The sequence below is a fragment of the Heteronotia binoei genome, chromosome 6, assembly GCF_032191835.1.
Source record: "Heteronotia binoei isolate CCM8104 ecotype False Entrance Well chromosome 6, APGP_CSIRO_Hbin_v1, whole genome shotgun sequence".
In the NCBI taxonomy this organism is placed as follows: Eukaryota; Metazoa; Chordata; class Lepidosauria; order Squamata; family Gekkonidae; genus Heteronotia; species Heteronotia binoei.
Window position 1 is genome coordinate 44,189,397 of NC_083228.1, and position 60,948 is coordinate 44,250,344.

A 60,948-nucleotide genomic window follows, 5' to 3' on the forward strand; every position below is an offset into this window, starting at 1 on the left:
TTGGAGACCTCTATAGACAGGCTTTTCTGTCTCCTGGCTCCACCCCCAAAGTCTCCTGGCTCCACCCCCCAATTTTAGTGGGCCACGAAGGAGAAGTGTAAAAATAACCGGGCCATGGGGGGGGGGAGTTTGAGAAACCCTGTAGAGATTGATGCAGGGACAGATGTGAAATGTGTCAAAGGTGAAACTTACAAACATGCCAATATAATGAAAGCAACAGCTGCAAGCAACGAGAAGCCAAGCTCATGCATCTTCCCTGTCACAGGGAGGCCCAACTTCTGTTTTGCAGAGACCCTAGAAACAAGGAAAAAATGTTTTGGCCTGTCAGTGTGCTAGAAAGTAGCAAGTGGCACCCCTGAGAATTCTGTTGGAACAGTGCCATTTTTCATCAGCTTTTAATGACTTTCTTTACGAAGTCTTTGGGTTTCAAAGAGTCAGTTTCATGGCTGTTGCTATGGGTGGCTCTGTGTCTGTCCAGGGAGCCTTTCCAGTTTAATATTTTGATGTGACCCGACAGCATTTTTTTTGCCAGTTATGACTTGCCTATATTCATTGGGCGCTGCTGGGGTGATGGATGGTGGAAACTAGTTTGGCTTCATGTATGTGAGCTGTTTGACTTTAATATGAAGTAGGCTACATCAGTACATTAAAAAGAGGAGAGCTGCAGTACAGTAATCTCAACATATATATATATAAACATAAAAATGAGACCTACCCCTATGCAATTTGGCATTATTTATTCTCTGTAGAGTGTCAGCAACCACAGAATCCATTCAACAGGACAAAAATGGAACATCCGGTGCTGTATGCACAGAGGAGAACATCTAAGGTTTTCAGGAAAGGGGGGGAGCAGGATTGGAAAAATCCCAATATATCTGCAAATGTGGGCATGGCTGGTGAAATCATATGCATTTGCTAGTGCAGTTCCACATGCAGCTAGGGAGGTTCTAGGACTAGGGAGGTTCTTGCATATACTGTAGTTCCTACTTAGTGTTTTTTTTTTCTTTTTAATTTCCTGATTCATGTCCCAGTACCATTCATTTCAAAATTTTGGAATTGAATCCAAGCAGCATTTAAGAATTGTTTAGACTGATATCTTCTCCCAAATACCTGAAATGAGTTATTTTATTCCTTAATATATATCTAAATTTCCTTAGGCAAGAATGTCTGTGAAATTAAAACACAACAGGAAACCAAAGTAGCAATTCTAGAGCCCAAAATAGTTCCCAAGCTATAAGAACAAAGAGGTACAGAGGCCACAGTTACACAGAGCACATTTACCCAGAATTACATCCTACTGCACCCAGCTGGACTTAATTCCTAGTAACAGTGCACTAGACCAGACTGTACCAATATGAAGGTCATTCAGTAAAAGTTGCAGGATAAATTGGCCAGGCATTAAACTTACCATTTTGTACCTGTGAGCTATACATTCTTATTTTCCTCACTTCCTGCTGTGCTCATTGTAGTATTAGTAGCACAGAGAACAGAAAATGATCAAGGGTCAGGGTACTAAAGATAAATGCACCAAATTAAACATAATGGTCTGAATCCAGAGTGAACTGGCAATTTCTACCAATTCCCTCCTCCCACTCACTGCAGACCCTCCACCCCTGATGTTCCTCAAGGTTCTTTATTCTCCCAGGGGCAGCATTTTGTGCAGAGCAGTAGGCTGCAGTAGGAAAGAGGAAAGTTCATATCTGCCGATGGATATTTTAGTTTTGGATCCAGCCCAGTGTATTTAATTTCAGGGGAAGGATTCTAGCTAACTTAAAAGTAGGCAATGTCAGATTTTAAAATCCCAAAACAATGTATATTCCTAAATCAACAGAGAATCTTAAAATACATCATATATAAACTTCCACCTAAATAGGAACAGTAAATTTATGTTTGAGTTATTGTAGATTACCTGATTCTATAGAGCTGGGGCAATAGCGGAAAAGGTCCTTCTGAATAGCCCACTGTGTCCTCTCCAGCATTTTTATATGAAAACGAAACAAGAGTGGAGCCTAACAAACAAGAAGTTGGGATGGGGCAACCAACACAGACAACCAGTGTACTAGAAAGCTCCACTTGCAAACCCACAACAATAGAGCCTAGTCATGCCCATATATAAAATAGACTCAAGCCTCAGAGGCAGGGAAGGAGTGGAAAATATTTACCCTAAGCAGATTCAGCTTTTCATGCTGAATTCAAGTACTTGGGTGCAGGCTTTTCATTATTTATTTGTCCTCACACCCTTTGAATAGAGAAAGGAAAGAAATCAAGGAAGTTATTTCCCTCAGAAGATCAAAATAATCAGAGAAAGAATAAATTCAGATCTCCTCCATAAGATATCCATGGCTTCCTAGAGCATCATCTACCCTTTTGCATGGAGACAGTTTTTTCTCTCTCTCACTCACCCCCCCCCAATCCCTCTTACTGAATGAACAGCAACATATATATGGGTGGGTGTGAGTGTGTGTGTGTGTTGCTGTTCATTCAGTGAGAGGGATGGGGTGTGTGTGTGAGTGTATATGTGTGCGTATAAATAATCACAACTGAATATCATGCTCAGAAGTATAAGGAGGAAGAGCTTACTAGAGTGGCTGAGCAATCAAATACTTTCGGGAGTAGAGCAGGTACATGTATACTACATACAAGATGACTCAAAAGAGGAAGGGAAGAGACCAGAACCCAATCCAATCCTACACAGACAACAGCAAATGAGACAGGAAGAGACAGAAAATGCTGCTATGCATTAATTTCAGAAGAGCAGCCAGGTTTGTCTGTTGCAGTAAAAATAGTAGGGAGTTTTGCTCCATTCTGAAGAAAGACAAGATTTTATTCTGGCATAAATTCTTGTGGACTAGAGTCCACTTTTTCAGATGCATATGGTGGATATTGCCAATCACTGTTTTTGTGAATGTGCTAAATAGTTTTCTTATTTACCTTTCAGTTTTACAAACTTAACCTTAACCCTTTGACTCTCAGTGTGCAGGGGATTGAAAATAAAACTTCACATGTTGGAATGGTGTGGCCTTGTATGGAATGCAGTATATACTTCTGGTCATAGTATCTCAAAAAAGGGTACTGGGAAGCTAGAAAAAGTTCAAAAATAGGCAATCAAGATGATTCCCAGCTCTGGCCTAGTGGAACACTCTCGCAAGTGAGATCTGAGCCCTGCGGGACCTAATGCAGTTCCACGGGCTTGTAAAACAAAGATATTCCACCAGGCCTATGGTTGGGCCTCCCTCTGTCCAGTTCTGCTCTCATCTATCTTGTCTTGTTTGCCTTCTCATCCACCCACTCAGTGCTAGGCAACGGCTATTGATGTACATAAGAAGAGCCTCTGCTGAGAGTGGAGGTATTAAAGTATTCTATTGTCCCCCACTGGATTGTTTTAACTGTGAATATGTATTTATGGGGTGTCTAATCTATTGTATTTACAGGGCTTTTGTTTTAGCAGGAACACAGTTCCAGCTGGCTTGGCATCAGGGGGTGTGGCCTAATATGCAAATGAGGCCATGGTGGGCTTTTCCTACAAAAAGCCCTATGTGAAACAATGGTGATGTCAGGGGTGTGGCCTAATATGCAAATGAGTTTCTGCTGGGCTTTTTCTACAAACAAAACCCTGTGTATTTATATCAGTGTTTTTGTATTGTAACCCCACCCAGAGCCTTGCTGTGCAGAGAAGGGCAGGCTAGAAGTCAAAACATTCTCCCAGCTCTAGGGGAGCTGCTCCCATAGAAGCAGGTGGGGAAATGTCTAATGGGTACCTGAGCATGGCCCTGCAGTTTCTGTGGGGCTTTTTATCAACTGGGCAGCTTCTAATTAGTTCTAGTGCTCCCCAACTATGCCTAGAATCAGCCTTTGAAGGGTCCCTAGCTGCTAGTGCCTCATGAATTTTTCAAACCAGACCCCATAAATGCTGCTCTGAATTTTTCATTTGTGATTGCATTACAGCAGGAGAAAGCACTTATCCAAGGGGCGGGGGGTGAAAGATTTTCCCACACCTATAATTCATGGGATCAGTCCAGACCTAATTATTGGCTAAACCTCTTTCAAATTCTTCATCCTCTTTCTGCTTGAATATTTATGGATCATTGCTCCTTCCACCTGACCTTTGGGGAGGAACGTCAATGACAGCCATCTCCCAGCTTTGCAATAGAGTAAGTAAGCCATCCTTTCTCGTTATGGCTTTCCCTGGGAGAGGTGGGCTTTTGTGTCACAATCTGCTGAAATGTGGGGTGGAATTCAGTCTGCAAACAGCAAGGGGAGTGAATAAGAACAGGTAGCTGGGTTCACATCATCATTATTATTACTACTACTACTACTACTCTAGCTGGGAGGGGAGAAGAAGTAACAAATAAAATACAAATCAATGGCACAGTCTTTTTTTGTGGGGGAGGGGGGTATGTTCAAAGTCATAAATGATCTCATGAGCAGCAAACACTCAAACTCATTCCATGCAAAAGTGCCAGCTGGGAACAGATTTTCAGAGCTGTGTGCAGTTTGAATATTAGGAAGCAATGCAGTTCCTCACACTGGTAGGAGAAGGCTATTCAGATCTCCTGTAACAACTGGCTGTTCCTGGCTCAAGTAATATATATATATTTTTTTAAGAGGCCAGGCATTGTACAATGGACATCTTCCCAGAATGTGGGGCTGCAGCACAGGAGAATAAAACCTAGTAAAACACATTGCTGTTCTCCACAAGCAAAACACTGTATTATTTATTACCTATATCCCCTAAGGAACTCAAGACAGCATATACCCCACTCCAAACTTCCTCTCAATCCTGTATGATGGAATAGGCTGGGAAGGAAAATGATTGACCTATAAAATCATTCAGCAGTTGGAGAGACATAAGAACATAAGAGAAGCCATGTTGGATCAGGCCAATGGCCCATCCAGTCCAACACTCTGTGTCACACAGTGGCCAAAAAAAGGGTGTATATATATATATACTTCTTTAACTGCTTCACTGTTAAAGAGCATGGGACCCAGTACTGAGCCCTGCGGCACCCCACTGCTTACCGTCCTCCACTGCAAAGACTGCCCATTTATACTCACTCTCTGCTTCCTATTAATCAGCCAGTTTTTTATCCACAAGAGGACCTGTCCTTGAACTGTCCTGACCTTGAACTCAGGTCTCCCTAACATTAGTCTGGCAAGCTAATCACTGCCAGGAAGACAGATAGTTGGGGACACTAGGAGTTAGCGCTTCCCTCTGCAGTTGGCCAGGAGCTGCCACCACACTCTCCCTGCCCAGTGGGGGGAGAAGGGTGGAAGGATGGGTGAGAAGGGGAGTAGCTGCCACTGCAATGCTATGTAAGTTGTGGAGGGGAGGCCAAGCAAACGGATAGGAAGGAAGGAGCTGCTAATGCCGCTATCACTTCCAGGAGCTAGTGAATGAATGAGCCAGGTGGGTGGGAAGCAAGGAGAGAGGAAGGGGGAGCAGCTGTGGCCATATTGCTAATCAGAAGACTACCTGACAGGTGGCTTGCTCAGCGGACAAGGAAAGGATGGGTTCCCCCTGAGTCTTGGGGGTCCCTGATTGTACATTTAAAATATATGCATATGCTCAGGACTTTTTTTGAGCAGGAAAGCAGTTCTGGCTGGCTCAGGGGGTGTGGCTTAATATGCAAAATAGTTTATGCTGGGCTTTTCCAACAAAAAATTGATCTGCATATGATATAAAGGTATATATTCAATATCCCTGATCAGCCACTAAGGTCTAATACTGTATACTTGAGATCTGTGTATTGTATGCATATATCATTTATATCTTTAATGCTAGATTTAATTTCTGTTTGCTGAGTGCCACTTTTTAAGGTCTAGCAGGAGGCAATGAGGAGTCTATCATCAGAAGAGGTGCGGGCCTTGCAGAACCTTGCTCAGTTCTGCAAGGCCTGCAAGACTGCTCTTTTTCAGCTGGCCTTTACTTAATGATCCTACAGCATACTGGTTAATGAATACCGTTGCCACGGAAAAACTGTACAATGCATAACACCAAGTTTTTAATATTAATTTAATCTTAGAATGTTTTTAACTATAATGATGATTAATTTTATAAATGGTTGAGTTATAGTATATATGTTTGAATTGTTGAAATGCCTATGTTGTGAGCCGCCCTGAGCCTGCTTCGGTGGGAAGGGTGGGATACAAATTAAAATTATTATTATTATTATTATTATTATGGCCTGAGCAGTATCAAACCACCATCCTTTCCTTTCCATCAGAAGCCATTGCAAGTGGGGAAAAGGGACTGCCTCAAGATCCTGAGTGCTCCTTAAGATTTGTAGACCATTCCCTGGATCTAAGAATCATTACTCGACAGTTAGGGTATCAGCATCAATTCAATTAAGAAACTGAAAAACAAATATAAGGAAAAATTTAGATGCTGTCCCCTCAACATGGTCCCTGGGAGAAGGGCAGAGCAAAACATTCTGTCACCAAGGCTGACAAAACACCTCGGGCCAGTCTTCTTTAGAAAGTGGAAACAGTTAAATCACTTCTATTCTCTGAGAATACGCAGATCACCAAACTGCAAAACTGTCTCCCTGTTCATTAATTATTTCTTGGCATGAGGAGAGTGTTTTGTGGAGTCTTACCTTTTGATCTATAACCCAGAATATGTCTTGCCAAGAGCCTGCAGGAAGAAAAAAAAAGCCTGTCAAACTGAATTAAGGGCAAACAGACTCTTGCCTCCTTTGTTTCTCCACAGCTTGCAGAGGCACCCGACAGGTAGCCTCATATCCCTGAGGCAGCAAATGCCTTTACAAACAGCCCCATGTGATGAGACAGATATTTCGTTAATATTTCATTAGACCAAGAAACATGCAGAAAAGCTGATAAACATGGTGTCATCGGGTGTCCCACAAGAGGCAGAAACAATATGCTCTGCTCTGTGGCAAATTATTTGGGTGACATCTTTTTCCTCAGAATTAGAATCTCTTAGCCCCTCTTTGTTCTAGGCAATGAGAATAATGCTTGAATGGAAGGCAACAGAGTCTGCTGTACTGAAAGCCATTTCTATCAGACCAAAATTCAGAAACATCCAAAGGATCTCTGCAGCTTAGTTTTGTTGTTATTATTTTTATTAGTATTATGTGCTAAAAAATCATGATGGTTTGTCTTGCATGTAACTACCCATTTTGGTTGGGCTTATGTGTATATATAGTTGGGCCTTAAATATCACATAGAGTCTGAGGTGGGGCCATGAGGTACTGTGCATTTGTACACAGAGATGCATTCCAACTCCCTGTAACATCCCTTTCAGTGGAGACTAACTTGGCATGTGAGGAGCGGCATCTCCAAGTAAAGCCCTCTTCTATTCTGTGGTCGCCAAGCCTGGAGAAGAAGGTCCTGCCCCTTTAACAAAGGTTAATGTGTAGCCATGGCCAGTGAAGCTTTTAGTGAAATATCATCTGGAAAATAATACCCCATTAAACCTCCATTACAGGGATAGGGCACTTTTACTCAGACCTTTGGAAGCTCAAACTAAGAATAAGGTTGCCAATTTTGGATTGGTAAATTCCTGGAAATTATTGGTGGAGTCTGAGGAGCAGGGCTTTTTTGGAGCAGGAACACACAGGAACGCAGTTCCGGCTGGCTTGGTGTCAGGGGGTGTGGCCTAATATGCAAAGGAGCTACTGCTGGGCTTTTTCTGCAAAAATCCCTATATAAAACAATGGTGATGTCAGGGGGTATGGCGTAATATGCAGATGAGTCCCTGCTGGGCTTGTTCTACCAAAAAAGCTCTGTTGAGGAGGATGGGGTTTGGTAGGGGAGGGACCTCAGTGAGATAACATCATAGATACCACCATCCAAAGCCGCCATTTTCTTCAGTGGCACTGACCTCTGTAGTTTGTAGATTAGATATCGGGCAATCTCCAGGCCTCGCCTGAAGACTGTCGACCCCTAGTTAAGAATTAACAGCAGCAGTTCACCTAATGAGAGAAAATAAATGGCTGAAGTCAAGGAGAAAGTAAACTGGTGCTATTTTCTAGTGACTCCAGACACTAAAAATCGCCTAGTTCTAATTTGCATAGCGTCACCTCCTGTCTGCATATCTCTACCCTGGGATCAATTCCTTGGTTGCACCAGGAAGTGTCATAATATTGGCAACAAACTATTAGATGGAGGAAATGACCACCTTTGCACTTGCTTCTGAGGTCTGCATTGGCGCTGGAAGTATATTTTTCATTTCCTGAATTTCTTCACTTTTCTGAACCACCAAACTCTGTCCTTGGTTTGCAAAAGTGGATATGTAAAATGACTGTCCAGAAAGAAAAATGTATTTTGCCTACTTCAAGAAAAATCCCAGCTAGGGCAGTTGCCAAGGTTTGCTTACCATGAAAGCCCATTCTGCACTAGAAGATCTGTTTACAGTGGCTCATAGTACTCTCAGGGCATGTTAAATCATCCATGCCATGGTGTAAAGCATCCAATTAGAAAGCCATGTGGCGCAGTAGGGGCAGCTGCAGGTTGAAGTGGAGAGCAGCTATTGTCTGAAAATTAATTTTACAGGCACCTACGTTCCCTCCAGTGAAAGTTTCTGTCTAATGAAGTTTTGGCATCCACACCAGACAGCTTGTCACTCTCGCTTAGTGGCTATTCTCACATGTAAGACAAGCATGGTGTGACAGTATATTTGTTAGTACTCTCCAGTGGCAGAGATGACCTAATTTCTCAGTGGATTTTTGTTATTCACAAGTTATTTGACCAAGATACAAATTTGTTACTCAAACGATACTCTCTTACCACCCACAAAATTTTATCTGCTGTAGAATTAACTTCATAGAAATTAATATTATATATTTGTTATTTTTCTTTTGGTTTAAAGAAATGCTCTGGGACTACAGTTTTTGGTAGAACTTGTAAGTAGACTCTTCTCTGAAATATAGACCTTTTTCTAGAAATGTTATTAAGGGACATTTTAAGATCCATTCCTCTGTATTTAATGTTAATTGCATGTGTGTGTGCCATTTTCATGCTGAATAGCTCAGTAGAAAGGGACTAAACAACCGGTTAAAATTACAGTGAAATTTCTTTTAAAAGTAGCATCCTTAAAAATATATATTTTGAAGTAAACTTTATTTTTCACTCACCAAGGATATCATTTCAGATTTTAGGGAGGATTGAGTAGTGTTGTGGAGGTTTTTGGTGTGCAAGGAGAGGAAAGAGTTGTTCCCTTGGAAACTGGCTTCACAATTCACATGATTTCATGTAATAATGTTACATCAAAAGGCAGTTATACTTCACAGACAAAGTGGCCATGCAAAATATGCTGTTTTATAAGCAGAAATAGCATTCCTCTTTACAGTCCACAAGAATGAATGATTTACTCAAACAGATGTTTCCTTTTTCACCTTTCATGAAAATCAGTTATTTACATCCAACATGAGAGTATTAATTAAGAGGAAGGACAAAATACTTATAGTTTATTATGCAATTTCAAATGTCTAATCTGAGAGAGAAGTATTGGCAAGAGATATATTGCCTCTGGAAACCAAATGGTTAAGTAACCAAGCCTGTCTTTTTGTGTCTAATGCTTTAGATTCTAGCCTGGCGTGATCTGAATTTAATTCTGGTGCTCTCAAAAGGTTTTCCTTATGAATGAGTACATCTCATGCTTCATTTAATTTTCAGAAAACCTTGGATACTTTAGGCAGATACTTCATGCACAATTGCTGGCCATGCTGATGCATACCCAGTAGCAACCATGTTTGCTGTATCATAAAATGCTGTGTGTCATTCAGTTTTATATGGAACATGACTGAGGAGGTATGAAACAGCAAATACTTATGTTTAGTGAGCTTTTTAGACAAGGAAAGAAACAGGGGGATTGCCTCACTTTTAACCTGCAATGAAATACTGTTTGCCTGACTATACAGAACTCCCCCCTCATCTATGGGTGGCCCATTTTTCTGCCCTATTGGTTGGCATAGGGCCACCCATGAGAAGAAATGATTAATCCAGAACAGTTTCTAAGTCTTTAACAAGACTAGGAGACTAAATTAAGCATGAAGTGTCAAGGTAAATACCAGCAACAAGAGATGCCTCTTTGTGGGCCCAGGGGCATACATGAGGCAAAATTGAGGAAATGAAACAGACTGCAGTGATTCTGGAGAAATAAAGCAGCCACAACTTTTACTGATTACACCACAGGAGCATTAGTGAAGCATAGGGACAGATCCTGAATCAGGTGACCTGCCTGCTGCCCAATCAACCCGGCAACCTCAGTCTACCCTTGCCATCTAATGCTGAGATTTCCAATGACAGCCCCCAAGCTGGGCATGCTGTTGAACTGGCTCTGCCCCAAGATTCAGCCGCTCTGAGCCTGCTTCAGTGGGGAGGGCAGGATATAAACCCAAATCAAATCATTCCTTAAGGGAGTTACCAGAACCACAGGATATAGGCACACAGGCACTGCCTCTCTAACCCAAAGGATCTGTCCCATGCCCAAACTGCCCAAATCATAAACCCGTAACAACCGAATCACAGAGGAGGGTGGGAAGGAAGGCTGTGATGATCAGAGACTGAGGATTGGGTGGTGTGACCTTAAATAGAAGAGGGTAAGGCCCCCCAGGATTGTCCCGGGGCATCCAACTTCCCATGCCAAGATCCACCCCCAGTCTTGGCAATGTGGTCTACTTGCCACATGACCACCCTCCTTGCTTTCCAGGAGCCCCCAAAAGTGGCATTGGAGTTAGTCACAGCCTTGCCATGTCTTTCTCGTAGGGTAAATAGTCATTGTGATGTGATGAATTTGGAAAAATGACTTGGGAAAGGTTAGCCTACCCTATGCTGTTGTCTTCACTTGGACTGTCCCTTCTGCTATTTACCTATTTCTCCCAGAAGCATGACTTAGCTGAACTAGCCTCACTCCAGCAAGAATGCCTCCAGTTCTTTTGCAATATAAAAGGAGGTCAATTCAGTTTGATCATGCACACCGTGAAATGTTAACAGTCAGGGTTCATAGAGAAAGTTCCAATTCATATCTTTGCCCTACTTTCTCCCTTTGCCTTGACCCAGTCTTTTGTTTTGGTAAGCAGCACATGGCTGTCTCTTAAGGAGATCTGCTAAATGTTTGCAGTCTTCTATTGTTCTATGCTGCTGCACTGTTTTCTACCTCTGGTGAGAATATTTTGATTTTACAACTTTTTAAAAAGCAAAACATGGTCACGTATCATAATGTCTTTTTCCTTTTTTGCAACTTCCCTCTAGTTTTAGAACAAGAAGAACAAATCAAGATGCTCTTAACCTATTACGGACAAACTGAATATTCTTTTGCAGAGATGATTGTGCAATTTAGGTGGCCTTTGTTTGCTGGCTTTAACGAGGTCTTCCATCATCAGATATCAGCTTGTTGACAAGGAAAGGCTGATGGTCTTTTCAACTGCTCCTCTTTTTGATTCCTCCTCTTCTGCTGTTCTTGACAGGGAATACCTCTCAAAGAGATGTTTCTCCAGTGCTTTCTTTTGTATTTTTGTTTAAAACAATTTTATTTAGTAACATATGGTAAAAATATCTATTTCTTGCATCATTAATAACTTCTTTTTATCTATCCCATATATTACTTTCTAACCTCCCCTCCCCCGTTACTTGACCCCTGCTAGTGTTATTTACTTAAGATACTAACATTTAAAGGTACCCTTAACTAATAAAAACAAAAAATAATATCCTTCTACCTTCTAATACTTAATCATTATCAAAAATTGTCCAATGTCCTTTTATTTTCCACTCTTTTTCTACATATTTTCTAAACTTTTTCCACTCTATCTTAAAAACTTCTAAATCATAGACTCTTAAAGTTCTTGTTAACTTGTCCATTTTACTCCATGTCATAACTTTTACAATCCAATCCCATTTCTCTGGTATTTTTTCTTGCTTCCACAACTGTGCATACAATGTCCTAGCAGCTGAAAGCAAGTACCAAATTATAGTTCTATCTTCTTTTGGAAATTTTTCCATTTGTAATCCCAACAGAAAAGTCTCTGCAACTTTCTTAAATTCATATCCCAAGATCCTAGAAATTTCTTGTTGAATCATCTGCCAATACTTTTTTGCTCTTTCACAAGTGCACCACATATGGTAGAAAGAACCTTCATGTTTTTTACATTTCCAACATCTATCTGGCATCTTGTTGTTCATCTTTGCAACCTTTTTAGGAGTCATATACCATCTATACATCATTTTAAAACAGTTCTCTTTAATACTGTGACATGTCGAAAGCTTAATAGAATTCTTCCACAAATATTCCCAAATTTCCATCTGTATTTATTTGCATTAATTGCCCACTTAAGCATTTGCGATTTCACTACTTCATCTTCCGTAGACCATTTTAAAAGTAATTTATATAGTTTTGAAATTAATTTTTCATTATCTCCAAGCAGAACTTTTTCCATTTCTGTTTGCTCTTTTCTTATTCCTTCAGTTTTTATATCATTTTCCACCAAGCTCTTTATTTGTTGCATTTGGAACCAATCATATTTATCATTCAACTCTTCAGCAGTTTTCAATTCTGTTTTGCCACTTTGTATTTTAAATAGTTGATTATATGACAACCACTTTTCTTCACCTGTCTCAGCTGTTATTTTTATCACTTCGGCTGGCACTATCTATAACGGTTTTCTCTCATCCCCATATTTCTTATATTTCATCCACGTATTTAACAAATTGTTTCTTATATAATGATGAGAAAAAAACCATCCAGCTTTCCCCCCCCATAATACATATAAGCGTGCCAGCCAAATTTATTTCCATGACATTCCAACGCTAAAAGTTTTTTATTTAACAGCATCACCCATTCTTTTATCCACACTAAACAAACTGCTTCATGATATAATTTTAAATCTGGAAGTTGGAATCCTCCTCTCTCTTTTGCATCTGTTAAAATTTTCATTTTAATCCTTGGTTTCTTCCCAGCCCACACAAACTCTGAGATTTTTCTTTGCCATCTATTAAATTGTTTACTGTTTTTCACAATCGAAATAGTTTGAAACAAATACATTATTCTTGGCAGAATATTCATTTTAATTGCAGCTATTCCGCCCAGCAATGACAAATTAAGTTTATTCCATTTTATCATATCTTCATCCATTTTACACCCTAGTTTCTTATAATTGTTTTTGAACAAATCAATATTCTTCATTGTTATCTCCACACCCAAATATTTTACCTTAGAGGTAACTTCACAACCTGTTAGTTTCTGCAGTTCCTTTTGTTTATTTACTTGCACATTTTTACATAGAAGTTTTGATTTTTCTTTATTAATATAAAGTTCTGCCAATTCTCCATATTCTTGTATTTTAGCTAACAACAAAGGTGTTACTTGTATGGGATTTTCATTTATAAACATTATATCATCTGCAAATGCTCTATATTTATAAGTAAATCCTTTTACTTTTAATCCTTTTATTTCTTTGTCTTCTTGGATTTGCATCAGTAAAATTTCAAGAGTCATTATAAACAACAGTGAGGAAAGTGGACAGCCTTGTCTTGTACCTTTGCTAATTATCATATCTTCTGTAAGATCTGCATTTATACATAGCCTTGCACGTTGTTCAGTATATATTGCTATTATCATCCTTATAAAGTTTCCCCCCAACTGGAAATGAGATTCCCACAAGTGCCCTTTTCCAGGGATGGAATTCTAGCAGGAGTTTCTTTGCATATGAGGTCACATCTACCTGATGCAGCCAATTCTCCAAGAGCTTACAAAAAAGAGCCTTAAGAACATAGGAACATAAGAGAAGCCATGTTGGATCAAGCCAATGGCCCATCCAGTCCAACACTCTGTCTCACACAGTGGCCAAAAAATTATATATATACACACACACTGTGGCTAATAGCCGCTGATAGACCTCTGCTCCATATTTTTATCTAACCCCCTCTTGAAGCTGGCTATGCTTGTAGCCACCACCACCTCCTGTGGCAGTGAATTCCACATGTTAATTACTTTTTGGGTGAAGAAGTACTTCCTTTTATTCGTTTTAACCCAACTGCTCAGCAATTTCATCGAATGCCCACAAGTTCTTATATTGTGAGAAAGGGAGAAAAGGACTTCTTTCTCTACCTTCTCCATCCCATGCATAATCTTGTAAACCTCTATCATGTCACCCCGCAGTTGACGTTTCTCCAAGCTAAAGAGTCCCAAGCGTTTCAACCTTTCTACATAGGGAAAGTGTTCCAACCCTTTAATCATTCTAGTTGCCCTTTTCTGCACTTTTTCCAATGCTATAATATCCTTTTTGAGGTGCGGTGACCAGAATTGTACACAGTATTCCAAATGAGACTGCACCATTGATTTATATAGGGGCATTATGATACTGGCTGATTTGTTTTCAATTCCCTTCCTAATAATTCCCAGCATGGCGTTGGCCTTTTTTATTGCAATCGCACACTGTCTTGACATTTTCAGTGAGTTATCTACCACGACCCCAAGATCTCTCTCTTGGTCAGTCTCTGCCAGTTCACACCCCATCAATTTGTATTTGTAGGGCCCCACTGCCTCCCTGGCTGGTTTCCTGCTTCTAATATATTTGAAGAAATTTTTATTGTTGGTCTTTATGTTTTTTGCAATATGCTTTTCATAGTCCCTTTTTGCCTGCCTGATCACAGTCTTGCATTTGATTTGCCACAGCCTGTGTTCCCTTTTATTAATCTCACTTGGACTAGGTTTCCACCGTTTAAAGGAGTCCTTCTTACCTTTTATAGCTTCCATTGCTTTGTTTGTTAACCATGCAGGCCTTTTCTTATACCTGTTTGTGCCTTTCCTAACTTGTGGTATATATTTTATCTGAGCTTCTAGGACTGTAGTTTTAAATAGCCTCCAAACTTCCCCAAGGGTTTTGACTGTATTTACCTTTCCTTTCAGTTTCTCTTCACATGCCTCCTCATCTCAGAGAATTTACCGCTTGAAAGCTCTTGGAGGATTGGCTACATCAGGGATGTGTGGCCTAATATGCAAAGAAGCTCCTGCTAGAATTCCCACCCATGCCCTTTTCAGTTTGCTGTGAAAGGAGCACATTTTCAGAAGAGCTTCTGGTTTAAAAAAAAGAGTGGCAGCTGATGGCCTTCCTACATGTGATGTTGCACCAACTGAACATGTCTGGCTCTGCCCATGGAGGATTCCTCATGGCTCAAGATACATTTTCAAAACCACTCTCACCATTAAGTGATGCTTAAAAAACATTCTTCAGCTACTAGGACTGTGAATATGGCATGTGCTTAAGGGACAGGGTAAGGAGTAAGAACACAAGATGTGCACTGCTGGATCAGACCAGTGGTCCACTATAGTCTATTGTCCTGTTTTACCAAGTGGTCAGCCAGTTGCCTTGAATGGCACAGGGGTTGAGGCCTCCCTATCTATCACTGGAATTCAGGGACTTGCTGTGCTCATGTGATTTACTGTCCCAAAATATGGAGTATTCCTTTAATTATGGCTAGTAGCCACTTCTGGACCTGTCCTCTCTGAATCTGTGTTAAAAGAGTAGTTGCTGATTTTAGGGAACTTTCCTTGCAAATACATAAACTCAAAACTCACACATGTAATTTCCTTGTAAATGGGGAATCATCACGTTTGAATGGATGCTGCAGGGGCAATTCCAAAGCCTGAACCAGCAGCTGGAGCTGCACATGCATATATGCTGCAATTGTAATCAGCTGTTTGAGAAGGAAAGTAGAGGGCTGAATATAACTTTGCTCCTGCCAAAATGCCTACATGTTGAAATTACAGTTGCTTCTTCTGCCCATCTTGTAAGCCAAAATGCCCTCAAAACGAGGTTGGGGAACTGTCAGGTGGGCACCTGGCTCACTCAGGATCTTTTACCTGTGTATACAGGATTGCACATCCAGAAAGTAATGCTTAAAAATATTAGGGACTCTAATTAAGTAAAACAATTAAAATTTATTAAGAAAATATAGGCTTCCATACAAGATAAAATTCTCATAAAATCATACACACAGTCCTAAGAAAAATAGAGAGATAGGGGAACACATGGGTAGACAAACAGGGCGATATTTACTGATCACAGTCTTCAAGGAAAGCTACAATGGCAACGAGCGAGAAAGTGGGAGAAGGGACCCAAAACTGATCAGGAATCGGGGATGGATCTATGCAGCACAATTGGGATACTGATAGAAGCACACCTGTGGGTAGCTAGTCCACAGATTATAAGGACTCTCTTGAGCCCTTAGGGGATGAGAGGTACAAGGGAGGAGGAAGGGGGTCAGCTGGTGCATGACCTCATGAAAAGGGGAGGTTTCGCAGTGACCATAAGGGCTGGACTACTGCGACAACCAATAGAAAGTTCATTGGTGGCACCTAATTGGGTGCTTGCTCTTGACCAATGGACTGGCCTGGATCCTGGATACCTGAGTGAACTTTCAGGTTGAAATGGACCAGGGGGAGGTTCCAAAATGACAGGTGCGGAGAAGAATAGAGAGATTACTTGGGTGGGGAGATACTTAGGACTATTAGACTTATCTAAAAGGGTGATAATAGAGAGTCAAATCACGGCCTATGTAACACCCAGTTTGTACAAAGGAATTTGGCTCAGGCTGAAGATGGTCTTCCTCTTCTTCTGTCTTCTCCTTGGCACTAGTCTTTGTCTTGAGTTCCTTTGTACAAAGACAGTGGCGGGTGGACGATTAACCACTCCTGGGGTGGGTAGGTTGCTTGCAGGCACAGGTGACATCTGGTGTGTATGTGAGCCGTCCGCTTCGATGGAATGGAGTCAAGCCTGGTAGGAAGATGTCTGCATGTGGTGTTAGCCCTCCACGGTGGATTCCATGGTCAGTGCTTCAAAACCATTCGCCTGGATAGCTCCTGGCAGCGCAGTCTCCACCATCCCATAGCTTGGATAGACCATATGGAACGACGGGAAGTCTTCCGTTCTCCTGGTGGGCACTCTTGTACCGTTCTAGAGTGCCTTTGTAGCATTATGGCTGCTTGTACTGCATAAGTCCCGTTTGCCCCTGGATAGGTGTGCTCGCACTCTCTGGCCAGATGTGTGCGAGTCACTTCTCCAGGTGCTCTGGCAACTGAGCTGGTAATTACGATGTCTGTAAGGGGGTTTCTCCTCACAATCTGGATCATGTTTACTGTCTTTTATCATACTATTTATATGTCTTTGGGAAGACTGTGCTTATAGGTTCATGGTGATCTAGTAAGGTTCTCTAACCAAAAGCCAGGCAGGCTATAAATCTGCATTGTGACTAGCTTGTGAAAAGCACCTCAATTTTAGCTCAGCCTTAGGCATAACTGAATCAATTTCTATATGCAACTGATCCATGTTAGAAAATGTATTGGTAGAGTCAGGAATGGATCCCCGAAATCTGGGGTCCTGCTACCTTTTCATTTTACTAAGATAACAAAAATTGGACAGAGAAACATGGTTTTCTATCATAACAATTTTTCATTACAACATTATAGGTTATGAGCCAAAACTTCTAACATTCAGTAGAACAGCAAGATTATAATTTGGACGATAAGTTAAAGGCCTTTGCATCATGAAGGTATCTAGCTGACATCTAAGGTTGTTCCACCAATTGCAATGAGAGCTGATTCATACTGATAGTGGAGTCGTCAACAGTAGAGAGACGGGTAGAACAATGAAGAGTAAAAGTCAAAGACAAGCATCTGGCTTTATCATTTACCGATTTCCAAGAAACTTTATTGAATGTAATTAAAAGAAGAAAAAAATTCAAAGCAACAAGAACAAAAAATGAGCCATTTTGTACAGTCTGTCACATGGATAGTTTTATGGAAATGATATGGAATATATAAGATCACTTTTGCTGTACATAGCTTTAAATATAATAAACTTGTTATACACTTTATAAAAAGTTCACTGTATGGAAACAGCCTCCAAATGCACCTACTGTCTGGTTTATAAGAAGGCCTACATTTGGTAAGTGGGAAAAATACCTGAATAAATAATCTGTTTTTTAAAAAAATCTACGACAAACCAAAAGACTAAAAGCACACTGGCACTTCCACAGTTGTGTCAGGTTCCAGAAATTCAACTATCCCCCCCTCGAAGTCTAGATGTGTTTTTATATCTGCTCTAAAGGGATACTATCTGACATCTAATTCCATGAACATTCAGACCACATTTGTATTTCTTATACCCATGCTGCCACAATGATATTGAGTGACGATGGTTCCTAAAATATGTTCAAGGAGCTCACAATGAGATCTTCTAGACATAACCAGTCAAAGTCTGGCCTAAGCCACTGGTGGTTTAGGGCATGGTTACTGCTAAATTGCAACCATCAGATTTAGTGCACAATACCCACAAAGGGGATCTACTAAATGTAGGAGCACTATAAGTCAAAGAAGACATTGGCAGTGGTTTTCAGGCCTACAAGGGCCTGGGGCAGACTGAACATGATTATCGCAAACCATGATCTGCTGCCTTAAACCTGGTTAAGATGTCAAATGTACAATGAAAAAAGTAGCTTAGCTTACTGAGTTAAAATCCTGCCCCTAAAGGGCATGGGTAGGAACATACTAGTAAGACCACTTGTCATCTTGTAAGCAGAGGCTGGAGAGATGGTTCCCTGAATCAAGGGCTGTCTAGTGCACATGTATCACTTAAACCATGATTAACTAATCCCATCATTTGCAAAACTCATTCCAGATGCTGCTTTCACATCCCAGTATGTGATCAATCCCCAGCCATGGTTTGTTCAGATGTCAGTTAACCATGGTGAAGGAAACCAAATAAAGGTTAAGCATTATGCCAGAAGATAGGACAATGGTGTTCCGTGTTTTCTCTTGGTTGGATCTCTCAGTAAAAAAAGCTAAGAATATATATTAAAACAGACAAAGGTTTATTCGCCGATAAAAGTCCACATTATCATAGAAAGATTATTGATGGATGCAAGTCCAAAATCTGTATTCAGGTATGTTTTGGTTGTAATACACAGCTAACAGTTCTTCTGAACACAATTTAAAAGTACTTTACTAGAAGTTTACACCTTAGCATGCATGTATGAAAATATGCTGAAAACTGAAGGATATACCTATAATACTTGATGATATCTATACACTGGGGAAGGATGTATTTCTTTTCTACAGAAGAGAAGGTGTGGGAAATTTTATCCTGAGTAAAAAGGCAAATTATTTTCTTATTCTGGTGGTGTACACTTCCATCCAAGCCCTTTAATCTGGCAGTGTAAAATATCCATGATATTATTTTTATTTCTCCTTTAAAACCACACATTTGGTATTTGTAGTTTATAAAGCAAGAGGATCTTGGGGAGTGTAACGAGGCAGAGTATTTAATGATACAACATCTGTAATTTTAAAATAATGTTAACTGCAGCTTCCCAGTAGAAACCAGAGAGGCAAAACAGCCATAGTTCAGCACTTTTAAGCCCCACTGGTAGATATGGGAGAAGATTTAAGCATACACTGAACTCTCCCACAGAGACCAATGTGACTTAAATGTAGAAGCATGGCTGAACCGCACCCAAATAGTTATCTTCAGTGTTATGCAGGAGCACTACTCGGTTTGAAATATCAGGACAGAGATGTAATATTGGAACGTCCACCTGGGGGTGCGATGATTTTCTGCGCAGTGCGCCTAGCAATGTGGTCATCTGCTTGAGATCCTAGAAGAGATGACACACAGAGCATGTGCAAATAAGTAAATTAACAAATAACATGAACGCAAAACAGTCTTCTTTTTACAAATATCAAAACTAGCTGTTTGGATAATCAGATTGTTTGATAAAAAGGAGATCTGTTTAGATATTTACATTGGCAAATAAAATTGAATGAACTGAACTATGGGTATGTTTGTGGGGTGGGAGAATGTAAGTACCTCATTGTTACTGCAGGATTTAACACAGTAGTACCATGACTGATTTCATCCTGATAAAGGAGATTAAATTTTAAAGGGGACTGAAAACACAAAATAAAACTCTAAATAAACACTTAATATCAATGAGTGAGATTTATCACATGAACAGTGTCCTCTTCTCAAACTGAAATTAACATGTGTTTAACTGGCTGGATCAAACCTAAAGGTACTGCAGAGCAGTCCTTAACAGCCAAACAAGATTAAAATAAAACACCACTGCAGATGCATGCCTGAATTGAGTTAAAATGAAATGTTTCCCTAAATAATTAGGAAATAAGTAAGGAAATATGTAATGAATTCCTTCAAATCAAAGATAGAAATAATATAACCTTCCATGAAAAGAACTCTATTGTGCTAATCACAGGTAAATTTCAAATAATGTAAGACTAATAAATGCAATTCAAGGCACAATCTCAATTGATTCCCCAATTCAGAATTACTCTCATGGGTTGTTTCCCAGTGTAAGCCTCAGCACTGCTGGCCACGATCAATGCTCCTTCTAAGCTGTGGAGTCTTGTGAGTAAAAATTCTACTTCATGAGCTACTGGTATTAAAGTTGTGAGCTACTGGCATTAAAGTTGTGGGCTACTGCATAAAGTAATTTACTCTGAGGCCCTCCTCCCTGAGCTAAGACAAAACAAATGTGTGATCAGGAGGCTAAAAAAACCTGTGAGCTAGCTCACACTTACTCAGCTTAGAAGGAATACTGGCCATGATTTTTATGTGGAACCTGCAACATCTGACCAGATCCAGACTGAACCCTGCCTTAGCCTGGCCCACAAAGCAGCTTTATTTCCTTACCAGACAAGCTGAAGCCTGACTGATGTAGGTTACGGATTGGAGGAACTGTTATCTTGCCTGAACAGGGAGCTATTCTTGAAGCAGGAGTTGGGGCCACACCTTTAGCGCTTACAATGACATCGTGAACCGGTCCGTCGTAAAGCCCACGAGGAACGCCATGAATTTCTGCAAGCTGTGAAACAGTAACAGGAAGAACCATTGTTCAGCTAATATTTTCCCAGAGTTCCCTGGGACATGCTCACAAGTAAACATTTCTGGGCTGCCATTAAAAAGCAGTAATTTTTTTCTTCTTCGACAACAGAAGTGACAAATGTTAAGAATTCCCTTGATATGTCATGGCTCAATGGAACTGGAGATGATGTAAGTTCAGTGTCCTTGACTTTCAAGAAATTGGCTGGAGCCATCAGGATTGCCAAGAAGAGGGGAAGTAGTGGAACAAAATGCTGTGGGCCTGGGAGCCCATGAAACCAAGTCAGACATGTGATTTATTTTCATATGATCTTTGGGTTGGACCTTGAACCAAGAGGGAAGTCAGGATATAGTTTTTTAAATAAATTAGTTAATAACATTAATAAAATCTGGGTGGTGTGAGGGGGCACCTAGAAGAAACCTTATATGGGGGCCCCTCTGTGGCTTTCAGAAGTCCTGGGAGCTATATGTCTTCTTGCATGCTAGATGTTGTGGCAGCTCCACCTCCATGAGTATGCCTGAATCAAGGAACCATATTGGAGAGGCTAGCCAAGTAGGCCTTTTCTGCCCAATCCATTCCTCTCTTCTGAAAAGGTACAGAGCAAATGGGAAAGACTGTGCAACTGTGGTCCCACCCACATGGTTGCAATATTACACATGCCTCCTAGTAGTGTAGGATGCCTTTTGTTGGTGTGTGAATGGGGGCCTTATTAAGAAACTACTTGGGTGCAAATAGTATTTTGCTATTCAGCAATGCATAAAACAGAATTCATAGTAGAAGGCAGGTGATGTTTAACTTTTGGGCTTGTGAACAGAGATGATGTCACCAGAGATCCAAAAGAATAAGTGGTTTTCAGGCAGAAAGGGCATTTGTGTTTCATTGTTTACTTTGCAGACTGATGATGCACTTGAGAGCTGTCACAAAGAGGCAGAGTATTTTCCATTATTGCCGGTGACCATGTTGGCTTTCCAAGAAGCTGCTGCTGCTGTACACGGGAGCAAAAAAGAGAGACAATCCAGGCCATCTGACTAAGTGCCCAGAATATCAAATGCGACTGCCCAAATGAATTAACATCACAAGCAATCACTCGTGATCTGAAGCCCAATTACAAGCGAGCAAGAAGCCTAACAAACCTCCAGCTCAGCATAAGTGAAAATGTATATTTTGTGAGGCCTGCATTCCTGGGATGATTTAAAATGACACTGTGTGTTTCTTCATTCAAATGTAACTCAGTTTGATTGGTAGCAAATAGCCCACGGGACTCTCAGCATATCAGCTGGAATCAGATGGGGACAGAAATAGCTTCTCCCACAGAGTCTCTCTCCTCCCAATGCATGCAAAACACAAGGCAAGGACAACAAGGCAGCTACATCTGAAGCTAGTAGTGTATGCATGATGTTTTCTTTGGAATTTTTTTAAAAAACAGCTTCTGCTTTTTTGGCAACCCAGCAAAGAATAAACGGACATGGGTGGGATGGGATAATTTCCCCAGCATCCTTAGGTCTCAATGTTTTTTGTGGTAAAATGCCCCATTATTTATCAGACTTAACCATTCCAAGTCATCGCACGGCATTCATGCTGGCTAGATTAAACACATTCCCCTCCAAAGTCTTACAGGGGAGATATCGTTGAGTACCTTTATGTGATAGACTCTGTACCTGTGGAGTGAATATTCCTGACTCAATTCAGCATATATTGCTGGATTGTTCCATATATCATAATCTCCATAAGGAACTATCTTGCAATCTTTCTTTGTCCCCAGATCCATCGTCACCCTGTCATTATTTACTGAATGACACTGAGTGCGAGGTTACTGAGGCTGTGGCAAAATTTTTGGCTGACATTCTTAAATGTAAATCTAATCTTGTATAAATGCACATGCAATCTCTGTTTCTTTTTGATTTTATCTCCTATGTTTAACTTTTTACATTCTGTGTACTTTTATTTGAAATTGTTATGTAATTAAAAGTTTGGAAAGGATGGGATAATTATGCAAAAATTAAGAGGAGGATCTCATTCCCCTGCAACATTTTGTCTCCTACAGCATTCTCTTGTTTCATATTCCCTGCTCCATGCTCAGGAATCTCTATCATTAACCTGCCACATGCAACGGGTTATCCTCGTAGGAGGATCATGTGCATCTTGAGTTGATGACATTCCCTGATTCAAGTGGCCAAAATTCCCCAGCAGTGCAGCACATGGAACAAGTGATGCTTAAATGCTTGTAAGCATGCACACTGATCTACTACAAGCAAAGTGTGTACTGCTGCAATATGGTGACTGTTGCCACCCAACCCATAGTGACCCTCACAGTAAGGACCACTAAAATGCTATCACTTCTTCCTGTATGGGTAAGAGAATAAAACATTATACAGTCAATGTAAAGAGCTTTCATGTTAGGGACTGAGAATCAGCTCTAAATTACATGAACCTACTAAAAATGCAGTAATTCTATTCTGTTTTAGAATATACAAAAATGGTTGCTTCTTGCTGAACAGTTTCAAAGGCATCATGCCATAATGGGGAATGGATGCTCACACTCATTCTTGGGAATGCCGATTATCCTAGATCTGTCTGTACATATCTAGGGCAGAATAGACTTATTGACACTGAATTAATATGACTGCATTTTTTTTTCATGTGTCCCCCTCTGGCCAAGTTCCGAGACAACAAACCAATTTTACTGAGCTCTCTGGATTTGTCTGCACAAAATATGGTTGGCAAGGGCAAAATAATGAGTCTGAATGGTGGAACAGATGTCTCCTTTTTCTGTCCATTAGAACCCTCCAGCTCACAGTTACAATCGGTTTCTGATAATGCAAATCAAATGCAGGAAAATGAAAACAGCAGCAATAGGGGAGAGATGGAGCATTTGGACAGGGTATAATAGGGAGATGGCATTGTGTAGTGGTTAGACTAGTGGCACTCTTGAGTCTTAAATACAGGAATGCTTTCCCCAGTGCCTGATATCAGAGATCCTTTAAAAATACAGGTGCCACGGATTGAATTTGGGACCTTCTGCAGGCAAACCATGCTTCTTCACGTTTCCAGTGGCTGCCAGTGTTGTGGTGTAAGAAAGGGAAAGTGACATACAATGATATACACGTTATTGAGAAGGGGATATTTGATACTTTTGCTCTGATGTTTACTTCTGTCCTTAGTGGTGCATAAATTCAACCAAGATCAGACAAGATTAAGGTACAGTTTCCATCAAACTGTATGGATCAAGCAACAGGAGTACCATCAAACTCTTCACCTACTCTTGCTGTGGGGACACTTACTTATGGTAGTGTTTTCCATCCATAATTTCACTTATAAGGGGACACAGAAATGAATGAAGGTTCTACAACAATCCAACACTTACACAGTTAGGAGGGTAGGTATTTAAGAGAAGAGAAGGACCATAAAATAAAGAATTTTCACTTTCAGCAGTTAGCTATTTTCTTTCAATATGAAAGTCTAAATTTGATAAATTTGGTATTAGGTACCTTAAAGAGGCCCATTTTGATAAGATAGTGCTGATTAAGACAATAGTTTTTTAAAGTACAAAAAGCCTTAACACTTGTAGACTTAAGGATGTTACTGAAGATGTGAGTCTGCCAGATTCATGTTCATACTCAACAGAACATGTGTCATGTCATGTTAAATTTCCTTTTTTGGACTTACACAGAAAGACCTTGGTGAACATTTCCCTTACTGGTGAACTTCTAGAAAACCCAGCCAACAGCAAATCTAATTATCCTGGCCTGCTTGTTCAAGAGTCGAAATTCTGATATCACATTTGTAGTTAAATCTGCCATTTGATTCCAAAAACCATTTAAACAAATGTATTGTGTTTTCATGGAACAAAAGTTCTCACCCTGTTTCTTGCTTTTATCCTTTTGTAAACAAAATCAGGGAACGTCTTTCGAGGAATGAAACGGCCAGTGCCCTGGCTGACAAACAAATTTCCATCTTCCAACACCACTTTTCCTTGGCTTATAACCACAGTAGGGACACCATGGCATTCTGCTCCTTCAAATATATTGTATTCCACATTCTGGGAGAAATAACACAAGAGATGCAATCAATTTCATGCTTTAAGGTCAAAAAAGTTACAGCCCTTCAATTGTAATCAATGCAAACTGAATGAAGACTGCATAGACACTGAAGACCGAGTGCATTCACATGCTGGAGTGGAAAATGTGCACACAGGCTGGGAACTGTGCACATTATCATGTCAGTGTAAATACTTTCAATATATACACAATCTATTGCATATAATATCCAGTAAGTTTTTAGCAGCAGTATTTACTCCACAGCTTATAGTAAGCCACATTCACAATTACCATCAACCCCAAAGAACCACATTTATGTCTATCCTTGGCATTAGGCCCTGCACTTCAGGATGGCTCACTCTTCCAGCAGTGGCTGTTTGACTAACTGCCAACCAGAAATTGCATCAGGCAATGGCCTTGCTCGCTTTCCTGAAACACGAGGCAGGTCCTACACTGGGGAACAGTGCTAAGAAGAATCACTGAATATCGCTGAGTGAGATGGTTCTGGCTATTGCCTGGCCAGCAGATGGAATTTAAATGAACACTATGCATAGTACCTGGCTAGTGTACAACACAGCTTTCATCAATTCATATTCTCCACCACTATCCTATGATTATGCATACTGACCAGACTTTGTGTATATTCTCCTTCAGTGGTATTTATGCATTTCCCCAGTCTACTCACACTTAACATATTTGGCATCTACATATTTATTAGCTTGAGAGGAAAAGTTAATATGAATGATCATATAATCATCACAAAACAATGATTTGAAATCATTCCAAGACATTCAATGTAATCCAGGGTATGAAGAAATCCATTTCAGCCATGGATAAGTCAGTACATGTAGCATCAAGAAGGAAGGAAATACTGGTTATCACCTACTAAGCTCTGCAGGCCAAGATGCTCTTACAGAAACAGCTACGGAAAGCGGCTGAAAAGCTAGCTGCCCACTATCTATTTCAATAAACCATCAATATAAATAATTCTCAATATGGCCAAATCTGTGGGTACTGAAATCCAGAGATCAGAGCCATGAAAAGACAATACAGATCTCTATACAAATCTGAAAAATGTTCCAGGTTTGCAGAAAAATCTGCAATCAAAAACAAAATACATGAAGGGTTCACCCAAAAATAATAGAAGCAGCACCTGTAAATGAATGCCCTCAGTGGCTGTTGTTAGGTAATCACAACAGTATTTCCAGCCTTCAGACTTTGGTTTCTGTTAGTAAAAGGTAGGGAGGACTTTGCAGGACTGTTTCGCACATCAAAAAAGGACTCATGGGGGCCAGGCAAGCCAGCAAACACTGGGCTACTTGACTACCATGACTCACCCACCACTGGCTACTTGCCACTATTCAACTAAAAGCACACCATGAAAGCAAGTGTGGTATAGTGGTTAGGGTTTCAGACTAGGATCTGGGAGACCTAGGCTTGAATCATCACTCTGTCATAGAAGTTCATGAGGTGAACTTCAGCCAGTTATACATTCTCAGTCTAGCTTATCTCATAGTATTGTGATAAGAATAAAATGGGGGAGAGGAGAAGGATGGAAGCTGCTTTGGGTCCCTATTGCAAAGAAAGGTGGGGAATAAATGAAGTAAGTATAATGAAGTAAATGAATAAATATACTTGAAGATGAGAAGCAGGTAAAAGGGTAGATTGGCTGGTGGGTGGGAAGGAGAGAAAGATGAAGGGAAAGGTGAGGATATGGGGGTTGCTGGGAGTAGGGAAAGAGGAAATAGTGTGGGGAAGGGGATATAGGGAGAAATTAGGTGCCCCCTGCATATCCCTTGCAGGTTCCCTACTATGCATCAGAGCCTGGCCTGGTGGCCAGCACTATGCAACATGGCCATAGTTTCCCCAGGTATGGGTTTCAGGTGGAGGGAAAGCTGAAGACTGAAGGACAGATAAAGCTAGTTTGTCTGGTGGGTGGGAAGGAAAGTAGGGTGCAGGAAAAAGGGATAGGTATGGAGGCTTTCTGTAAGGAAAAAAGAAAAATTGTGTTGAGGGCAAAATGAGATGCCTCCCGCAAGTCCGTGTGGGTGCCTCACTTATAACATCATAAACAGTGAAATGTCTAATTTGGTGAAGGAAGAGGGTGGGGTTTACCAAGTTGTGAGTTTTTGCAGAAATGATCTTTGTAGCTTTCGGATTCCAAATAATCAAATCAGCATCAGACCCAACTGCAATTCGTCCTTTCCTAGGATAAAAGTTGAAAATCTTTGCTGCATTTGTACTAGTCACTGCTACAAATTCATTTTCATCCATCTTTCCTGTTGCCTGGAAATTAGAGAACAAGGACTTTAGAAAATGAAAACTAAGAAAAATGTGTTCCAGGTCGCACCCCCAATTTATATGTTCTATATCACATCCTCAAATTATGTGTTCTAAGTCACACACAGGACAACAATGAGGCCCAACAGGTCTGGTCTGTGCTATGCAAGAACAAACCCTCAAATCTTCTGCAATGTTGTCCCTATCAGACTTGTACAATTCTTCCACAGATGACTCAATGTGGAAAGAGTTCCCAAAAAGGAGAAAATGTACCCAATACTACCTAATGATTTTGGCCAGACATAAGCTGACATTTATTTTAACTATGGTTGGCTTGTGAAACCAGAAATCTAGCTTTCAGTGATCATTCATATCCTCAACAAATCCAGGTTTCATCATCTTTGCTCCTTCTCCTGCAGAGACCCAGCTGGTATCTTAGCATGTACTGTGGTGAGGGGGAACAAGCCACAATTAAAACAGGATATCTGCACTCATATGCCACAGTGATATGACCCTTGCCCAGTTTCACAAGGCTTGTAAGACAACGCTATTTCAGTTAGCATTTAACTGAAATGCTGACCACCACCAAGATGCTAGATCCAATGGATGCTAAGATCATTGAACGCCGTCTTAAATCTGTATCGAATTATTTCAAACTGTTAATGCTTTTAATGTAAATGTTTTTATTGTAAATTATGTGTTGTGAGCTGCCCTGAGCCTGCTTTGGTGGGGAGGGCAGGATATAAATCCAATAAAATATAAATAAATAATAAAAATTCCAAACCATGTTTTCAGATCCTGATTTGAAATACTCTAATTTAAGGGTAGGCAGAAGGTCACTGGGAAGTGACTAGTTACTCTCCAACAATTAAAATTAGCTCTCTGCTCCTCCTCCAGTGCTGCTATAATCACTTCTTTTTAATCCTTCTTTTTAAACCTACCACAGCAGCTTCTCTCCTTTCTCTTTTGTGAAATGTAAAAACTAGTGCATGCATACTTGTACCCTCTTTTGCTTTGGATTAGACTCTATCTGCCTCTCTTCCTTCTTCATGCATAGTGCACACATATAGTTTTGTTCAGGTTGGGAAAGGAGAGCCCTGTTGCAACAAATCTGCTACTTGTCTCCTTTAGGGAATTCATAGGTAACTGGTTTTTTTTTTCCACTGCAGGCAAGTTACAACTTGGGTGGATGGTGATAGTGGTGGTTTGCTTTGGGAAACCAAAAGAGGAAAGGTTTCCCCACTCGAGAACTGCAGACCTGCTGTAATTTTTATAGAAGACTCTATTTTGTGACTGGCATCACCCACCCAGCCTCCGTTTTGGGACTACTAGCTCCCAAAGCTCTTGGGAAAAAAATAAGTCCACCACAGAAACAAAGTCTGACCTCCTCTGCTGAAACTTTCCATAGTTAGTGGAGTGGCCCATGTCTGAACTATCATGGTACCCATAGTTAGTTTAACTATCCATGTCTGGGTATGCCATACAAGTAGAGCCATTCCGATGAACCATGGCATGAAAGAACATCAGTGTTCTTCAGCCACATATTCTGTTAACACACTAAATTCTGCTGCACTCACCACACATTTTTCCCAGATGATGGACATTCTCTCCTCAATGCCATTTGTTCCTTCTGGAATGAGGGTGAAGTTATCCTTTCCAACCGCCTTTTGTGCCGTGGTGAAGGTGCAGTGAGCACTCCCTACTACTTGAAGATCCCCACTAATTAAAACAAACAATCCATTAGAACCAACAGGGCTCTTCATTACATACCCAGTCTTGTGCCAAGCCCTAAATTCTGAAAATTGCTTTCACTTCTTGTATGCAAGAACAGAGAATAATTCAATGTTCAAAAATGTTTGTACAGTTTATATGAGAAGGCAACAGAGGCAGCGCTATGAGAAACAGGCTGCCAAGTTTATATTTATAATCAACTCTGATTCTGTCACATTCACCGTTGTGTGGATTTAAGCAATACAAAGTGACAAGGTGAATGTCATAGTGTTTTAAGTCTGAAAAGGATAAAAAAAAGGTAGCCCTTGCCTGTCAGGGTTTAAGTAAAGTGCCTGTTGGGTGAAGAGAAAGATGCATGACTAGTGGTGCTTTTAACTGACTCTCCCTGTCTTTGGCCACAGTGCCAAAATAAAACAAAACTCCAGTGGTGCCTTAAAGATGAACATTTATTTCAAAATGAGCCTTCATCGAGTCACAGATCACTTCTTCAGAAACCTGAGGAAGTCAGGAGTGACTCATGAAAGCTCAAATTGAAATGTTGTTAGTCACTGAGGTGTCTCTGTCAATCATCCTCAAAAGACTCTCCTCTCCTCGAGGGCTCTGAAGCAAGCCTTGTGATTTAGGCCTCATGCAAATCCAAGTGTCTGCCAGCCAATCAGAGCCCATGGAACGCCACTGGATGGGAGGGGGTGAGCCAGCCTCAGTTTAAGAAGGGTGAAGAAAACTTTTCCTTTCCCCTTTTGGACAGGGATCTTTTTGCTCTGGATAGGAATGTCAGATAAACTAGACTTCTATTTGGCTTTTAGTTAGGGTCTGGGGGCTGCCTTAGGGAAGAAAGCCTGTTTTAGTGTGACAAATAAGTATCTTGTTAAGGACCCATCATTCCTAACCTATTTGTAAAGCTTCTGTAGAAAGGAGCTCTGTTTACCTCAGCAGCCTTGAACCTGCTTAGGTAAATTCTTTGGAGAAAGGGGAATAAAATCTCCCTTCAGTATTTATTTATGTTTACTTGAGGCTCAGCTAAAAAGTAGTTACTTTCATTGGGTAAAAGGTTGTAACTTTTAGGGGGTGAAGCTGAGAGCCAGTTTTACTACATATATTGAAGCTATCCAAACAAAGCATTTACTCTATGCACAAAGGTTCGTCTCCTATCTGTGAATTGTCTGTCTAGTTAAATATCTAGGAAATAGTGAAAACAAACATAACAAATAAGCACAACCATAGTCTAGCAGGTTTCCAAATAAGAGACCTTTGGTCTAACAAGTTTCCAAATAAGATACCTTCAATCCTTTAATCAAAGCTTGTGTCCCCGCACCCCTTACTGGACTATGGGTGGTTAGGGTTTAAAAAATCTATAGAATGGTGGCTCAACATTCTTTAGTTCAGAAGGCAATTGCATCAGAGCCTCCACCCAACATAGCCACCACAATGGACTTCTTATTATGCTACACCAGACTAACATAGCTGCTCCTTTGCAATCAGAGTGCCAAAGACTCTGGAAACTGCCCTAATTGTAAAAAGCTGCTTGCAAAGCAATACTAGGGGCACTTATTTGAGAAAGTCGCAGGAAATAGCAATAATCCCCATCTCTCCTTATGTTTTATCTATTGAATGCTTGAAAATTCCTTTTTTTGTTTTTTGCAAGGACTCAATGAAGATACTTACAAAAATATACACACAGAGGAAGGAACCTGCTTCCTTCTTTACCAGCCTCCCTTCCTTTCATGAGTAATATTGTGGGGGGGGGGGAGGGGGGATAACTGGCAGCAAGGGTGCACTAATAAAATTAATTTACTTGAGAGCTAAGAAAACCACAATTCCCATAATCCATGGTAGGAAATTATTCCTGACTGGGAATATATTCATTTGCATGTATGCAAGAGAGGCAGGAAACAAGGTGCATGCAGGAATTCATAACCCACCTAAGGGTCTGAACCCATGGGCTGAAAACCACTTGTATCAGCTGATCCATAAACTGCTTATGTATTCAGCTGTCAGTGAATTGGATCTGATGATATCCTGGTACCTCGCATTCTACTACTGTAAGGCTGTTTAGCAGACTACACATAAAAATCAATCTTTTTCATACGCCAGAATGTACCACTCTGATTAAAACTCCTGTATTTGAAAAATGTGTTAGTGTGGCCAAGTTTGAAGCATCCTGAAACAGGGTACTACACATAACCATGGTGCCCAAAAGCAGTCACCAGGGACTTTTCATGTGGCCAGGTACTGAGCCCTTTCCTTCTCGAATACATGACAATTGAATGCATCCACTCTATAACTAGTAATAATAATGCACTGGGAGCAATAAGGTGCACTGGGAGTTAGATACACTTGTCATTGGGGGGGCAGGGCAGAACCTGGGGTCTCTGCCCCATTTATGATTTCTCCAACCACAGCCATACAAAAAGCCACCTTTCAAAATGATGATGACATGAACATGTGGACACTAGAAACCAAGTGACACCTGGCTAAAGACTGACTGCAGATCTAACCTATTATGCCCTTTCCAGAGGGCAATTCCTTCCTTCTCTGAATTAATCCAAGAACAGGAAGAAAACTGACACAAGGGGAAACCAAACCCAAGGAGACATGTGGGCCACTTGGGAAGTTCTTGCTAGGAACAGTTACCAGTTCTTCTAACCGCTTTGTTAGAGTCACTGCTTTTTGTTTTAAAATTTCACAAACAAATATTTCTGCCTTGGAGAACTTACCATGACAGCAGTGAAGTCAGATAATCAGGGGTTGTAGGGTCTGGACTAATGGGAGGAGATGTAACAAAAGCTGCAGCCTTTGCCCAGTTCTTACTCCAGTAATGTGAGCCATCAGTACCCAGGCTGGCTGTGATTGGCTCCCCATATACCACTGTTCCTAAATCAAGAAACAGCAATCATGAAAATCCTCATGGAAATGAGTTAAAAGGTAAGAACTTCACTGCTGAACAAAAATGCTTTAAGATGCAAATCCTGGAATGAAGGCAAGAACTAGATGCTAAGGCACATGCATAGTTGGTCCTGAAAATGGCAGCCCTGTGTTTCTGCCTCCTCTCTCCCCAGTAACAGCAGCACAAATAATATAGTGTATGGCACCATCACTTTGTGAGTTTCTCCATCCTCTCAAGCACTGGCTGGTGAAGCACAGTAGAGATGGGAAAATTTACATGCAGTGGTAACATGGTACATGTTTGGTATTATTAGGTGTTGTTAAAGCAGAGAGTGGAGGACACAACACAGGACTGCTGTTTTCAGTGGCAACTGCACATCTAGTTCTAGACTTAGGCTGCATTCCTCAAAGTGAAAGCCAATGCGATGTTGTGGCTAGAAAGCTGGACAAGTGGGTTCAAATCTCTCCTCTGTCACAAAGCTTGCTCAGTGAGTATGGACCACTCACTGTCTCTCAACCTAATCTTCCTTACAAAGTTATGGAAAGAATACAATCATATGCTCTATTCTGAGCTGTGATACAATTGATGAAATTAAGTTAAATCTTTTAATAAAATCCTGCTCATGTACTGTGACACCAAACCAGCTGGCACAATGCATATTCAAATGATATTAAACTCTTATAAATTTTGTATCTGCAATCTTTTAATGAGAGTTAGATTACTCCCCTAGGAGGAGAAGGCGGAAAGTCTCAGCGTAGCAAATTCAGCTACTGTTGTGTTTTTAAGTCCGTATTTAGTCACATCAACAGGAAAATGTGGATACTAATTCATTTTCATTAAACAGTAATATTTTAGGGACTGCATCTCATTTAACCTATGTTTACTATAGGATACTATGGGATACAACCTCCCTACACAACCATAGGCAATTTTTTCTTATAAGAAGTCGAACCTAAAACTACGGTTGTATGTATCCTATGCTTTTGCCAATATGTCATTCAAGGATGAAAAGCAGTAAGGCTTCCACAGTTCAGCCTCCTGAGAATCCAGATTGTCATCAAAAAGCAAGATTTCTAGCCCTCACGAAAATAAGCTTGAAAAGCATTTGATTCATGTTTGGTGAAGGTGGCCAGGGACTGCTCTGTACTGCTCCTTGCCTCCTCTACATGTCTAAACAGATGCAGACTAAATTATGCAAAATGAACAAATCTACTCAATTTGCATAACATATTCTAGTAGCAAAATGCAATATTCTTTGTGTAAAATGTAGGCCACCTTGGTAGATAATAAACTTCCTGATCTAGTTGCATGTTAAGAGCAGCAACAAATGGGACTGTCAAAACACTGGACTGGTGAATGGGCCACCTATGGCTTCAGAGATCAGAAGCTGTAGAGCAGGGGTGTCAAACATATGGCCTGAGGACAGAACCAGGCCCGGGGGGCTCCTATCAGGCATGCAAGTAATCCACTGTCATCTGCTTCCTTCTCTCTCTCTTGCTTCCTTCTGCTTCACAGCTTGCTTTGCCAGGCTTGCTCAATCAAGTTACAGAGCAAAACCTTTATTTTCTCCATTGGCTGACCAGCCGATGAAGCAACTTATATACAAAAGTTCGCAGTGCCCAGCCATTTCATGTTTTCCCCTGGATCTTAGGCTGAAAGCATTGACAATAAGATTTCTGTAATGAATGTGAATAAATCAAAAGTAGCTTTGCAACTTACAGACACCTGAACAGTATACTCAAGATTGCTACAGCACAGGTATTGTCTCCAGATTTTGATCCAATAATTCAGAGCAAGAGGTGTCAGGTATCAGAAACCATTAAATAAGCAAAATATTGCAAGAGTGCTAATCTTTTAAGCATTTTTTAATTTTTTTAAAAAAACTCTTTAATTGTGTTTGTCTGTGTATTTTATAAAGTTTATATCTCCACTACCTGGCATTACATTTTATGACACACATGGCTTGGCCCGACAAGGTCTCATCTGGCCCTCAACAAATGAGTTAGACACCCCTGCTATAGAGGACTGTTGCAAAGTTAGAACCAGGCAATGGGTCACTGATATTATGGGACATGATTCAGACATCTTAAGCATTTGATCTCCTTTTAGAATCCTGGTTTGTAGGGAAGAGACAAACTCCAACTTGCTCCTGCATTCAGGCTTCACATCAAAATGGGAGCTGGGAGTCAAGTCTTCCGAAACTGGGAATCCTTCAGTTGCCCTCCATGAATGAGGAGGGCTATGAAGAAGGGAGCACCTGAGCATAGTAGCCCATCTAACATGAACACACAAGAAGTTTGTCTTGATGTCTGAATGCATTCAGTGCCAAGGGTCACAATCAGAGCTAGGGACAGTCCTGCAGAACTGTGCAAAGCTGTTGCAGTAAATAATGATAAGCAAGAATGAAATGACAGGGATAACTGAGTCATTAAAAGGCTGTGCTACACTAGAGCAAGCCTGAGCATGACAGGCTGGCTTCTCATATGCATTCTGTACTTGGTTGAAAATCGCTATGGACAAAAATACACACATTAGAAAAGGACTGGATCCCTCTGCTTCCAGATATTTTAAAGGCTATCACTATTTGAATTCAATACAAACTACAAAAAAGGCACAAGAAGCATCCTTGGGGAGTCATAAAAAGGCATTTTAATGGGGACAGCTGCCCAGGTTCATGCCATATGAGCCATTTTTCCAACTAACATAGATACCATATTGATATTGGGAAGCCACGTGCAAAGCAGCACTGATGTGCAGTGGGGAGGGCATGATCTTTCATATCAGTGTGCCAACCCCTCTGGATTCACTACTCTTCGGCAGAGATGAATAATCAAGACAAATGTTATATTTTGATAATCTTCAAGTCTGCTGGAAATCAGATGAACTACAAATATATATGATTTGTGCAAACAAGAGTGTCAGCAGTCAAACTGCTACTCCTTATTATTATGAAAGTAGGAAAGGGTGCTTACCTTTTCGCTTGGCTTGAGCTATGACATCAGCAGCCCCTTTGCTCATTACTTTTGTGACATATAAAGGGCAATTGGCTTGTTTTGCTATTGTAATAGCACGGTACACTGCCTCTGTTTCAACCTGGGGGGACACAAAGAAACTCAGGACTGTGTCTTCAAGATATCACTTTTTAGCTGAAGGGACATGCCTGGACATTGTACCCACACTGTTTATATGAAGTGTCGCATTCAGATACACCTGAGCAGAAAATATACCCAAAAATAATGATGATTTCAAATACATCCAGGATTTTTTCAGAAAACTAGGAAAATTGTCCCCCCCCCCAAAAAATCTGATATATTCAGGAATTACCAGGAAGATCGGGAGCCAGTATTTGCAGGCTTCTGGAGACTGTTCTTGCTTTGCTTTCCCCTCTCTTTGTTTCTCTGCCTCCAAGAATTTCAATGGGGCTCCCAGAGTTCTTTTTCAACTTCAATGTATTCTGTCAGTTTCAAGAGTTTTTTTCTCTTTGCCAGTGATGCTTTGTGTCCTCTTCCTATTTTTTCCACAGCACTTCCAAATTCTCCCCCCACCCACCCACACAATCAGATTTGTTCTACTGTACTTTCACTTTGATTGTGTTGAGTTTACACTGCCACAATGGCACTGGGTTCTGCTGGGCATTCTGTACATTGCAATTGTTTCTGCTGGGCTTGCAAAACTGCCTCTCTCACCTTCAACTTCTACTGCAGGTTCTCTGGTGACATTAGTCCTGTTGGTTTGCACTACAACCATGGCATTGGTTCTGCTGGGTACTCTGTACATTACATTATAATTGGTTCTGCTGGATTTGCAAAACTTTGCTCATCTTCAATTTTTATTGCAGGGATTCTCTGGTTTGACTTTAGTCCTGTTGGGTTTGCATGGCCAGAGTCGCAATAGTTCCTTTTTGCCCTGGAAGCAACTTGCAGTGCCCCCCTATAGGAAATAATTAATAATGGCTAACTCTGTTTAGAGGCTCATAAAATTCGGCTCCTTAGTCCAACTGACTTGAAGCTTGGAGGCTATTTAAAGGACAGGCACCTGTACCTTTAAACACACACACACACACGCTACCTGGAAAGGTTCCCCACAGGGGCCAATGGAGCTAAAAAAATTGCAAATCCGGGGGGGGGGGGGATCCTGAATCTAAATACTATAAAAGTATTTGGAATCTGGGAATATCAATATTTTCCGGGTCCAATATATCTCAAAAAAAGAAAAGAATTTTTTTTTGGCACACTGCTAGTAGTGACCCTGGGTTTGTGTGGTGGTCTCCCATCTAAATGCTTTAGCAGAAAGACTAATATGATTTTATTTAACATTAGATACTTTGTGCACTCTGGCTCTGTTCTAATGCATATATGCAGCTACAAGGCAAGAGAGCTTCCCTATTACGTGTCATGTATGGCTATGGGCATACTGCATTTAAACCCCCTGTATAGTAAAACTTAAGAAGCATCTAGAATGGATTACTGAATCTACACACCATTTCCACATCATAGCACTTCAGGCAGCACCCATGGGGTTCCAAGCGATTTCTCATACACGTATAGGCCAGACCCAGGCCTGCTTATTTTTAGCAAGTCTGCAACATCATGTGCCATCAGACCCACATCCTGGTATATGCTGATGCCACTCATAATAAGATTTGAAACCACAGAATGTGGGGTTTGTCCCAGAGAAAAAGACCACAAGTGGAAGCATAAAATTATGTATCCAAATAGGAGGGAGGGGTGGGGGGAAAGTAAGATATGGGGTAGAAAGATCTTTCTTTTATCTTAAGCTTTTTATAAGTTGTAGATATAGTTCTGCTACCATATGTTACTAATAAAAATTGTTTATACACAAAATTATGTATCCAAATTCACTTGGTCTTCTGATGGATGATTCAAATGTGCACAGCATGACCTTTTTAGAATTTGCCACTTTAACTTGTAGAAGGAAAATCTGAGTGCCTTCTTGACTTAAAAACCGAAACCAAAAAACTCTGCTTTGTACATGGAAAAACATAGGTCATAGCTTCCCTGCACCCCACTGATGCACTTGCTTTCACATGTAGAGATATTTTCATATACAGATATAATCCCTCACTTCAGTCTGGAATGGTACAGTTTTATGTGATATTCCTGAATGTGCATTTTGTCATTTGGCCTTGGTTACTTTCTTTTAAAGGAGCTTTCTGCAACTTACACATTCAGCAGGTGGTCTCCTGCAATTTAGAAGCTGACACTCAGCAACTTTACCATCTAACTTGCCTGTATGGCATAAGCATAATACTAACTTAACATTACCTCTTCTGGATGACTCAGCACATGACCCTCTGGACCAGTAATCCCAAGATCCAACAGTCTTTTTTGCTCCTAAAATAGTAAAGAGACATGGAAAAACCAATTGATAAGCAGTACAACCAGCATACTCTGAAGTGTAATCTGAAACATGCCATCTACAATCATGACAATCAGAACAATCTGCCATTCCTAACTGCCATTCCTAGCCGCCCTGAGCTGCCTCGGTGGGGAGGGCGGGATATAAATCGAATAAAATGAAATGAAATGCATGAGCAACTCAGCAAGACAGTAACTTATCTCGGGTAACCTTCAACTGTCTAACTGCTGCATTTTTATGCCTTGCTAGTTTACACAGTGAGTCAACTTGCGAAGATGCTATAGGAATCCTTACAAGAAAAATTATGTTGCCATAACAGAAATGCAGTTTGTTATGTAGCTTTGACAGTCAGCTCTGCCTGGTTAATTATGTATAAATAGCTGGCTTTTGAATATCTGCCTTGATCTTCTGCATCAACATTTCATAAGGACATTGATGCTCTTTGAAAATCCTTCTTTCGGGACAGCAGCCTGTGAAAAGGACAACAGAGTCACACAGAGGATCCCCTGAGAAAAGCATGAGTGGGGAGTCAGAGGTCTGCAGTGAGAGGGGGAACTAGCAAAATCACCCCACGTTCTATTATGTTAATAGTATCCTGAAACCTGCACTAGTCCGGTGAGTAGATGAGCTTCAGTCAGGCCCCTCCCATTCTGATGTCACCTCTTGTTAGCCAGTCTTTCTGGAGGAATGAAGGCAATTATTCACTTCATCAGAGAAAGGAATGAAGCCACTGATTTGTAACTGCTGCCTCTGTTGCAATTAATATGCTGCCTCCCTATGACTGTGAACAGAATTGGTTCCATTTGCCATTATTGGTCCTGTACAGAGACTGGGATGGGCAAGATGCAAAAAAGGAGGGGGTGTATCTGCTCTTGCATTTTTGAAACAAAGAACTCACATCTAAACATTTAGCATGCCAAAGTGTTTTGCCTCTTCCCAGTCGTAAAATGAAATATTTCTGACAGGCAATAGATCTCCATGCCTGGGTTTCAAAATTGTGTTATCTTTTGTACGTAAGGGCTAATCTCTTTGTCTTTAAAGCACTCTGTAGATTTTTGTTCCTGTTTTTTTTTTTTTAGTTTTCTACAAGTGCCCTTGAATTTCATCCTCAGGGCTCTAATGCTGTTATGTAGAACTTTTTTTTTTTTTTTTAAAGAAAAAGTCCTCTCTGAAGGCATTTGTCTGATGTGAACCGGATCGCATTTGTTAGCTGTGAACAAAAAATTCTCTGTTCCCAAACAAATCAATACCTTTGGAGGAACTTCTGAGTTGGCAACTTGATGCTATATGAGTGCCCTGAGGATCAAAATCAAGGCTATCCATAAAAATGCACAGAAGATTAAAGCAGCTATAAAAGCATCCAGACCACAGAGATCTCAATATCTAAACACAAAAGGCTGATTCATTCAACCACTCTCCCCTTCATGCAGAAAGTCATTCATTTAGGGTTTGCCAGGTAGATCTGGAAATTTCTGTCAGATCACTGCCAACTGCCCTATATTTCCTTTTATACCACCAATTCCTAAATGGTGGAACAGAATTCATGAGTGGATTGCCTTGAGGGATCTAAAATATCCAAAATGTGTGTCAGGAACAGAGCACTTAAATGGTTCTATTTTTTAAGTCAGAGACAACCTGTTGGATCTAGGTGATAAATTTCAGAACTTCCACCATAAACCTAGAGCAGAAGATTTTCCTGGGAGCAAGCTCCAGAGAACAAAATGGGACTTATTTCTAAGCAGATCTGCTTAGGATTACTCTCTAACATACTTATTAGAATTGGCCAGTTTCAGCTTGAGAGCAGCTGAAGATGCTCCCAGTGGATCCTTCCTACATGGGGTACATCCATGTGGGATTATCTGTATCTAAGAGCCACCTAGTTTATAGAAGAGGGAAGATGAAGGAGCTGGATACTACACTATCTGGTTCCTCAGGGTTAAGAAGCTGGTCATCCCTATCTCAGAAGAAAACAAGCCATCTATTTGTGTAGGCCCCTTTCACATTATTGTTCTAAACTGGATGTTATCACTTGCTGGCCTGATGCGGAGTAAAGTGATACAGGGACCACAAATTTCATCCCACTGATGAGCCATTTCTGAAGTGTTCTGGCCAAATAGCACCACTTCTCCACCCTTTTCACCACAAGGTCTTTCTAGTATTTTTTTTTAATGTTCTAAGTTGAGTGCTACAGCACTAGACCAAAATACCACTTCACTGTTGTTATTATTCACAGCTGCAGGCATCTCGATGGTCCCACTACAGCACTGAAGTGCTATTTTTGTCTATTGCCATAGCACTCAACTTAGAATGATTTTTTTTTAAGTTTGAAAAAGTGTGGCAAAAAAGGACAGGGGAAAAGCTTATTGGAAGTACTGCAAGCATTTTAAGCAGCAGTCTACAGTGATTCAGAAGTGCAAAGAAGAGGTGAAAATGGAAGAAAGCAGTTTACCTCAAAAATTGCTCAACCCCACTTTGCTAACGGGAGACAAGTGGCTTTATATGAAAAGATAAATAAAATCCTAGCAACTGGTCACTAAAACGGTTGTGTCTGAAATGACACAAAAAATCTGTTGGTGCCCAGATGTTTGAAAGGGGCCCGAATGTTAAGTGAGTCCTGGAGCATTTACAGTACCTCATAAACAATGTCTCCATTTTCAGCATGTACTTGCGCAATGGCACCCAGATCTCGAATTATGCTGAATATCTCATACATCTGCCAAAGAAAAAGAAATTCCCAGAGTCTTTGGATAAAGTTTTTGTTCTGTTTTTTTAACAACTAACGTGAGCTTGAATACTAGTTGTTACCTGAGCATCAGTGCACTGCAGCTTGTCTTTATACGCCATGAAAACAAGAAAAGAGTTCACACCTGAACAAAAGCAGAAGAGAATTAAAGTTGGCAAGATCACTGGTTTCCAGGCAATGTGCTCTGGCTAATTTATGTTCACAGCTGGCAAGAGTTTATGCTTAGATTAGACAAATGAAGTCAAATCAAATCTGTGCTATAACACCTAAGTTCACTTACTCAGAAGGAAATCCTAATAAAAATCAAAGGAGTTTGCTTCTAAACAGTGGATTTAGGATTAGTAATATAAGCAGATACAGAAATTGGAAGAGTGAGTGAAGCCAGGTATAATTAAACTCCCTTTAGAGATGTAAGCACCATCTTCTGCAAATTCTGCTGTGGTCATATATTTTGTTAGTGACTCTTCAGATATGGAAATTACAACAACTGAAAGCCTACAGGAAGGGGTTGCCCTGAATACCTCCTGCTTTGCCCAACCCTGCCCTCCCAAAGTGTGATATTCTGCTCCGATGTTGGTCTGTATCAAAGTAGTATATCTAAATAACCCATCTATACTGAATAATACTGTCCACTGCTATTGTATTTCAGTTTTAAAGTATAATTGGTTGGAAACCACAATGTATAGACAATTCACACTGTAATGTTGTAGACCTCTCTATTCTGAACCCGTAACAGTGGTTTCAGACAGTATGGACAACAGCCTTCAAGCATTTGGCTGTGTTACTCCCCATGTATTCTTTCTCACACTGTTGATTTGGACCACCTCTCCCCATCCAGTTTCCAATTGTGTTATTGGAATGTATTACAATAATTAATGAAATATGAAAAGTCCAACATCAGAATGACAAGAGATTTGTTAGCAGGTTTTTTTCACAGGATGCCATCCCTGGCTTCATGACTTCATTCTGTTCTTCTTTGCACTTGAGTCTCTTTATTCTCCTATGGAGTTGTGTACAACTGCCCCATCTTAGGCACACTCCTATGTGGAAGACCTGCAAGGGAGCAACTTGAATGCTTCCTAGTGATGAGGGCTCCTCCACTTGCACCCTCTGGAATGGCCATAGCTATCACTGAGGTTGTCCTTGAAAGGGCAGCTGCTGTGAGAACCCCGCTCAGCCCCACCCACCTCACAGGGTGTCTGTTGTGGGGAAAAGAAGATATAAGAGATTGTAAGCTCAGAAGGGCGGGGTATAAATCTGCAGTATTCTTCTTCTTCTAACATGCTCCAACTGGGCAAATGTGTAGGAATTAAGAGTCCAAACCCCAAGATTAACTCCTCATCTCCTCACTTAAGAGTCCCCATAAAACTCATTACCATCCTACCTTTGTCTTTAACGAGAGCCTCCAGCTCTTCTTTTATGCTCTCATGCCAGCGAGTGATATCAATGTGCAGAGAATAATCACAGCAAGCCTTGCTGTCAGCACACTCCCTCCATTGCTCATAGGTCGTTAGAAGGTTTGCTCCAGACTCAGGAAACACATGGTCAACTGGAGGAAAGAAACCAAAAGTATCAGCAAGGATTTAACTGCCTGGTATGTGTAAAAAACAAAAAGCTCTCTATTCAAGGAATACAGATCAGTGTTTTCTAATGCCCATAAATATACTTAAGACAGCCTCTTTACTCCATTGCTGTCCAGAGCGATGGGGAAGTGTTCTGAAAAAAAGGATACAGGAGTGATAGCTTATGAGCCTATAATGAGATACAGACATGTGTGTCTATATATAATTAAACAGTACATAACTTATCGAACAATCTCATGCATACATATGAATGAAGGAGAACGAATTCATGTGGCAAGTCAAATAACCCAGTGTTGTGTTAGTGGTTAGAATGCTGAACTGGGGAGGCCCATCCCACTCACCCACCCCCGGTTTCAGTCAGGGAGCTTGCAAGGTGAACTTGAATCAGTCACTTTCTTTCAGCTTAACCTACACCACACATTGTTATGAGATAAAAAGGAGGATGGGGGAAGCCATGTCCTGTGCTCCTTAGGGGAAGGGTAGGATAAAAATGTGCTTAGAATGACAGAAGATAGAGGATGGATGGAGGGCAGGAAGGGCTGACCGGGACATATGGCAATATGGTTAGCTGGGTACATATAATCACATAATTGGTAGACTGAGTTCTCAGCAAATGTATTCAACAGGTAAATATGGTCTTAGGTATTAACCAAATGGCTGGAAACAGATCAGGGTTTTGTTTTGTTTTAATTTGGCATGCAAAATTAAAACATTTTGCAGTGGTCATTTAATGACAGTATTCAATACAGCCCATACCAAAGATGGTACATACGTATCATGGTGGTTCCTCCTGCCAGAGCTGCTTTTGTCCCTTGATAGAAGTCATCAGTAGAGGTCATTCCCATCACAGGCATCTGTAATCTAGTGTGCACATCTATTCCACCTGGCATAACTAGCTGGCCATAGGCATCCACTGTTTTTATGCCTCCAGGAACAATCAGATTTTCCCCAATTTGTCTGAAAATAACATTAAGAGGAACTTTTTTCAAAATAGCAATGACATTAATGGTGATGTCAAGGTTATATGCCCTGATTTGGATGACCCTGGAAAACCCAGTCTTGTCAGATCTTGAAAGCTAAGCAGGGTTGGATAGGAGACAACTAAAGATGTCCAGGATGGTTATGCAGTGACTGGCAATAGCCAACCATCTCTGAACGTCTCTTCCCTTGAAAACCCTATGGAGTCACCTTAAGTCTGTTGCAACTTTACAGCATTTCCCCTTGCCACAAGGTTATATACGTTCAGCATGCTGCAATTCTGATATTGAAGGTCCTGCTTTTAGCAATGTCCTTCTATGCCTAATAGATCTTTCCAAAGATGATTACTACACAGTTGTGTGTTACACAGGAAGCAATGGAATATATCAGGGGTGGCCAACGGTAGCTCTCCAGATGTTTTTTGCCTACAACGCCCATCAGCCCCAGCCAGCATGGTCAATGGGGGCTTATGGGAGTTGTAGGCAAAAAACATCTGGAGAGCTACCGTTGGCCACCCCTGGAATATATTATCTAGACATGCCTTCAATATCAAGCTGTGAATATATTTCTCAGTACTTTCCAGTCTCCAACTGGATTGAGAAAATGGGTTTTGGGGGGGTTGTTCCACCAAAAAGTCATACCTTATAGCAGGGGTGGCCCAGCAGCAGCTCGGGAGCCACATGTGGCTCTTTCTCACATATTGTATGGCTCTCAAAGCCCTCACTGCCTTGTGGCCGGCATGGAAAACACATTTGTCTATTTCAATCACTTCTCCAAGCCAAGTCCATCTGATCTTGCAGCTCTCAAACATCTGGTGTTCTATGTGGCTTTTATGTTAAGCAAGTTTGGCCACCCTGTCTTATATTAAGTGCAGGTTAAAATTTCTCTCTTATAAGTTCAGCATGGAGGTACTAATAAATGTTCACCACCAGCATCAAGATATGGTTAGCCAACACCTTTCTGCATGTCTAGAATGGGGAGTATGAGCTGAAAATCTGTTCTACAAGTCCACATGCAATAGTGTTACCAAAGAACTTATTTCTAGACATATCATGGCTAAATATCCCTTGGCATTCATTTTAGGAGCAAGCTAGCAGTAGCTCACTTTGGAGAAGGTGAGAACATTGCTCTCATTAGTCAGGCTATGCTAATAAGTGGCCAAAGCACTGGAAAGGAGATTGATTCACTGTTGGGAAATTTGCATGTCTACCTACTTGAACACATGAAGCTGCATTATACTGAATCAGACCTTTGGTCTATTAATGTCATTATTGCTAATTCAGACTGCCAGGGTCTCAGGCAGAGGTCTTTCACATCATCTACTGCCAAATGTATTAGTTGAGATGCCAGGGATTGAAACTGGGACTGTCTGTATCCAAGCAGATGCTCTACTGCTGAGCCATGGCCCTCTCCTATTACTCCCCAATTACCCATTGCTGCAAGGGCTTGCAAAGCTGGCCACCAACCTCAATGTAGTTTCATCAGCAAATACAAGATCACCTGAGCACAAAATCTAATTACTATCAAGCCACCAGATAGGCCTGAATACCTTTACTGACCTTGCCTGAATCTGCCCCAAACATGGGTGAGGCCTCCACCCAACTAAGTCCTCTTGTACACACCGGACATTCCCTTGCCTGGATGCAATCACCTTTTGCTGCCCTTCACAGAAGCCCCCATCCCTTAACTCACAAATCAGGAAATCCACACAGGCTCATCCTGGATTCAACTCAAATTCCTGGGCTTCACAGTTATTTCTTTGGCATTTCTTTGTGCTGTTTCCTATAACTGTTGCTGCTCCAGCAGCCAAAGTGGTGGTAGTTTCTTCCTCTATGTTTGCAAAGAGATTGTCAACTCTGCTGTGTTTTTGGGGTTTTTTTTTGGGGGGGGGGTGTGTGTCAATGATTTTTCCTCACTACAGAGGAGCATCCCTTTGCTGTCTTACCTGTAATTCCTCAGCAATTTTGGTAGCTCTACCTGAAGTCCTTTACTCTTAATTGCTGTATCACTGAAAATTTTAAATGGACCAAGTACTCTACCCAACTGAGCATAGGTAAAGTCTTCCTTTGTTCACTCCTTTTCTCTTAAAAACTCTTGTTTCTCCTTCTTTAAATCCCTTTCCTGCTCCCACTTCTCCTCATGGCTACTCCTCAGAGCAAAATTCTCACTCAGCCAGAGGCTTGGCGCTTGTTTACTTTATCTCCTTCATACACGCCTTTCTGAACACAACCATTTCACTGTTCTTAAATTTTCAAGTCCTGTACTCCTATTTTTCCTCACTAAATTCCAAGCCAATTTATGGAAAATATCTAATTGGTTTGTGGTTCCTGCTAGCCTAACAGAGATACTTTGAGACTGTTTGAACGCTATCCAGGTAAAAATCCCTAAGTCATATGTTCTGCTCCATCTAATTGATGTGTGTGTCAGTTTTCCTAGCTAGCCAGGCTGTGAAAGGTGGAAGAGGGTTCCTACTGACCCAGGACTTAAATTCCCTCAAATTGGTTGTTGTTCCGGGAGAATGTACTAAACCAAGTTAGATAGTCCACATACGTCTAAGAATACATGTGAAGGGAGCACATGTACTAACAACACCTTTTACCCAAGTCCAGCAGAATCCTAAAGGGCTTTTTGCATGTGGAAGGAAGTGGATACTGTTACTCTTATGCATAGATAGATAGATAGATAGATAGATAGATAGATAGATAGATAGATAGATTTATTGTCATTGTTCTCAAAAAAAGAAAATGAGAGCAACGAAATGAGGTGCTCTTCAACAAACATACCAACACATCAACACCCCCCCAAAAAAGGACATATACATATATAGCCCTATCTTGTAAATAACTGCAAGAACAGAACAGCACTTCTGTGCATACGATATCTCTTTTGTTCACTGGGCTGTGCCAAACGTGGCTGTTGTAGGGCAAGTAATTTTGATACCACAGCCAGGAGCTGAACACCAGCTTATCCACAAACCACTTGCTCCATTATAAACTTACTGGTTAATGAGGTTGTTCTGGAATAAGTGTTTTGGGGAGTGTGGTTAATACTTCAGCACTAAGTTGTCCAACAGATGACTTGCAGAAGTATTTCCAATTACTTACAAACAAATACTATCCATTATGTATTCCTACAGACTTCTTTTTAAATAACTTACAGACACCCAGTATCTGAGCTGAGAATTTTGTATGCTGATAGTGCAATCCTGAACAGAGTTAGACCTTTCCAAGTTGTTAGAGTCAATGAGCTAAGGAGGATGCAACTTTGCTTAAGATTGCTCTGTTGAATGCTGTAAATATTAAAAGCTTAGAAAAAATTCCTCAAATGACATTAAAATATACAAACCTGTACTACAGAATATTTTTCAACAACTTACTTAATCAAGCCATCTTCCACGTAGATATCTGCATAAAATGACTGGTCATCATTCACAATCTTCCCTCCTTTGATGAGCAGCCGGTCACTCTAACAAAAAAAAGTTTTCCAAAATGACTTTTAGAGATTTCCTGCACATGATAGGCAAAACTTTCAAGTAGCCATGCTAGTCTGCAGGAATGTTAAGGAAAACAGAAGTCATGTAATATTTTTTTATTGTGACCAACCAAGATATCTCAGAACAGCAAGCATGAGAAAGCAAGCCTGACTTCTCCAGAAGTCTTCATCAAGCTAGATGTTTGGCACAAAATGGGGAGGCAGGGAGAGAAAATAGTCTGTTTCCAGGCATAGGGGATAACTTGAAGTCACAATACAAGCAGATTGTATCCTGTTTTTCAACTTAATACTGCAACTGCAGACTTGGGGTCTTGCCACTATGCCTTGGGGGGAAAAACCACCTTCTCTCTTGGTTTTCTTTTGTGTACCAAACACCCAGCCTGATGAAGTGTTCTGGAGGACTCAAAAACTTGCACACCATTTTGTGATGAACACTGTTTGATGCTATCTTGGGTGGTCTTAATAGAAGGAGTCACATGACTTTTGATTCTGGAACTCATTCACAGGCTGTTTTATGCTTATTCAGAAGCATGTTGTGATAAATACTCAATGAAATTAGAGTGCAGATTAGAGCAGGGGTTCCCAACACCCAGTTTGTGGACCAGTACTGGTCTGTGGCCTGTTAGCAACCGGTCTGTGAGTTGTATAATCATTTCATTATATATTACAATATAGTAGTAATAATAAGAAGACATTGAATTTATATCCTGCCCTCCACTCCGAATTTCAGAGTCTCAGAGCAGCTCACAATCTCCTTTACTTTCCTCCCCCACAACAGACACTCTGTGAGGTGGGTGCGGCTGAGAGAGCTCTGGCAGAAGCTGCCCTTTCAAGGACAGCTTTGTGAGAGCTACGGCTGACCCAAGGCCATTCCAGCAGCTGCAAATGGAGGAGTGGGAAATCAAACCCGGTTCTCCAAGATAAGAGTCTGCACACTTAACCACTGCACCAGACACTTTAAAAATAAAATGCACAATTGTATCATTCTGAAACCATCGCCCCGCCCCCCCGGTCCATGGAAAAACGGTCTTCCATAAAACTGGCCCCTGGTGCCAAAAAGGTTGGGGACTGCTGGATTAGAGGATAGCTGTTACTCAAGATTGATTCTAAAGCATACAGATTTCAGATCCAGCAGTTATTTCTGCTGATTCTTATGGAAAATATAACTATACTAGCTCAAAGGAATACACCGTGATCCCACAGAATGGGAGGAAAAAACACAGGAAAAGAATAAGAATGCCTCCTGGGTAGCAGTGTGTGTGAACAAGATTTTGTGGTACTAGTGGACTGTAAGATCAATATGAGCAGCCAGTGAAAGGCAACAACAAAAAGAGGCTAATGCCATCTTGGTGTGTATCAACAGAGGCATAACATCTAAATCACAAGATGTCATAGCCCCACTGTACATTCCACTGGTCAGGCTGCGCCTGGAGTACTGCATGCAATTCTGGAGGCCTCACTTCAAAAAGGATGTGGATAAAATGGAACGAGTGAAGAGGAGAGTGACGAGGATGATCAGAGGCCTGTAGACCAAACCCTATAAGGAAAGGCTGAGGGACTTGGGAATGTTCAGTCTGGAGAAGAGGATGTTGTGGGGGTGGGGTGGGGGGAGACATTATTGTTCTCTTTAAGTATTTGAAGGGCTGTCACTTAGAGGAGGGCAGGGAGCTGTTCCTATTGGCTGCAGAGGAAAGGACTGAGTTTAAATTAAGGGCAGGAAGGTATCATCTGGAGATTAGGAAAACCTTTTTTACAGTAAAAGTTGTTCAACAGCTCAGCTACCTAGAAAGGTGGTGAGCTCCCCCTCACTGGGAATCTTCAAGCAGCAACTGGACAAATACTTGTCAGGGATGCTCTAGGCTGATCCTGCATTGAGCAGGGCATTGGACTACTAGATGTGGCCCCTTCCAACTCTGTGATTCTCTATGTGTCTTCTGTGACACATTTTGCTTTCTTTGAATGCTGCTGCCATGATACAGAACAGTGTTTCTCTGAAGGTCAAGTCACACATATGCTGCTTTCCCTTGGCATGTTTTCCTTTTGCTAAAATTGCATCAGGCTACAAAAGATAGTGAAAGATCTGCACAATTGTTTCCTCTCTGGTCTGCTCTAAGGGTTGTTTTTTACTTTGTAGGGGGAAAAATATGCGGGCTCCTGGAAACAGCAGTTTTTAGTGCACTGGTCTTCTATTATTAAAATTAGGCACAACTACATGCAATTGATGGTCAACTGAAATTTGGCTTCCTTGCCTACTGTGTAAAGAAGCAGGTCAGAGGTGGTCCATGTTTATGTGGCAGAGGATCATGTGCTTGTGCCCACTACATCATGCATATTATGTACTGTGTGATATGAGGTTTGCTGGATTCTGTCGTATGTGACTCAGTCTGACTGCACTAATTTTATTCTCTTTTTAACAAGGAGAAAATCACAGGAATTGGGTCTATGACAAATGTACAGACAAAAAGCCCTTGCAGTTCTTTATGTGAATAAGAAAAGGAGAATGCATGACCCCACCCACTGCCACCTGATTGAAACTGGCCTGGAACTGGCATACCTGAGGGACCGCCTCTCCCCGTATGAGCCCCAGAGGTCCTTACGTTCAGCTACCCAACATCTTCTGACCATCCCTGGCTCAAAGGATGTCCGCCTTGCTTCGACCAGGGCCCTGGCCCCAACCTGGTGGAATCAGCTTCCTTTGGAGGTTCAGGCCCTCCCAGATCTGTTACCATTCCGGAGGGCCTGTAAGACAGAGCTGTTCCACCAGGTCTTTGGCTGAAGCAGGCGGGCATTCTTATTTAGTTATACCATCTAACTGGCCTCCCAACACTGACTACCACCTGGATTGGAGGAAATCAGGCTGATATAGCTGGCATCTTCGGACACCTAAATTAAGTGTCTACATTAACCACGCATTAAATTGCATTAATACCTTAACTTGCATTAAATCCGAGCTTTTGGCTCAGCTGTCAATTGTCTTAAACTTTTAACTTTTAATATGTTTTAATTGTTTAACTGTTTTACTGTTTATCTATTGATGTATTGCTGGTTTTTAACTGTTTGATATGTTGGAATCCACCCTGAGCCCTTATGGGAAAGGGTGGAATACAAATCCACAGAAATAAATAAAATAAAGAAAGAAACAGTCTGCAGTAGAACTGGCAACAGGAATGACTGCCCAAGTGGTATAGCACACCTATTTGAACATCTGAGGAACTGTGCTTGAGAATCTACACTCATGAGCTTGATGCAAAAATAAAACAAATTAAACAATGACACTCCTGCAAAAACAACAACAGAACAGCAACCAAACAGTTCTTAAAGAGCACAACTTTTAAGGGGCTTTGAAGGACTGAAACATTTAAAAATGTGACAATCCTGCCCACTAACCTTTCCATTTTTAAAATGTGATGATTGACAGATGGTCTTCAATTAAGATGGCTAAAAATTAAAATGCAGAGCAAACGGCCACATTCCTCAACTCTCACAGTCAAGCAGCCTGGTTTTTAAACTGTGCTTTTTCCCCCTCCCCATCACCAATGATTTCACAGGAGCCAAACCTACAATTCACTTTAAGGTGCCTCCTTGGAATTCCCCTTTTTTAACCATTCCAGAGAATCAGGCAGCTACCTGGAAGAATGTTGGGGAGTCACTGCAAACAACTCTTGTAGCCAAGGAAGGGAGACAGAGAAGGACCTGCTCTGACCTATTCATTCCACTAGCTCCCAATAAAATAGATGTTCCAGTACTTTCCTTATTTCAGTGGCAGTATTAAAATGAATATCTGCAGCATTTTACATTTATGTTTCTTTATAGATATACAAATTGAGCACAGGAAATCAGACACTTTCCTGCAAAAGATTATTTAAAACAATATCAATCCCCCCTCCCTGGAAGCCACAGACTGTAGCCCTCTGAGACTTCTGCTCCTCACTGCTGCAAAAGAAGACTTGCTTCTCCCTGTTCTGGCCAAACTGAAATGGCCCAATTTTTTCTTCCAGCTACCATTCATGTCATATCCAGTACTTAAAAATGACCAACCATTTTTAAAAAATAAAACAAGAAATCAAGCTAAATACAAAAACTCAGTGAGCTGGTAACATCTTTGTTTGATACTGTGTGTTAAAGTAATTTGATTTTAATTTAATACCCTAGGCTATTGGTCTTGGGTGACTTCAACGTCCATGCCGACGACGCGGCTTCCAGTCAGGCGTTGGACCTAGTGTCATCCATGGTGACACTGGGACTCTCCCAGGTTGTTACAACGCCCACTCATCAGGTGGGACACATGTTAGACCTGGTTTTCGCGGTGGGAGTTTTAGTGGACGATATTGCTACTATAGCAGTGCCATGGTCGGATCACTATGCCCTCAAGGCTTGTGTGGAGGTGTCACCCCAAGCCTGTTTAGGCGGAGAGTGTATTTTAGCTCACCCGCGGAGCCTGATGAACCCGGAACGGTTCCTAACGGCTCTATGGGATTCCTGGCCCACTGGCGACTCCCTGGATGACCTGGTAGAGTCCTGGAACGATGGACTCTCTAGGGCCATTGAGGAGGTCGCACCTAGGCGCCCTCTGCGTCCCCGTTTGAAGCCGTCACCTTGGTTTAACCAGGGGTTGCGGCAGCAAAAACGGGGACTCAGACGACTAGAGAGACAATGGCAGCGTACTCGAGACGAAGTGACTCGAACATCCTATAGAGTTTGAAATCCTATGAGATGGCAGTCAAAGCCGCAAAGAAAACATACTTTGCGACTAAGATTGCGTCCGCAACTTCGCGCCCGGCACAATTGTTTGATATAATTCAGAATCTTACAACACTGCCACAAGGCAGACCAAATTCTATTGAATTGGAGATCGGCTGTGAGGCTTTTGCGAATTTTTTTGCGGATAAGATCGCGTCACTCCACCCCGACCCCCCCCCCCCGCCATATTTGAGGCAGTTAGTGAAACCGAGGCTCCGGGCCTGTCTTTGGATTGTGTTCTGGATGGCTTCGGTCCTCTCAGCCTGGAGGAAGTTGACAGGATCCTCTTATCTGCATGCCCAACAACCTGCAATTTGGACCCTTGCCCCTCCTGGCTTATTAAATCTTGCCAGAGGGAGCTTAGATATCCTGTACGGGATATCATAAATAGATCCCTGATGGAAGGGCATTTTCCAATGCTGCTCAAAGAGGCAGTGGTCCGCCCCCTCTTGAAAAAACCAACCTTAGACCCAGCCCAATTGGCGCATTACCGGCCGGTCTCAAACTTACCCTTTTTGGGCAAGCTTATCAAGAGGGCAGTGGCGATGCAGTTACAGACTTTCCTGGAGGACGCTTCCGTCCTCAACCCACTCCAGTCCGGCTTCCACCAGGGTCATGGGACTGAGACGGTGTTGGTCGCCCTGGTGGATGACCTTCAACGGCATCTGGATCGGGGCGGCTCGGCGGTGCTGATGTTGTTGGACCTGTCGGCTGCGTTCGACACGGTCGACCATCGGTTACTGACCTACCGCCTCGCCGACGCGGGGATCCAGGGGTTAGCTTTACAGTGGCTTTCCTCTTTCCTCGAAGGTCGGGGACAAAGGGTCGCGATTGGGGGTGAGCTATCCCGGAGGCGCACGCTTGATTGCGGAGTGCCTCAGGGGGCGGTTCTCTCCCCGATGTTATTTAACATCTATATGCGTCCCCTTGCCCAGATTGCCCGAAGGTATGGGCTGGGTTGTCACCAGTACGCTGATGACACCCAGCTCTATCTACATATGGATGGCTGACCGGTCTCAGCCCCAGAAAATCTAGACCGGGCACTACAGGAAGTGGCTGGATGGCTCAGACTGAGCGGGCTGAGGCTAAATCCGGCGAAGACAGAGGTCCTTTGCTTGGGTCGTCGGGGTCCAGGGAGGGAAATCCCCCTACCAGCTTTTGTGGGTGCGCCGCTGATAGCGGCGGACAGGGTCAAAAGCCTGGGGGTACTATTGGAGCCCTCCTTAACGATGGAGGCTCAGATAGCAGCCACCGCCAAGTCCGCCTTTTTCACCTTAGGCGGGCAAGGCAGTTGGCCCCCTTCCTGGAGCGTGATGATCTAGCAACAGTGATCCATGCCACGGTCACCTCGAGGTTGGTCTACTGCAATGCTCTCTACATGGGGCTACCTTTGTGCCAAACCCGAAAGCTACAGCTAGTGCAGAATGCCGCAGCCCGGCTGTTGTTAGGACTCCCAAGAAGAGAGCACATCCGGCCAGGGCTCTGGGATCTGCACTGGCTGCCAATAGCTTACCGAGTCCGGTACAAGGTGCTGGTTATTACCTTTAAAGCCCTATATGGCCTAGGACCTGCCTACCTGAAGGACCGTCTCTCCCCACATGTTCCCCAGAGAGTACTGAGATCGGGAACTCGAAATCTCCTAGTTATCCCCAGGCCAAAAGAAGCCCACTTAAAATCTACCAGGGACCGGGCCTTTTCTGTTATGGCCCCCTCCTGGTGGAACCAGCTGCCGGAAGAGGTGAGGGCCCTGCAGGACCTTGCCCAGTTCCACAGGGCCTGCAAGACAACCCTCTTCTGGCTGGCTTATGACTAGCTGGTACAAGAAACAAGGTGTAGTTATAATAGAGGTTGCTGTCCCTAATGTTTTAAATGTTTTTAAAATAATACATTTTAAAATAATGTATTAATTATTTTAACTGTTTTTATGCTTAAATTGTACTTATGAGGAACTTTGTGCTGTGAGCTGCCCTGAGCCACTTGTTGGGAAGGGCGGGATAAAAATCATAAAATAAATAAATAAAAATAAATAAATTTACTTGATTTTATTAGAAGTATGATTTCATTAATGTTACTGTATTGTCGTTTTGTAAGTTGCCCATGGCCCATTCTGGGGGAGGAGTGGGATAAAAATCTAGCAAAATAAATAAATATGTGAGAGATCCCCATGTCACACTCCTTTTTATTATTCTTTTTTAAAGAGCCCAGTGACCAAAGGCACATTTTTACCAAAATAAAGACATTTCTGAAGACATATTTAATTATGTAGATATTTATATCCAGCTTTTCTCTCCAATGGGGACTCAAAGTGATTTACAACACTTTTCTCCCTTTCTCCAGTTTATCTTCAAAACAACAACCCCACAAGGTAGGTTAGAATGAGAAAGAGCCTGGCCCAGTGAGCCTCCATGACACAGTGTGTTTCATACCTCAGTCCAATGCTCTATCCATGACACCATACTGGTTCTACAACAATTGTGTCCCTTGTTAAACTTTCTGTATAAGTTCTTTATGTTCAGAAAGCAACTATTTCATTTTACATTAGGCCCAGATTTGGGAAGATTACTGCATAGACAGCTTGTGAACAATCAATTAAAATAACCCCACTATCTTTGGACCAGCCTGCAGAAGTACAGCTGGAAACATCACCAGATTCTCTGGGGTCTTATAGGTTGCTTCAGGAAAATACAGGCAATTAGTTTTAAAAGAAATTCAAATACAGGTTGCATTCATAAATACTGTTGTGCATTTTAAAGTGCACTTTAGCTTTAAAGAGAACAATTGGATTTTTCACAAGGGTGTCTCGATGAAAAGCTTCCCTGACCTCTTAACCCCTCCCTTCCCCCCTTCAGGGCCTCCTGCGTTCCTGGCTCTAACTATTCTCAAACCCTCTCCCATAACTACTGAGAATGCCAGATGCGGTCAGCCGGCTTTCATTCAAGTGGCTTTTTTTCATCCTATGCTTGAATGGCTGGTTTGCTCTGGCTCCACATGGCCAAACAATGCAGAATTTTAAAGAGCCTTCAGTTGTCAGACAGTGGGGGGAGAAGCCACTCAGCCCAAATAGGCTCATTTTATCACACTGGCTTTTCAGAAAAAAACAAAACACAATAGTAATGAAAGAGCAGGGATGTAGCAAAGCCTGCCCGAACAATGTGCCATCACTGAATGAGGAGGTAAAGGGTGCTCACTTGCACAGAAAGCACCCTCTTGCAGAGGAGCACCAGAGAGTTTACAGGCAGGGATAGACTGGCCCTTCAACCACCAGGGTAATTTCCCGGTAGGCCACTGGCAGCCAGGAGCTAAGCAAATTTCAGGTCTTGGCAGCTAAGCAGGGTAGTATTTGGAAGGGTGAGCTCCAAGGAATACCAAGGTTGTGATGCAGAAGCAGGCAATGGCAAACCACCTCTGAAATGTCTCTTGCCTTAAAAGCAAGTCTAGCTTACCACCTAGTAGTGCATAACACTACAAGAGCTAGAACTTTGGGCTGCCAGACACTCTTCGAATTTCCAGGCTATACTACACACACGGTCGTATGATAATTATAATTATTGTGCTAAGCAGTTACTGCCAATGCTATGGGGAGGACAGGGCCAGGCTGCAGAGACCATGACAATGAACTCATTATTGTCATGGTTACCACGGAACTTGGCCAGATCCAAATTTATGCAGAAGTAAGCTACAGTTTAGGACCTCAGATCATGTGGGGCTTCTCCATACAAATAAACTACTTTGTTGCAAGGTTAGAATAAGAGCTGTGTGGTGGTGCAATATTTTGTGGGCTTTTAAACTTGACTTCCATCATGTCCTAATCCAGCCCTGTCTTTGGCTCTGCTTCCTCCAAGGCTACTTTAACAACCCAGTCCCCCCTCCTGTTTACAGGTTAAGCCAATTAAGACAGGATCACATTAACCAAGAATACATTGTGATTTACTGAATCATAAGGTTTATTTGGAGGTCAACAGAACAAGAACTCACTAACATCCAGGTTTTGTTGGATAAAACACAGCCAGGATCTAAAGAGTTGCCCAGAAGCAGGCAAGGGAGAGTCCCATAAAACATTTGCAGGGCTTTTTTGTAGCTGGAACTCCTTTGCATATTAGGCCACATACCCTTGATGCAGCCAATCCTCCTGGAGCTTATAGTAGGCCCTGCACTAAGAGATCTGTAAGCTCTTGGAGGATTGGCTACATCAGGGGTGTGTGGCCTAATATGCATAGGAGTTCCTCCTAAAAAAAAAGCCCTGGCCATTTGAGTTTTTTTCTTTGGAACAGCTGACACTCCACACCATATCACAAGCTGCTTTATAACCCCTCCCCAGTTTCAAAAACGATTTGTCATACAGTCCTGGGGGTGGAGTGGGACTGCTACCCTCCCCTTGTGTTAATGGAACCATATTCACAGTTGGACCCTGATCAGTGTACTGTACTCTATTTCACATTTCATTCCAGCAGTTATCCCTCTCCTCAACTCCTACAGTCAATATATCTAGCAGTAAACTGGCTGCCCCCTCTCCTCTCCAATCATGAACATGGAAAAAGAGGTCACTCATAAACAGGGTAGGGTTTGCAGGAAAATATGACTTTACCCCAGGCAAGAAAACATGACTGGATGATACAGAGAATGCTACAGAATGTCGACAGCAACTGACTGTCAGTTAAAGCAATAAAGAGGGAGGGAAAAACAGCCTGGAAGTTTACAGAGTCCTGCAGGGGGAGATTTTGGTGATGGGGCAAGATTTCCAAATTGCAACACCCTCCTGCAGTTCTTCAAATGCCCCAAACTTGTTTACTTTAATTCCCAAATGTAACTACACACTCACATTTAAATGTTTGTGTAAGCTGGGTGAGATAAAGAAGGGCAAATAACTGAACAGCAGCATCAGGATAGGCCCCTGAAATGCATGGCCCGAACCCTTGCTTTAAATTTGAGAACAGGTCTAAAATACATAAAGAAACAGTCCTGAAAGGACAGAAATTTTTGCTTTGAAGAATCTTATAGGAAACACTGCATGCATTTATTTTGATAACAGGCAACAGAACAGGATGCAAATATCTTTGGTTACAGCAACTGATCACAATTTGTGCCCAGATATTCCCACTCATGGGGAAGCAGAAAATATGCTGGAGGTGTCCTTGGAATCCCATTCCAGTTATTTCTGTGTGGCAACCGGAAGTTCAGACAAAATGGAAGTGCTCATAACAGAGAGCGACAATGGCAGACATGACAGATGCAGATGGTAAGACATTATTGGGTTGAAAGGAGTTTGCTGTGAGTGAAATCTGCATGAAAAGGGTTCCATTACACAATTTCTTTCCAAAGCAACATTTAAATAAGCAACTTGGGGTACAAGTAATATAAACATGTTGCCTTTTGCCTTTGAAAAGGAATTAATAGGTGAGCAGAGTCTTGCTGTTATGAAGGGCCTCTAATGGAGGATAAAATCCTGCTGAAATCCATTTGGGTTCAAATGAGGTTACGGTCAACAAAAGGGCGCGTTAATTCTCTCCATGGAGAGCCTAGAGAGGCAAATGATCAATATCAACCCCAGAATATGTTCACAACATCCTGATTTTGCTTCCAATGCACGGATTCATTGGCAAGTCAAGAGTGAAACCCACATACAGTCCACGTTAGCTGACAGAATTCCAGAGGTCTCACAGAAGATTAAAACTCCTCTCTTAATAACCTATCTTGATTGCCGCCAGTGAGAAACACTCCAGGCGCTGAAAATAAATTATGCTTCTTGCCCTTAGAAGGGATTATTAAAGAACATTTTTGTATTTCCCCATGTCCCACATTTTCCTACACCCTTCAAATACTGTAGAGGAGATTACTCTTGCAGGGTGATTTAAAACCATGTCCATTCAAGCTGCTGTTGCCTTAGGAGTCAGAAATGCTTTAATGAGGAATCAGGCTGGGGCCTGAGAAGGGATAAACAATGGGACTAGAGAACACCCACCAACGAAGCAGAAAGAAAGGGGTGTTGGAGGGCTTCAATACTGTTGTTTTCTATTTGGAATTTAGGCATCCGGGTCCTCCCAGGCTCCAAAATGAACAAGATCCCATTTGTTCTAAGAAGGCTGTTTCTAAGGAGAGGAATCTTTTGCCCAGGACAGCTCGAACTGGCCCGAGCTGGAGAGTCCCCAATGGCGCGCTGCTGTACCTTGCCTCTGAATGAAGAAAGCAGGTTAGAGGCCTTGGCTGGTGACCAGCGCTCCTAGCAGGCCTCTTGGGCTGCAACTAAAGCCTCCCCCCCACCCCCGACCACACTCCCTGCCCGGCCGGCCTGGCCAGCTCCATCCCACCCAGCGCCACCATCGTGCCTGGCTTCCCCGAGCCCTTCCCCGCGGCCCACACTCAGCCTCAGCCGCCTCCTTCGCCCCGGCCCGGAAGCCTCCGCGAACACCAAGCGGGCAGCAGGAGAGGAGCCCGCCGGCGGGGCCCGCGCCCTCCTCTCACCGTAATCCGAGGGATGTTCTTCTTGCCTTGGTAGGACATCTTGCCCGCCGGCCGAGCCCAGCCCGGGAGGGAAGGAGGAGGAGGAGGCGGCGGTCTGGCCGGCTGTGCTTGTGGCTCCGGCCGGGGAGCAGCAGAAGCAGCTGGCTGGCGCTGTGGTGCTGCTGGCGCCTGTGCGTGCGCGCTCCCCCGCCCGCCCGCCCGATTGTTCTGGCAAGGAGGAGGGAGGGAGGGAGCGGCGGCGGCTCCCCCTGGCCCTGGTGGCCGCCCCGCAGCCTCATTAGCATTCGGCTGGCGTGCCGCGGCAGAGGCAGACAGGGCCCCAGACGGGCGGGCAGGCGGGTCTCTGCCGGGGCCTCCGGCCAAGCCAGCGCCAGGAGCTCCCCTGCCCCTCGGCAGCCAGCAAAGGCCACGTGGCCGGGCCTCGCCGCGGGAGAGAAGCTCCCGGCAGGCGGTTCCCGGGCGCCCGAATTAGGAAGCTTGTTCGGGGGCAGGGGGGAGGAGGGTGCTTCTGCCCAGTGTTAACCCTCGTCGTTGAACTTTCAGCCCGCCCTTGAACGAGCACTTCTTGGAAGTAAATCTTCTTGACTTCTGCGGTGGGATTTGCCTCCTAGAAACGGGGTGTAGGATCCCTACCGTCGACCTCCCCCAAAGATTAGCCGTGATAATTCGTAACGTACACGCGCAACCCGAGCCTGTGCGCATTTGATCAGAGGTAAAGGTAGTCCCCTGTGCAAGCACCAGTCGTTTTCGACTATGGGGTGACGTTGCATCACGACGTTTTCGCGGCAGACTTTTTTATGGGGTGGTTTGCCATTGCCTCCCCCAGTCTTCTACACTTTCCCCCGAGCAAGCTGGGTACTCATTTTACCGACCTCGGAAGGATGGAAGGCTGAGTCAACCTGGAGCTGGCTACCTGGAGCTAGCTTCCGCCGGGATCGAACTCAGGTTGTGAGCAGAGTTTAGGACAGCAGTACTGCAGCTTTACCACTCTGCGCTACGGGGCTCTTATTTGATCAGAAGCCCCACCTTATTCACGGGACTTCTTCCCAAGTAACCCTACAGCGATCTGCTGACGCGAGAAACTGGTTTGTCTCAATGTCAGGTTCAACTTCGTCCCTGAGCTGCCCCTGGATTACAATCTAGACATTTGGGTAACGATCCATTGGAGCTGGGGGAGAATCCCTTGCATGGATTTAGATTTTCAGGTCCACTTCAGGTGAGGCACTATTTCACACACAAATAAGAGCAATCTTAAACAAGTCTACTGACAATCCTACTCAAGTTCAATCAGTGGAACTTATTTCCAGGAACGTGTTTTTAGAATTGCAAATAAAGGAACTAACTGCCACAGCATAGGTGATGCCCTTTAAGGCTGATGGCTTTCCACAGAAATTAGGCTAATCCCTTTAGATGCTCTGAGTACCAGTTATTGGGATGCTCAAGTGATCACTAGAGATGATGAAGAATTCCTTCTTTTAAAGGGTCTTCATGCTTGTCTAAAGGCTTCCCAGAGGCATGTGACTGTCCACTGTTGGAAACAGGATACTGGTCTGAATGAACCCTGGGTATAATCCAGCATAAGGAGAAGCCATGTTGGATCAGGCCAATGGCCCATCCAGTTCAACACTGTGCGTCACACAGTGGCCAAAATATATATACAGGGCACTTTACTTGCTGTACACCTTCATCTGAGACTATATTTGCTCTTCCACACACCAGATAAATTGGTAGTTGGTTCTTCCTAAAAATCATTCTTTTCAAATTCCAAGGAGCAGTTTTTAAAGAAAGAGGCTCAGTTTGCTTTGTGCAGCTCTTTATTAAAAATAATGTATCAACATAAAATGGCAGGTGGTAGACACATGCACAGAGCTCCAGTTTTAGATGCAGAAGGGGACCTGTGTTGGTGAAGGACTGGGACTATGTCTTTATTGCTTACCCAGCTCCACCTTTAGAATCGCCTGCTCAGCTGTTGGATCTTACCTTCATTATCCCTTGCACTTTTCATGCACTCCCTTACATTTTTAGGGGATGCCCTGGGGGCGGTGCATTCAATAAGCATGCAAAGTGATTAGGCTATAAACTGTTTTGGGAAGGCAAAAATCTCCAGTGCTTCTCATTTGCCTTGCACATTAACAAATAATCGATCACCTTTGTGATCCTACCAGGGGGACGTCCAACTCTGGCGAGGCCCCGCAAAAACTTCATTCAAAAGCCAGATGACAAGTGACCACTAGAGACGACTAAGTATTCTTCCTTTTAAAGGGGCCGGACAAATCAATCTCCACCTCTTTTCAGAGGCTGCTATTGATTATCTGAAGAGAGATTTAATTAGACACAGTACTACAATACTGTTAAATACAGGATTACATCTGTATTAATTTCAGAATTCCATCCCGGTTTAGGAAATACATTTATTATTTGTTCCAGAGGCCCCGAACGAAGTTTGTGAGTCGCACTTCTCGCAGGGGCATGTGTAATAAATTCCTTGCCGTGTCGCTCTCCCAGGTGCTGAACATGCGCACAAAGGAAGCAGTAAAAGTACCTATTTGACTGGCGCAAGATGCAGACGCGGAGTACTTATCTCTTCCCTCCGCTCTCCGTTCACGGGGGACTTACCTTAAAAGTTATTCAAAAACTTCGAGTGTCATTAAATACAATTTTGCAGATTGGGGAAGGGAGAGGGAATGGCGGGTTTTAAAACAGGTGCGGACAAAATACAGCGGGAAGGGAAAGCCACGCCTGAGGGGGGGGACTTTAAGAACAAGCCCTAAGATTTAGTTCCTTCACTGACTTTTTCCAGTGACAGTTCCCAGCGTCTTCTTTCCCCGTTACCTGATGGCAGCCATTGGGCAATTCCTCTGATGCTCCATCTGAAGAGGGGCAAGCCAGGGAACCCGCGGGCGTGAGGAGAGGAGCGCTGCGGCTCCCGCTGCTGGCTTCGCTCTGCCCTTCCGAATCGCTGGAGCGCTGGCTCAGGTCCGAGCGGCTGGACTGCTGGCTTTCTCGCCTTCCTCCGCGGAGAGATTCGAAGTCCAGCGTTTTGTTTTCAAAGGCGCCCTCCACGTTGCAAAACATGCCTCCATATTTCTGCCGGGGCTTGGGGCTGCCGGTGCCCAGGGCAGCAAAGTAAGCAGGCAGTTCCTCCTCTCTCTTTTCCGCCTGCTGCTCCCTCCTGTCGCTCATGGTTGCTAAGGAGGGAAGGCGCCCTCCTCGGATTGCTGTCGGACCTAAGAGTGGAGTGACGCGCTGCCTTCCCGGAGGGCTGCAGAAGTAACGCTGGGTAGGGAAGGGAGTGTCCCGAAAAGCTCAGCCTGACTCCCCTTCTCTCCCGGCTGACGTGTGCGGACTCCTAGCCAGTGCCCTGAGTCGTTAGGCAGGTAGCGCCATTGGTCTCTCGCGTCAGACCGACTGGCAAGGAGCTGTCCAAGAGTTCTGGTGCTGAACTAGCAGCGCCGACGGAGCTCATCGGCGAGCACCCACCTACGGGAGAATTCCCATTCCCGTCACTTATGTATGCCGCTTTGTCTCTTGTGTGGCCCATTTTAACTCACTTGAAAGCTGTTGCTGTGTTAATCGCACTATGTAGTCTACACAAAAGAACTGCAATGATATCTTGTGCTGAAGTAACTGTGTACTCTTATCAAAACTCGCAATGAATGAATCAACGGTATTCCTATGTGAGATTTTTGCTTACCTCGGTTGCCAGCCATAGGCAATAGATAGTTCTTGGCTTCACATAATTTCTTCCCCTCATTAAAAAAAATCTTATAAAAGATTATCGCTCTA

General features: G+C 42.4%; 1 protein-coding gene across 3 annotated transcripts; it reads right to left on the minus strand.

The window, feature by feature from the left end:
• Window positions 1–17,629: 17,629 nt before the first annotated feature.
• Window positions 17,630–60,369, minus strand: DPYSL4 (dihydropyrimidinase like 4). Of its 3 annotated transcripts, none has more exons than XM_060241383.1 (14): window positions 59,995–60,369; window positions 45,848–45,936; window positions 42,266–42,450; window positions 41,295–41,459; window positions 39,973–40,034; window positions 39,800–39,880; window positions 37,074–37,142; window positions 34,761–34,881; window positions 31,619–31,775; window positions 28,748–28,889; window positions 27,006–27,176; window positions 24,713–24,892; window positions 20,721–20,835; window positions 17,630–19,611 (listed from the first exon to the last, which is right to left on the minus strand). In XM_060241383.1, exons 1-14 carry the CDS (start codon window positions 60,343–60,345, stop codon window positions 19,520–19,522), a joined length of 1,980 nt encoding a protein of 659 aa, XP_060097366.1. In that variant the 5' UTR covers window positions 60,346–60,369; the 3' UTR covers window positions 17,630–19,519. The 3 variants fall into 3 exon arrangements, with proteins under 3 accessions (XP_060097366.1, XP_060097364.1, XP_060097367.1); XM_060241381.1 differs by having other exon boundaries at window positions 20,664–20,835; XM_060241384.1 differs by lacking the exon at window positions 59,995–60,369 and adding an exon at window positions 57,163–57,237 and having other exon boundaries at window positions 20,664–20,835.
• Between the last annotated feature and the right edge of the window lie 579 nt (window positions 60,370–60,948).

What these genes read in the sequence shown, in the direction of transcription:
- DPYSL4 (XM_060241381.1), bottom strand. Translation starts at nt 60,345, where the DNA reads ATGAGCGACAGGAGGGAGCAGCAGGCGGAAAAGAGAGAGGAGGAACTG. An exon ending in TGCAGTGCACTGATGCTCAG is followed by an intron (nt 39,881 to 39,972) that starts GTAACAACTAGT and finishes TTTCTTTGGCAG; the next exon opens with ATGTATGAGATATTCAGCAT. An exon ending in GGATAAAAGCAAGAAACAGG is followed by an intron (nt 20,836 to 24,712) that starts GTGAGAACTTTT and finishes ACTGTTTCACAG; the next exon opens with CTTGCAGAAATTCATGGCGT.